The 72,089-nt window shown below is 36.6% G+C and overlaps 1 protein-coding gene across 2 annotated transcripts; it reads right to left on the bottom strand.

Annotated features, from left to right (window-relative positions):
• Nucleotides 1-14,914: 14,914 nt before the first annotated feature.
• On the bottom strand, nt 14,915-22,362 carry LOC145102942 (SNF2 domain-containing protein / helicase domain-containing protein / F-box family protein). 2 transcript variants are annotated; one of them, XR_013706325.1, is made up of 10 exons: nt 21,601-22,362; nt 18,486-20,939; nt 17,576-17,789; nt 16,421-16,669; nt 16,288-16,347; nt 16,071-16,201; nt 15,880-15,994; nt 15,671-15,813; nt 15,298-15,416; nt 14,915-15,090 (listed from the first exon to the last, which is right to left on the bottom strand). XR_013706325.1 is itself a non-coding variant. In XM_079040467.1 (9 exons), exons 1-8 carry the CDS (start codon nt 22,152-22,154, stop codon nt 15,676-15,678), a joined length of 3,915 nt encoding a protein of 1,304 aa, XP_078896593.1. In that variant the 5' UTR covers nt 22,155-22,362; the 3' UTR covers nt 15,097-15,416; nt 15,671-15,675. The 2 variants fall into 2 exon arrangements, 1 of the variants encoding a protein (XP_078896593.1); XM_079040467.1 differs by lacking the exon at nt 14,915-15,090 and having other exon boundaries at nt 15,097-15,416.
• Between the last annotated feature and the right edge of the window lie 49,727 nt (nt 22,363-72,089).

Below are 72,089 nucleotides of genomic sequence, written 5' to 3'. Positions count from 1 at the left end.
GTGTCACACTTGAGGCACTAGGCTCTTAAGCTCCATGGAATCAAGCTACAAAAAAAAGGTATGTCTTCCAACTTGTTTATATTACCCAAGTATCAACGATTGTATGCTAGTTAGGGTAATACCTTGGAAAGTTCAAGTTTGCATGTAAAATAGAGAAAAAATAGATCCAAGGTATTTAGGGTTGTATATACACCTTAGGAGTGTTAAAATGCTCAAAACCCTTCAGTGGTATCAGAGCCAAGGCTTGTTTTCTTTTATATATGATGCAACTTGCTGAAATAGATTAAAAATCAAAAAATTTGGCTTTCTGGGCACTGGACTCGCCGAGTCCACTGATGGACTCGCCGATTCCATGAAGAAAATCATCCTACTCGTCAAGTATGTTCATACACTCGACGAGTAGGAGCCCCAGATAACATATTTTCGAGTTTTTTAGCTGGAATTGGACTAGGAACATTACCCTAAGCAGTTTTTTGAACTTGTAAACTTGTTTTTGATGTGGTAATGTTCATGCTAATCCAATTTCATAGATAATTGTCAATAGATTCATGTTTTGTATTAGTTTAATGGTTAGGCTAATTACATGAAAAGTGTTTGATTTGAATTATCTTGTTCTTATAAGTTGATTTAGATTAATAGAAAAGTTTTGTGATAATATGTTTTTAATCCAAATTAATCTAAAAGTTGTTCATAATTTGTGTTTTTGTAACTTGTCCTCAAGTTATATGAAAAGTCATATTTATGATTATTGAAACTCATAAGATTTCCATAAGTTACGAAAAATGGAGAGTCTCATTTTTTAAATGTTTGAAAGTCTTCCATAACTTGTCCTCAAGTTATGGAACCTGAAGAGTTTTTCATTAAAACTACTTTAAACACATAAGTTATGGAATTGAAAAGTTTTTGAATAGTTCAAAACTTGCCCTCAAGTTTTGAAATTTGTAAAGTTTCCCCTCATGAATACTTTAATTCCAAGTTAAGCCCTTAGAATTTTAAAAGTTATAATTCAACCCTTATACTTTATAGTATTATAAGTTAATAATATATATATATATATATATATATATATATATGTGTGTGTGTGTGTGTGTGTATGTGTGTTTGTGTATAAGAGCAAGTCAGTCTTACCGTTAGTAGGCTTCATTCACGAAGCCGGTCTATAAGGGGGTATAAGGTTACTGCCTATAAAATGACAGTTTAATGGGTGTCCACTCTCACCCACCGCTTCCTTGACTGGTGGAGGGTTGTTAGCCGAACGGGTAGGACAAGGACTAGAATTCTCCCTTCATTAAAAGTATTAATGATAAATACTAAGTAACTAAACTATTATGAATTCCCAATCTTAGTTACTTAGAAAAATGTGAATTTAGTGCTAACCTATGAAATTACACTTTGCACTTTGCTTAAGTCGGTTAGTGGAGCACGTGTGGTTAACTGACACACTAGCTTGATTTAACAAGGTAGGTAAAGGGTACCAAGTATATTTACATGGTTATTCACACCTTGTTTTGTGATCCTCGGCATCCCAGGCACAAAACTTGAGAGCGCACAATCGAGATTGAAACATTTATTGAAAAGTTCAATGAATCTCAAAAGATCTAGGAGTTTCAAATCCAATTAAATCCTAATAAATTATTTTGTTTTTTCATGGTGGAAATTGGTGAATCGTCATTCGCCTGCCTTCAAATATTATATAGCTTGGATTACGGCATCCCTCTTCCAAGTTATAAAATATTGTGTTGGGTCCTAGCCTTAATATTTCATATTGGGTGTTATATTAAGGACTTTAAATCAACTATCTTGAATATCTCCCAAAAGATATCTGGTTCAGACAATTATGATCTTCCCAAAAATCTTGGAACAAGGTTTCCTAATGAAGATGATGTCCCAGAAATCATTCTTCTCTTCCTCCACCTCCTCCATTTATTCTCTCTAACCCACAAGTTCAAGGTCACTCAAGCCCTCTTGGCAAGCAAGGTCTATGTGTGCTCACATCTTGGAGATGAAGTCACATAGTGACAAGCCGAGAGAGTTGGGTGTCAAAGTCTTGAGAAATTTGGTTGTTCAATCACTTTCTAAGTCACATAGTGAGTTTCTTTGGGACTACTATGTAAAAGACTATGACATGACCCTTTATGATCTTATCTATTTGCTTGGTGCTGCTGAATCAACAATGATCTGGAGCACTGGTAAAGCAAATTTGATTAGAAGATCAACTTCCCAAACTATCATGGACATTGACAATGGTAACATTGGATATCTACAAAAGCCTTCTCTTCCCAATGGAAAGGGATCGGCCGTAGTCAACTCGGTTGACCAAATGGTAAAGAGAAAGGCAATTCTGAGATAGTCCAGCGTACCATTCCCAAAGGGTCCATATGGTTCTATTGCCAAAGGAAGGGGCATTGGTTGCGAAGCTGCTCTAACTACCTGAAAGATCTGAGAGAAGGTCTAGTTAAAAAGTTTGACTCTGCTTCAGGTAAGTCCACTATCTAACTCAATTAAGTTCTTATTTGGAGATTCTTAATACATTTTGATGTGTGGCAGGATCAAGCAAAGGGAAGGAAACTTAAAGAAGAGTATGTTGAATCTAATCGCGAAGATAGATTTCAATCGCATGGTTTAAAGATCGGATTCTTGAGCTACTACTTAGGAGTTATGATAGATTGCTAGAAAATATGTAATAGCATAGCTTTTCATCTAAAGTTGCATTGTAAGGAAAAAAAATCCGCATTTTATAAATAAATAAAATTTTGTTTTATTTTATTATATCTCGTTGCAATGGCATTTATGAAGAATTTATGTTTGTATGTTTCTAGCAATAATGGAAATATGAATTTGATTATTTCTTTTGTGGTAGTGTCTAAAATTTACCAAACAAGGAAAGATTCTCATCACCCAAGTTTTCAATTGGACCGAAACTTGGAATCATGCAAGTTGTATAGTATGATGAATGAGAACTTTCAACTTTGGAAAATTAAGACTAATTCCTTGTTCACATGTATATGTGAGTCAAGTGAAGGACTAAGGGATCGACTACACATTCTTGTGCACTGGTCAAGTCCACCACAAATATCGATAAGACTATTCGTCATGATTTACTAAAGTTTAGTAAATATGGTTATACTTACAAGTTTAAGTATAATTCTGAAACATTGGAAAAGTTTCGATGTATGGAAGAACGAATGAGAAGAATCAAATTAGGCAGATAGATAAAAGTTTCTCAAATCTGAAAAGATGGGAGATCACTTTAGTATCATGTTTTGTGATCATCTTAATGATTTAGAAACCATATCAAAATTAGTCCTCTAAGGACATCTTAGTGCATTCTTATGGCTAAGAAGAGGAGTAATGAATTGTTGAAGTGGTTAAATCAAGAAGATGAGTCATACTTCGTTCCAAAAACAAGTCTTAGAGTCATACTCCAAGATTGTAATTTGAGTGACATATTTTGAAGAATGTTTATTAACACTGGTCCAATGTAAGAGTAAAGTGTGCCCTAGTCTTTTACTTTTGAAATTGGTAAGTTGTGATGTTTTTGGATAAAACAAAGACCAGCTAAGACCAATTGTGTGAAGTGTTTGTCTTGATAAAGAATCTACACTATCTCTTGAATATTTGGCAAGTGAGTCTTATATGTCAAGAGGACAGTGGGAGTCTTAAAGATCTTGAAAAAGCTTCAAGATCTAATCAAGAATAAAACATGTAGTTTCTCACTAGCTCACGACTTGAGGTTTATAACCTATCGTGTTGACATTTTTCCTATTTTTGTGCCCATTCCAGTTAAAGTTGGCTTTTCATATGAGTTTTGAGAGTTCTCAATTGGTTGCATAACAACTTGGAAGCAATGGCAAGCCCTTGTGCTGCCAGGTAGCAAGAAGTTAAGACTGCACAAGTTCAATCCATATGAGTTTGGATTTGTCACTAACCTTGTCTTGACATTATGGTATTGACAAATTCACATGGATAGGAACACATACACCATAAAATCTAAGTGTCATAAGGTTTCTCTCCAATTAATGAAAATGATGGTGAGGAAACGCTTTCACTAAGAAGATTTTAAGTAGATAGAAATTGTGATATTTGTATTCTCAAAGTCGTTAGTGGAGCGTGTCTGGTTAACCGGCACACTAACATGGACTTGTGAGGAATGGCAAAGGTCTAAACAATTGAGACTATGATTACGACATCCTTTTTCATAGTTCTAAAACTGTTTAGACACACATGTGTGTTATCTAAGGAAAGGTGTATGATTTTGATAAAGTTTTTATCAAAGCATCTCGTATCAAAAGTTTGAACTTTAGTAAGCAAGTCAATAAATTATTGATTTCTAGAAGTCCAGTTAATTTCTGAGTACATCTCAAAGCTAGTGGGAGCATAAGTGTTATGCTGATAATTCTCATGTTAGTGGGAGCATGATAATTATGATAAGTTTTGCAAGTTAGCAATGTTAATTATAGAAAAAAAAGTTTCAATTGGGAAAAAGTTGTTTTGCTATAATTAAGAGAGAGGAAATTATACCTCATTTCAATTCTAAAAGCTTAGATTGAGGCTTTAATCATCTTTAGTCAAGTGTGTGTATATATATATATATATATATATATATATATATATATATATATATATATATATATATATATATATGAATTTCATGTTGGAATGGCTCAACATAAGGAAATTCTATATATGGGTCCATTATTTGCGTTCTAAAATTCGATTATGATTACGGCATCATTTTTCATAATCTGAATTATGAGATCTTGGCAAATAGAAATAAAAATATTATAGCAAAAAGACTGGTCTAGTATCATGACTTTATGTGAGACATCATGAATCGTGTCTCATATGCTTCAGATATAGGATCGATTGCATGTGCTATAATATTCATATGTTCTAATTTTTTTCAAATGCCTAGAGCCTTAAGAGGGAAAAAGTACTAGAACTGGATATGACTAATTTTATTAAGCAATTGTCGAGGACAATCTAAGGTTTACCAAAGATTGGTTTCTCAGGGACAATTGGAAGTATAGTGTTAATTTTGGAAGGATCATATTGACATATTCTAAAAAGAGGCAACTTTTGTTCAGGAGTGATAGTCAAAATGGGAATATGGAAATGTTCCCATAGGTGGAAATTATTCATTAAATTTGTGTAAGATTAGGAAACTTAATGCAAGAAGGATGTTCAAAGCAATGTATTTTGAATTTGAGACTTTGTTTCCATGGAATGATCTCCATTAGAATACTCTGTAATGTCTATTGACAAGTCTTTGTGGCTTTGTGCATAATCATTACAAGAGGATCAATGCATATAAGTTTAGAATCTAACAGATTTAGGTAAATGGCAGGAATTTGGAATTCTTGCATTTGTAGTAAGGATTTGGGATTATGAAATGAGAATCATTGTAATTATGTTTACTCGATCTATTTCACAAAGTAAAGATCACAGACAAACTTAGTGTACATATTTGGTGTATGACATAACTAATGTTTGGAAAAACATAGTGTGCACACTTGGTGTATGGCATGACTAGTGTTTAGAAAACATAGTGTACATGCTCGGAGCATGGGACATGTATTGTTTTAATTCAAGTATAAAGTTGATAGTTTGAATCAGTATGCAATGAATAATGTGTAATCAATATGGTGATAAATAAAAGGTATTCTATTTATATTCATAAGTTCTAAGACCATATTGGATTCGATTATTCTTGTGTTTCACTTTTCATGTTTTGACTTCCAGAATAACTAGGTCGTTCTTTCTGAATGACTAAGTTATTCAAACCATCCACTGTCGGTCATATCTCAGAAGTAGATACGAATCAAGACTGTCATGAAGCTGGTTTGTAGATGTCCAAGGTAGTGGACATTGCAAGAGTTGATGCAACATTCATGAGTGCTCATAAGTTCTAAGTATTGGATTAAACCCATGCTCATTTGACTCACTTCATGGATTTTATCACGAGTTATCATGAGAAGATAATATCTTATATTCTTCAAACCTAGAGATATGAGTTGTTGCCTATGAGTTGGTTATACATTGATTGTACGAAAACACATTGGTAACTCGATGTTATAAAACGTGTCTTTGTGTATGATTCAACAAGTAGTAGAACAAGCATATAAGTTGAAGTTTATCCATTCCTTTTACCCTTAAAGGGATAAAAGTGATATCTGTGGGCCCCTCGATGATTTGGTGATGACACCCCGAAGTGCTTAGCCAAGCCTGGACTGATTTGATTTGTTCATTTAGTCGGTCGTCATAAATCGGAAATCGAGAAACAACAAATGGATAGAGAGAATGATTATAATCCATGTCTCAGTCCATATGATATCTAGAATGAAGGAATATTTGATCCCTTGTCTAATGGGCGCGTCATTGATTTGTTCAGAGTCCGACAGCAGCTTTTAAGAGCTATGATTGCTAGTTGGGTTTTGAAGTCATACACAATAATTGTTTTTAGACTTATCCAAGTGGGATACTGTTGGATTAGTTTCTAAGTCCATAACTATAATTGGTATGTACTTGACTCGATTGGCATGATCCATTTGGGTTGAATGGCATCAGAACAATTTGGATAGACTTTTGTGAGAAAAGGATAATTATGATTTGTTAATATATTATAAGTTCTAATATATTAATATGAAATCATATTATATAATTAGTATTAATCAAGAATTAATTTGGAATTAATTTTGTGATCAAAAGGAGACTAATTAAATATATGGGGATTGATTGTGATATTGTGTGAAACATTTGAGGTGTCACACTTGAGGCACTAGGCTCTTAAGCTCCATGGAATCAAGCTACAACAAAAAGGTATGTCTTCCAACTTGTTTATATTACCTAAGTATCAATGATTGTATGCTAGTTAGGGTAATACCTTGGAAAGTTCAAGTTTGCATGTAAAATAGAGAAAACATAGATCCAAGTATTTAGGGTTGCATGTACACCTTATGAGTGTTAAAATGCTCAAAACCCTTCAGTATTTTCATTGGTTATCCACAGAAATCTTTTCGATATCTTTTCTACAAACCTAGTGATGACGTGGTCTTTGTAGCAATGAGAGGGGTTTTCCGTGAAAGGGAACTCATAAGCGAAGAGGAAAGTGGGAGGATAATTGATCTTGAACAGATTCAAGAATCAAGCGGTGAAGGAACCTTTAACACTAGCGCTCAACCTAAGGAAGAGATTCCTGTTGAACCAATTGACGAGTCATTACCTCTTAGACATTCATATCGAGTTAGAATGGCACCAGAGTTTTATGGTTTTCATATTACTACAGACAGTGATACATTTATCAGTGATAGTACACTGGTAAATTTGGATGAGCCATCTAGCTACAAGGAAGCCATAGCGGGCTCGGAGTCTGCAAAATGGAAAGAGGAAATGGACAGCGAGATCTGGTCCATGTATGACAATCAAGTTTGGAACTTGGTTGAAAATGTACTAGGTTGAAAGACAGTTGGGTGCAAATAGATCTTCAAGAAGAAGACCGATATGGATGGAAAGGGGCATACATTCAAGGCACCGCTGGTTGCAAAGGGCTTTACTCAAACCCCGGTGGTTGACTATGATGAGACCTTCTCACTAGTGGCCAAAATCAAGTATATTAGGGTTATATTAGCTATCGTTGTGCTTCATGATTATGAAATTTGGCAGATGGATGTCAAAACTGCTTTCCTTAATGGGAAGTTAGCTGAAGATGTTTACATGTGTCAGCCAGAGGGTTTTGTGCATGCTAAATACCCCAATAGAGTGTGTAAATGTCACTCCATAAGTTTTGGACATATTTTGGTCCCATGAATGATTTTTAGTCTTGACTGTGGTTATTCTATGCTTAGATCTAGATCTAATGGAGTTCTGCGTATATTTTGGTCCCATGAATGATTTCTAGTGAGTAAATGTCACTCCAGAAGTTTAGATTTTCTCATCTTGATGTTTCTGAGGTCCATAGTCTATAAAGTTTGCATCTTGATGGTTGTAGATCAACCATGCATGGGTTAATGCTCATTTGGTGAAACTAGAATGCTAAATCTAGGGTTTAAGTCTCTTTAAGCCATGCGAAGGCATCAAGTTGGTAACTTTGTTGTTTAATACATTCCCCAAGGTCTAGATCTGCAAAATGGACGTTTGTACTTAAAGAATTAAGTGCTTAATGAAGTTTTGGCTAGTAGGGGCATACGTCTGGCATACTCGAGTGTACGCTGAGCGTACGCATCTGAGGCCTTATAAGTCCTTGGTCATGGAGTTGTACCATGGGTGTACCCAGGTAGTGCGCTAAGCGTACTCATCAGGAGGGGTCATTTCGGGCTTTTGATTTTGGGGCACTTTTGGCCTCTAGGTTTTTGGCTCTTGTTAGGCCAAAAGTATTATTGAGTCAGGCCATTATTAGGCCTTGGGCTTTTATGGATTTGGTCCATTTTTTGCTTCGAGTGTTTTAAGCTTTGGGTCACGGTTAATTATGCCAATTAAGGGAAAGGGGTGGTATCGGTTATTTCTTTATCTCAGACATCATGTTGAACATGATATATGGATCGCGATCAATCATATTTGGTGTTCAAATTTTAGTAACGCCTTAGATATCTAACTCACAAAAAATAAGAGGAAAAAATCTCATATTGACTACATATGCCTATCATGTAGTTCATGGTATGCCCAACGATGGCCCTTATAACTGTCTTTTATGGAATAATGTTAAACCATGTCAAATCACAACAATTCCCACACTCAAGTCCCAAATATGCATTTCAGGTCGAAGAATACAAAGATGCTACCTTTTATCAAACATCACTTATGATATGATCTAAAAAGTCATTTTGATGCGAGTCAGGTCCAATATTTTTTTTCTAATTAAATACCCATGAAGTTGGAAACAACTCTTTCTATTTTCATCTCCATGAAAATCAACAAATCTATTCATATTAGTCTTACCTCATAGATGCTCCCACATCTATAAATGACTATGGACATCTTGGAATAACCAAATTTATTCAAGGAATAAACATACTAATATAAAACACAATAATTATTTAATGAAGACTATATTCAATATATCAACTCATTACAATATATTTCTTGTACCATTCCAATATCTAAATACTAAATTTCAATCAAATACAACCACTTAGGTCAACAAGATCCTATAGCAGCAACGTGACTTTCATGCTTTAGCCAATGAAGGAATATTGTTAAGTAGATTCGACAAACTTGATTCGTATAAACTATGCGAATAAATACAGTTTCGGTTATATATATATATATATATATATATATATACACACACACACACACATATATATATATATATATATATATATATATATATATATATATATATATATATAGAGAGAGAGAGAGAGAGAGAGAGAGAGAGAGAAATTATTGAGAATGTATTAGATGCTTAAATATGACTTAGATATCAGTACTTGCATAATGGGTTTACTTATATTCATAAATGAACTAAATATTAAGCATCTTCATGTGTGGTTCCCCGAACAAAAAAATTTATTCTAACTCTGATGTGTAACTGTAGTTAAAATCTACATGACACTACTATCCATGTAACTTTCTCTTCATTTATATTGAGGAAACACCCAATTGTGATTGAGAATCATCTCAATCTTCTGGTATTTAATTTTTCATGCTCTAGGAATACAATTTTTTGGCCTTCATGTATAATCATGAAATATATGATTAAACCAATTGCAGCAGCATATGGAATACAATCATCTTATCTAATTCAAAACATTTTACTAGGATTTTGAGGGTTGCTCAAAATCATGTCATGTGGTATTGACAAGATAAACTCTCTTGGAGTATTTTATCTTAATCTATTTAAGATCCTTAACAATTAATGCAATTTTACTTAATATTTTAAGTTTCCATGATCTATCTATATAGATCTTTATTCCAAGAATTCATATGTTGACTACATATAAGACTAGAATGTTATAGAGCTCCTACTAGGTTTATAGAAAACATTAGAGTCATGTTAATTTATCATTAAATTACACTACGTAATTATCTTATAAGCAATAAGAATCTTACTTTGAGATGTTAGCTTAAATCTAAAAAGATTTTCATTCATGTATGTTTTCTCCTTTGAAAACTCACTTACTATTTATATCCGTTTCAACCCCAATGTTGATCCAATAATTTTTTTTGAAAGATCAAACACTAAAATCAAAATTAAAATTTCAATTTTTTTCTTTCCATCCAGTATTCTAAATCAACATTTCTTATTCATAATTGTTCATCTAATCTCTTTTGAGCCCAAAAACCATTTACGATTGTTTTACTATTTATCTGAGCCCATTTCGAATTCAAGTCTATGTTTCTTAGCCCAAATTACATGTCAAATATTGTTCATCTATTCAGTTTGATACTTCTTCATCGTCCGTTCGACATTCGTGATCTATTGTTCTTGTTTTCCAATTCGATACCTGTGTTGGATGATCGCGGCTGAAACACGAATTTGATTCAATTTGATGGCAAGTGTTTTGAATTCGAAATCGACTTCAATTATTGATAGGTGTTCTTGTGTCTGAGTCTATGAAGAGTCGAACGACCTTATTTGGAGTCAAATTTTGTTTGATTGTTATATTTCTGTTCACATAAGGGTCGATTTAATCATTTGAGTTCAAATCGAAATTGACATTATGTTGTATCAAGTCAAATGCTTATGTTTGGAAGTCGAACAAGTTATAGATGGATTGAAATCGAAAGTATTTTGGAGTTGGAGTCGACTTGGAGTTAATGTCGATTTTGACTGGTTTGATTTGGAATTAAGAAGTCGATTTGTTGTCAAAGTTTGATGTGATTTGAAAATCTATTAAAGAAGGTTTCTATAATCGCGGACGAATGAAAAGTCAATGTCGAAAGTCAAAATTCGGTTCTTGATGAATCTAGAAATGATTTCAATTTTGACTGGAGTTGTATTTGGTTTGAGTCGAGTATATCGATTTCGAAGGTACATGTGTTTTGAGTAGAGTTGATTTCGATGATGTTGTTGATTACTCCTTGGGCTCGAATTCTCTGAAAACGAATGTGTTTGCTTGGATTAAAATCGAATTCAACTGATGGAGTATTGGAGTAAAAAGGAGTCGCTTTGGTTTGTTAAAGTCAAAATCGAAATCAATTTGGGAATGCCTTGGAAATCAGGTCGAACTTAATTTGGGTTGAATATGATTTCTCTGGGTCGAATTTTATTTCAATTGGTTCAATTTTGGATTGAGATGTTCGAATCGATAGGAGTCAATTTCAATTTATAGGTTGGAGTCGACATTGTGAATTTGTGTTGGAGGTCGATATCGAGTGTTGCTAATCTGGGAAGCGAAGGACTTCAATTGGGTCGACTGGTTTGTTTGATAGCAAATGGAAGGGAAGTCGACATCGAGTTGACAATGCAATTTCGATTTGGGGTCAATCGCTTGGAGTCATAAGGTCGAATGGTCTGGACTTAGTCTTGGTCGAATGATCTGGACAGATGGAATACATTGGAGTCGAGTATTGAGGTTCAAATGGTTGATTTTGACGATTCGAAATAGGAATAATGACAGAGAAGTGTTGATTTCAAAGTCTGGTTGTGGGTATCGACATGGTATGTTCGAAGGTCTTGAGATGATACTGGACAAATACAGTGAAGAAGAAACAAGTTGTGTTGATTCGAATCCCTGAACTTTGTAAGAAGTGGCAAAACATACCCACATTCGAAATGTGGATAAATTTTGTGAAGAATGAAGGAGTTTAATTTTGAATCCCTGAAGTTTCGAAAACTTGGCAGAATTTACCCAGTTTTGCAATTGGGTTGAAAATTCTGAAAAACTGGAGAAATTTATGTATCAGGTCCTTGCAGTTAATGCGAATTGACACTTTATGCCCAGTTTCGTAATTGGGGTAAAGTTTGGCATCTTAGGTTGTTTTGGACGCAACGGGTCCTACATAATTATGATATTGACAGTTTTCACCCGGATTTTCAAAATTCTTGCAACTCTCACCCAAAGGTTGAAAATTTTCACAAAAATTGGAAATTTCTCATGACTTTTTCGTGATTGTTTTTTCATGCAAGTTTTTCGCGGTTTCATTTTTGGCACACATCGAGGGGGAGATTTGTGAAGTTTATTCATCGGGCGCTTCTCAACCTTAGTGGGTTTATAATCACTTGTTGATTATAACAAGGGGGGAATGTAGAGTGGGTATTCAAAGCTTCTGGGGTATTCATTTGCGGATTTGAATACCGGTATTACTTCGAGTGGGAGTTGGTTTTGATCACGTGGGCTCATTGGATATTGAAGCCGGGACATCCAATCCTAACTTTGAGGGGGAGAATGTTAGGGTGCAAAGTCACTCTTGGATGTCATATGTGCTTACTCCTTTGTATGTGTGTAATGAGTTGTCTTTCCTTTATAAGGAAGTGAGTGCCACTCATTTTATGTAAGAACTTTGTGAGAGTTAGTTTAGAGAGAGAAATATTGCAAACCCACTTGTACTCTTTCTAGACTAATGAGAGCTAAACCCGAATTTATTTACTCTTGTGTTCTTCCTATTCATAATTCTTACATGATTCACTAAATCATTTCATATTCCGCATTCATCATCATAGATAGGATCACTACAATCATGGAAAATGGTGGGAAAGTGTAACACCCGTTTTCCAGAATAGATCGGTTGAGGGCTTAACAGGGTCAAAGGTAAGGTTTTTGGGAAAAACCTTATGCTACTGCATAGTGAATGGAGAACCACGACGTGACATGCCAACTACATGTATGCACATCTCATTTGAGTGTGATGATGTAACAATAGATTGGTCACGATGCAACAACCTCTTGTATGTAAAATCCTAATTTTTCTAGGCCTTGAGCCCCATTTAAGGGAAGTGAAGGCTATGGTTTGCATACCCTCATCCTCCATCACCTCCATTTCACCCTCCAAGAAACCCTAGCTTCTATTAAGTCCTTTTTGAAGCTTTTAGGTGTGTTGTGACTTTGAAGGATAAGAAGAAGGTGTTCTTGTAGTATTATCTAACAAGAAAACATCCTCATCATCTTGTTGCACACCTCCTAGACCTTTGTAAGTCCTCAAGTTGCTATCTTTAGTGTTCAAATATTTTAGATGTAGGTTAAAGGCTTGTTCTTCATGTTCTTGTTAGTTTGGATGAGTGGATTGCATAAAGTTAGCAACTTTAAGGATCCTTAAGGTCCTTTGGGGTTATCTGTTCCAGATCTAGAGTTTTATGCCGTTTTTGGTCTCATGCACAAGTTTGGGTTCATTTCCTCCATGTTTTTTTTTACCTATATTAGAAGAGACATACATTGGACATGCATGTCCATAAAGCACCGACTTTTATGATGCTTTAGGTGCGAGAAATCCTTCTAGAGAGTAGGGATGAGTTGCCTTGGTGATTAAGAGATTAATGCATTAAGAAGGCCAAAACAGTCCCCACGACGTGAAGAATTGGCCTTCACGACGTGAGAAAAGTCAGTCTCTGTGACTGTTTTGTCTTGAGGCAATAACAAAATTGCAGAAGCTTGGCTACGATGTGGTGGCCGGCTGTGAGACTTTTGGTTGTTGACTTTGAATTTGACCGTTGACTTTTTGACCAAGTTTGACTTTAGGTCAATTTGAGGGTCCTAGGCTGCAGTTTAAGGATTGATCCCTGATTGTTTTTTAGGTGACTGGTAGTAACTAGTTTTCATATTTGCGAGAGCTACGTTGTTATTTGCTAGATTGTGAGGGAGTCTCCTCACTATACTATGTATTACGATGTATATCCTTGTATGTTAGTTAGGATATAAGAGTAGTTGTATGTTGGTTAGAGTACTAATATGTTGGTGATCGTCTAGCGGAGTGCCCTAGGGGTTGTATATGGTCATGCAGGATAGCCTGAAAACTCTTGATTTAGGCTTTCTTGCATGTTCCTTATTTGGTTGTGGCTCTAGAGTGGGATCACATGTTAGAATGTCTATCTCACCTCTGGTTACATATATCTATGCATTCCTTGGAGATCTGTTCGTAGTGGCGTAGTATACTGTATGAGGCCTGGTATGCGGTAGTGAGTTGTTAGACAGGTAGACTATTGTAGACAGCTACCTGTGTTTATGTGTTTACTTAATTGCTTGTGTGTTACATATGTCGACATATTAGATGGTGGGTTTAGACGGTCCTGCTTTGTGTTGTTGGTCAAGATACCTGGGCAAGCCAATGGTACGTTGTAGGCCAGGTGTGAGTCAACTGTATGCTTTATGCTGAGAGAGAACGGTCTAGAAGAAAATTGCCAAATCATAAACAAATTTTAATTTGGAATTTATTTGTAAATTAACATAAAATAATAAGATTTTAATGAAGATTTTCAATTTTATTTAATGATTAGACGTCCACGTTACCAACGAAACCGATAAACTGAGAAAAAAAAATTGAAATTGTTACCAATAATTCATATTTTTCATAAACAAATTTTAATACGGAAGTTATTCGTAAGTTATATTAAAATAATGAAACTTTAGTGGAATAACATTTGAAAAATTTTATAACTTCCAAAAAAAGTAATTACATTGACAAAAGATGTATTTTTTATAACCAAAACATAGTATTACGTCATTTTCTGGATGGATCTCTTACGATCCCGGTATTGCAATTTGCAAAGCCAAATCACGTTTATTCCACTTGCCCTTAACCATTTACATTTTTGCGTCCAAGAATTTATTTGTTTTTTTTTTTACAACTTTTTTGGGAATTGGGTGTTGTACCATTTTGTATTTATCTTTGTAAATCAATTGTAGTTGGTGAATTTATATATCAAAATTTTGGGATGTGACTTTTTTTTTTTATCTTTACAAAAATACCGTAAACATATTTCCCAGATGTACCAACGATTTCGTATTATTAAATTAACAAGAATGAAACAAGTACATCATGTACAATTAAAGAATGAAATTATTATAAAGAATCCAAATATGCTTAGCTATTGATGATAAGTATAATTAATTATTATCTTGATATACCTTGTTTAATTAACAATTTTTAATTTCTGATTCTCTTAATTTGAGACACTTAGACCATAACTTTAGTCTTTAGTCCAGTTTGACTTCTCTGAAATAAAAAAAAAGAATTTTCAGAAATTGGAATCTTTTGTTTATGAATACAATACATGTTGAGATTGTATCACCTCACCCTACACATACATCCTCTTCTACAAGCCATTAAGTATTATCTAAAATGCCCTTTGGTAACAAGATAAAGTGACAAACATATGAACCAAAAAATAATACAAACGAAAAGGGCAAAAAGGTAATTTACCTTAGAAGCTTGCTATGCAAAAACCCATAATTTCTAGAATCTAGACCCACCACAAAAATTAGGGTTAGCCAATCGGGCCCACAAGTAGGTGTATCTACACTTCTACAGCTGATCTTGTCCTGCAAAAGAGTACGTATGAACTGTACTTTCAATTTTTCCTTTATTAAATAAGTTCAAATATATTTTTTGAAATAACATCTTGAAGTTATGCTTCCATTTTGATATTACGTGAAAGGCAATATTATGTGAACTTTTATAAACACAATAAATATTTTTAACTTTAATCTATACGTTATATATAAAAATAATACACAAATAAATGATTTTGAACATTATTATGAATGGAAACATGAGAGATATAAAAGCATAATACCTTAATTAATTTTTGGGGTTTTTTCGCACAAAACTTAATTGGGCCAAATAATTACTTTCAGCAAAATCATGCAATGTACGTCTAGCTCGTGGGCCCTCATGCACATTCTCTTCCTTCAACAACTTTCTACACTCATCAGTATCCTGCAACCAAATATAATAAAATTGTTATATAAATATATTAAAAATATTTAAAAAGTAAAAGTATACCTGAAGGAATTTTAACATCTGTTCTTCAATGGTGCCATGCATAGCCAAAGTCTCTACATGGATTGGGCGTGTAGCACCCATTCTATGAGCTCGACTAATTACTTGTTCCTCCATGCTGTCAATTGTCAAAATGATAAAATTATTCCATTTTATAATAAATTATATTTATATATATCACAAATAAATTATACCTTTTATCCCAAATGGGCTCCATTAAAAATACATGTGTCACAAAACTAAGATCAAGACCAAGTGCTGCACTTCCATCCATCAAAAGAGCCATACATTCCTCATCATGCTGGAAAGTAGCCAATGATTTCACCTACATCATTTTATAAACTACAAATTTCAATTAAAAAAAAAAAAAAAAAAATTGCTATCAGTTTATATAAGCTACAAAAATCTTACCTTGTTAACAGAATGCATTGGACTATACATCCCCACAAATTTAATGCCAGCAATTGTCAACTGAAAAAGGAGTTGATAAATATCTCATCATTTGTGCTCAAAATAATAATAATAATAATTAAGAACTAATTACCTGCTGTTCGATTACATGTATATGCTCAAGAAACTGAGAGAATATCAACACTTTCTCTACAGCCCTGTTGGTAAATCTAGCACAAGTCATGCTTTTCCCAAAAGGCAAAAGAAGGGCATTAACGTCTTTTCCATCGTTGATGCAACTTTCTGTTATTTTATTATTAGATTCCTGTAAATCTTTTAATCTTTTCACAAGATACGAAACTTTACTGCTGGATGTTGATTGCCAATCAGGATTCCAGTCATCCTAAACCCAAAATAAAAAAATAAAAAAAAAAAACATAGCAACATACTTTTTATTAATTTCTACATTATATATCATTCCACATTTCTACTTCTATTCAATTTCCATTTCTCTCTATTGCAGCCTTCTCCTTCAAACTTTTTCTTATTAAAGCAATGTACATAGGAAAATATATGTAATTATAGAATTATATTTTTTTTAAATTTTATTCTTAGGACTAAGTGTAACAAATAGCAACAGACTTCCATTCACTTGTTTATTATATCTTACTTTAATTTCTTTCTATTATACCATTTTTCTTATTAAGGCACTTTTACTTTGAAAATCTACCTAATTATAGCATTGCACTTTCAATCTTTTCCTTATTATAGTTTAATAAAGGGTTAATCTCATAAAAGACCTTATATTTTGTGTTTTTTCCATTTTAATTTATTTTCTGAAAAAGCCCTTGCATTGTTTCATTTTTTTCCAATCTGGCACTTTCAGTCCCCGAAAAACTTGTAAAATGTGAGAAACACTTAAAAAGTTGAGGGCTTATCTGGAAACAGTTACAAGGTTGAGTGTCTTTTTTCGGAAAAAAAGACAAAGTTGAGGGTTTTTTCAGAAAAATGAAAAAATATAAGGTGTTTTTAGGGAAAAAAATTAAAAAAACAAGGTTTAATCCGGAAAACACATAAAATATAAGGTCGTTTATGACATTAACCCTTTAACAAACATGCCCAATACTCTGTACCTGAATGACATTACAATAAAAGGGTAGATTTTTCAAAATTCAATTTTGTAAAGAAATGAAATGGAAGTACAATGCTATAATAAAAACAAATAAAAAAGTGAATGAAAGTACAGTGCTATTTCTTGCATTGAAATTTTAAAGCAGAAAATAATATTTTCAAAGTAATGTAATGAAACCTGTTTATACGACGGTTGTAATTCAATGAGATCTTTTGGAACTGGCCACTTTGGATTAGGATTTTCTGGACGCGCTAATGTTTCAGGACTTTGCATCTCATATAAATTGTCACACCCTGGAAACGTACACTTTTCACTGTTTAAAGCCACACAATCCAAACACAAAAGATGCCTACATGGCGTTATCACAGGTAGGCGACACCACTCTTCACATCTGTAAATCAAAAAAAAAAAAAAAAAATCACCTTCAGAAACCTCCATAAAAGTGGGCCCGTTTTATTACAAGTTGGAACTCGTGTTAATGCAATAAACTCTGCAACTTTTTTGTCCCATCCAAAAAAGATGGGACCGGGACTCGCTCTTGATTTCTTATCCATGCAAAAAGACATAAATGCCCTCATCATCGAAAACAGCCCTACAGTTTGTTCCAGTCCCGTTCCATGTAAGTCAGACTGAACAAGCTTTGTAGGACTATTCTCTCAATCACGGGGGTATTTATGTCTTTTTACACAGACGAGAGATCAGGAGCGAGAACCTGCCCCACCCTTCTGTATAGGACCAAAAAGAAGGGAAATTGTCAAAAAAGTCCCAATATTTTCGGAAAAGTTACGGTTAAGTCCCAAATTTGTTTTTTTGAACATAAAAAGTCCGGATTATTTCATTTTGGCTCAAATTAACGAAAAAGTCCTTTTTTCTTTTAACAGGAAATGACATTATCATGTAAAATCAAATAATCAGGACTTTTCTTTTCAAAAAAAAATATTTGGGACTAAAGTGTAACTTTTCCCAAAATAAAGGGACTTTTCTGAAGCTTTCCAAAAAAAAATACAACTTTTGTCCGATTAACACAGAATCCCAATCCAATGCAAATCAAACGCAATACAACCTGTTCTGTTCTGTTTTATCATACCTCATACAGCTTCCACCATATAAAATATTATATCTAATAAAAGCATATTCCTCGGAAACCGGATCAAGCCCATTTTCCACCAAAATATCCATGGTTTCCTGGATATCTTGACCCGCATCCGTTACTTTTATATGTCCAGCTACACAACAAGACAATCTCACATTCCTAATCAAATTACTCCTAAACTTCCATTGCTTCGGATTCAACAAACTTTCCACATGACTCGGATCATTCCAATCCGCCATTAAAATATTCCTCCTAACTGTAACCACCAACTCATTATAACTCCTCGCATGTTCCTCACTAAAATTCAAAAACACCACCTTCTTAACACACTCAGGAATCATCCTCAAATCCTTCTTCCTTGCACTAATCATACACCTCCCGAGCACCTCCAAAAGACGATTTCGCCCCTCCTCCATTTTCGCCTCAAACGGTCTAACTATCCCGGACTCCCACGACATTTGATCTTGACCATACGCTTCTTCCTTTAGAAACTTCAACATCGGTTGAAGACTCGAGAGTTGACTATTCGGTGTGTTGGGAGTCGGGGTCCCGGTCAACAACCACCGAGTTGAAGCGGTCAATGATATCGATAACTGTAGTTTGTTGGTTAGGTTGAGGCTCGAGCCCAGGGTGTGACCCTCGTCGAACATGACTCGAGCCCAATGAACCGATATCAACACGCTTCTTTTTTTAGGGCTCCATTCCGCACTTAAACGACTGAAAGTTGTAATCACAATGTCGTAATCCCACGCCACGTTGTGAACCGATGGCTTTTTATGATCTGCCCAAATGAAAACGCGTAGCTGCCCGGGTTTCACGTGTTTCTCGATCTGTGTCCTCCAATGGTCGACGAGGTTTGCGGGGACCACGATTAGAGTTGCCCGGGATAAATAGAATCTGACCGAGTCAAGCGGCTCGTTGAGGGCGACTTTTAGGGCAGATAAATCGAAAGATAAGTCGATTAAATTTCTCGGGTAGTGCCACCTCATTGTGCCTTGGTCAACGCGTTTGACTAAACCGAAAGCTTGAAAGATTTTGTGGAACCCACGGGGCTCTCCAGTGGTTAACACGCGGGTCCCGGTGAGCGGGTGGACTAATCCGGTGGTTTCCATTTTTGTGAGGTGGGTTTCGGTTAGTTTTGTTAACCAAATTAAAGCTTTTTTGGTTTCGAAGTTGATTAAGTGGTAGTGTTCTTTAAGGACACTAGTGAAGAAGGAAACGTTTTCTTCTTTTCCTTGTGGTGTTCCTTTTGTGTAAAATCCGGGCAGGTAGGTGACCGACTGCCCGTTGTCCCATGACTGTTCTGGGACATTACAACTTCTGTGATACGGGTCTTCATTCATACTACAAAACCATGCAGTGGCAGAATCCGTAATATTTGATTGGAAAAGCTTCCTCCATTTTCTACATGAATCACACTGGACCCACGTTTCATTTACTTCAAAACTACCCCCTCTCCCCTTCTCCTTCTCCTTCTTTGGTTTCTTTTTCATGTTTCTTGAGATCACATACGGTGGATCATCATCATCATCATCATCACCACCATGTTTTCTCTTTCTCTCACTAGAAGGGTAAGATGGTCCTTCGTATTCGTTAAAAAGATTCCTCTTAACTTTTGTCCAGCTTCGTGTGTTGGATTTTATAAGCTTTGGTGGATCAGGGGTAACGGTTTCTGATACGGTCAGTCCGGTCAGCCCTCTTCGGGTGCTCCGGGCAGCAATCTTTTTTCCACCTAACTCATAATACCCACATTTCTGATCACCATTTTGTTTACACCAGATTACATCCACCCCATCTGGGGGGTCCGCTAGGGTACCTAGGGTTTTCAAGATTAAAGAAAGGGCAGTTATGGTCTTTCCTAACCCGGGTTCATCACAAAACATACCCCCACGAAAATCTTTAATCATGGGAATGGGCCCTGTTACAAGCTCTCCAGAAACCAAATTGACATTAAAAGCAAACCCATCTTCTGTTTCTAATTTCATGTACAATGGATTCGGGAATGTTTCAGGGTCACGTTCCCGTTTTAGCATCCAGTCAACTGCTGACTGCTGATGTGGAAATAGTTTAAGTTTCATTGATGGCATTATTGTTTGTGAGAGTAGTCTTAGGTGGCGACATGTGGCGGAGATTTTGAGGAGTTCGAGAGGGCTGAGGGAGGTTAATATATTGATCAAAACATCATCGGGTAAGAGGTGGAAACCGGATGGGGGGAAATCGTCTGAAGGGTTTATTTTGGAATTGACGAAATTGCCCTTCGATGAGACGCTTGGTAGAGTTTTGAAGATTTCATGGAGTTCGAATAGTTTGTTTCGGGAAGTATCAGGTGAGTTGCAGTGTTGATTGCATCCAAGAACATGGCAATCTGAAATGTTCCAAATCTGGGTGTTGATGTTGGGATCGAGTTTTTTGTAATCTAGTATTGTGTGCCTTGTTTCCCAATCACAGCTGTAAGGAAATGATTTGAAATAAGTTAGGTTTTATGGTGAAAATGTTTGGAACTTTAAAATGATAATTACAAAAATGTGCATGCAAATCTGGCTTGGTGTAAGCTTTCTAGGGCTAGTTTTGGTTTTGACGATGAGAAGGGCATTTATGTCTTTTGAAAAGACAAGATATTTGTCCCATCTTTTTGGGTGGACAAAAAAATTGCAATTTTTGTCAATGCTATTAGAGTAGCATGGTTTGATGTAAGATGAGTGTTTAAACAATGGGTTGGACCCAAAAGACAATATATTTCCTAAATTGACTCTTTAGCAAAGTACAATGCCCTAAAGAGAAACCGTTGAGTATGTATGTATGTTAATGATTAGTCAAGGTGTATTACATAACACGAGGATCATGAATAGTGAGGTAAATGTGTCATGTCATGAGCTAGAATGAGTATTTTATGTTATACATGAGGGTTGGTATGGGTTGAAGCCAAATGGAAGGAAAACATCATTTGAGAATCAAGTAGATTCAGGGTTGTATGTGATTGAAGACTCTCAATGAAGTTGAGATGTAAGGTTTATAGACTGGTTGCTAGACGTAAATTAACCATGAGAGATGAGATTATTAAAACTAATAAGCAAGTGATTTGATAGCAATTAACTGAATATATCCGAACCTCAAATGGCGGAAAAGTGCTGCCGCCGTGGATCTTGATTTTGGAAACTGCCAACCAGACCACAAAGCAATTGGCAGATAAACATCAACCAGCACCACAACCCTGACCTCCCCTTCTTCCCTTTTCCGAGAAATTCGAACCACTCTTGAAGTGATCTTCAAGCACTTGTTGTTTACCAAAGCGTGAAGTTGATGAATCACACTTACGCTACCATGCACTAGCCCTATCTTGCTCAATTTCTTCCTCGATACCGACATTGATCCACCACCACTTTCGCTCTTAGACTTCTGGGGTGTTTCCGTAACTTCGCCGTCGGTCGAACTAGAGTTGATAGAGTTTAAATTGATCAACGATAGTACGATGCCGTTTGACGACAGAAAACCCACATCAGTTCCATCTCGAAAAATATTACAGCGAGTGTTGACAATTAGGGTTTCGGTAATGCCATTGTCGATAGTCTGATTCTGGGTGGTGGTTTGGGGAAACGAGAGGACGACGCACAAGTAACCACAGAGCTTGTGATCCCGGATGGAGTCGTCCTGATTTTCATCCATTTAATGAAGGGAATAATTGGGGGTTTCAGGGAAACAAACAAACTCAATTAGGTGTTTCGATGTTTTGGTGTCGAACAAAATTTCGTTCTTAAAGCATCGTGAGAATTCGTTGTTGGATGAACCGAGGCTTGTGAATCTTGGTTTGGTCTTTGGTTCTTGTTTCTGCGCCCATTGGAAGGGACAATTCCTAACGACGATTCCATCCATTCCACGGTGATTTTTATCCCCAAAGTACAAATATGGACCCTGAACTTTTAGAATCTTTAATTATGTATTTTTTTAAAGGGGAATTTTTTTTAGGGATATTGGCATGAAGCACAATGATGTTTTCCATTTGGTTTTAAAAGGTCCTTCAACTAATTTTCGTACCTCTTACCTCACTAAAGTGACAAATTACTTGTCGTTTATACCATTAAAGCCGGTTACCCGGTAATTAAATGTGACGTGACCTTTAGATTTTAGATTTCTTCAATTAAATGACATATCATCAATGACATGTCAACGCCTTCATATAATTATTCAAAAAATGGCTTTACTCCAGTAGGTTATCAAAATCGTGTTGAAGTGTTCAAGATTCTAGGGCTTTTCTCTCCCATTTATGTAAGTTTTCTCTCGTCTAGGGTTCTTTTGTAGTTAAAGTTCATCTGATTCTTTTCTAGTTAAAGTTCATGGTGAACCCAAACCCTATTTTCTTGAAAGTACATTTACACTATAACAGTGTTTTTACAAAAACACCCACATAGATATACTGGATGTGAAACGTTCATGTTTAATGATCATGATTTCTCTAAAATGGATTTACATAGGTATTGTGAATTTCTAGAAAGGTTTGATGGAGAACCTTTTGAGAAACTTTATTACTCAGCACGTGATCTCACTATGGCAAATGGTCTTAGGGTAATAACTAACGAAATGGATTATCAAGTGTTTATCAATGTTGCTTATCAATCACCTGAACGGCCAATAGACATGTATTTAAATCATATTGGGGAAGGATTTGAGGACTGGTTCGATGAAGAAAGTGATGAAAGTGGTTCAATGATCCAGGGGTGACAAAGAAACTACACAAGGAATCCTTGATCCTGAACCAGCCTATATGTGTGATGTTGGTTTGGAAGATGAAATCAATGGGGAATACTATACCCCGCTAAATAAGACTAAGGACAATGAGTTTCTTAACAAGTTATGCCTGGAAGGTGGGGAAGAGAAAAATATTGAAGAGACAGATAATAGTGAGGAATTGGACAATGATGTACTTGAGGAACATCCTATCTTTAATCCTCATGTACGCTGGAAGAAGCAAGAACCAATTTTAGGCATGAGATTTGAGGATGTAATTATGCTGTTAAAAATGGCTATCAACTATGGTTCGAAAAGAATGACAGTAAGAGGCTTCTAGTATTGTGTTGTAAAGGGGCTTATACTTTCAGGCTATGGGCAAGTTGGATGAGTACAGAACACAATTTTCAAATCAAATCTTTAAAAAGTGAGCATCGATGTGCTAGGAACTACAAACTGGGTTCAATTGTCAATTACAGATGGATTGGTAGCCACTACACCAAGGAGATTTTGCATAGACAAAAACTGACAATTATGCAGCTAAGATTGGAGGTCATCAAGAAATTTGGTGTTGAAGTCAGTATTATCTAGTGCAGATGGGCCAAATAGTATGTTATGAATCTTATTGAAGGTGTTGTTATTGAGCATTATGTTAAGCTTTGGTCTTATGGAGAGGAAATTAGAAGATCCAACCCTTGTTCAACAGTCGGCATGGATGTTGTTACAATGCCATATGGAACTAATCACTTTAGTAAGTATTATGTTTGTTTTAATGGTGTAAAGAAGGGGTGGTTAGAAGGGTGCATGAAGGTGTTTGGAATTGATGGTTGCTTCTTGAAAGGGTATGTTACTGGTAAGTTGCTTTTTGGTGTGGGGAGAGATGCTAGGGACCAAATATACCCAATTTGCTGGGCAGTGGTATGTGTTGAAAACAAGGAAAACTATAAATGGTTTTTGTCATTGTTAAGTAATTATCTCAATCTTGGTATGGGACAAGGTTTAACTCTTATGTTAGACCAACACAAAGTAAGCAAAACATTTTATTATTTCTCTTTCATAAAGTATATTCCCCATTTCATTTCTAACTACTAGTATGTTGGTATAGGGTCTTATGGAAGCTGTTAATGAATTATTACCACAAGCTTAGCATAGGCAATGTGCAAGGCACAATGTAGCTAACTTCAGTAAAAAATTTCAGGGGCATAGTTTGTTAACAAGTTTTGGTATGCATGTAATGCAACAACAAAACAATCTTTTAAGGAAATAATGAAGGATATTGAGATTATGAGCCCAGAGGCAAAGTAACTACTTTATATAAAAGGACCCTAGAACATGGTCAAGAGCTTACTATCAAGTTGGTAGATGTTGTTCTACTTTGGAGAATGAAGGATGTGAAAGTTTCAATGCAGTCATAGTTTAAGCCAGGAGGAAACCTATCATCACAATGCTTGAAGAATTGAGAATGTATATGATGAACAAGCTATTCACAACAAAACTTAATGGATGGTCAAGTGATGTTTCACCTTAAATAAGGCTGAGGTTGAATGAGTTAAAGCTTAATCAAAGGTTTTGGGAGGTATTGCCAAGTGGACTCAACCAGTTTGAGACTAGGTCAGGAAGTGATTCATATGATGTTGATTTAGACAAGAGGACATTTTCAATGCCGGATGTGGCAACTTAATGGTTATGGGTGTGTTCATTTTATGGCTGCCATTAGCTACCTCAATAAAGATGTGGAGAAATATGTGGATCCTTATTTTTGTAGAGCAATGTATATGAAGACCTACCAGTACAAAATTTGTCCAATGAATGGAAGCAAGATGTGGTCTGAAACTAATTACATTCCACCTTTACCCCCTAAGAATAGAAGGATGCCTAGTAGGCAAAAAACTAAAAGAGTTAGAGATGTGAGTGAAAAGGGTGGAAAGCATATAGTTTCTAAGAAAGGGTAAGAAGATATCATGTAGTTTGTGCAAAATGGAAGGACATAATAAGAAAATATGTCCAAATGTTGATAGGTCAAGACCAAACAAGTTACCAACTAAGGTTAACAGAACTAAGGCACCAAAGGTAAATAAAAACTCTTATTTATTATTTTTTATTTTTATTAATTATGTTTCATTTAAAAGGCTGAAAATGTAAAGAAAATAACTGTAGAAGTGGCAAGTGGTAATAGGACAAGAATGGATGGTGGGGATACACATGGTAGAAAGGTTAATAGGACTAAGACAAAAAAGGTATATACAAACTCTTATTTATGAATTTTTTATTTGTTATTAGTTATGTTTCATTAATAGGGTGAAAATATAAAGAAAAAGGACTGTAGAAGTGGCAAGTGGAAGTAAGACAAGAATGGAATGTGGGGATACACAAGGTATTAGAGAGAGTGGGACTACACAAGTAACAAGGGAGAGGGGGAATGTTGTAATCCCCTAGGGTAAGAGGAGGAAAAAGAGTGAAAGGATCATCAAGAAAAATTTGGCAACCCAAGTTATAGGAAAGAATGGAGAGGGTAACACTTCAAAAAAACCTATCAACTTAATGTAGTTTTTGCATGGGAACCGTATGGGATGTTTCTTTTATTATGTAGTAAAAACATGTTAGGATGTTTGCTTTTAAATATTCTATGTCGGAATTGTTATGTAATGTATGGCACTCACTTTGGTTATTAATATATTATCTTGTGGGATCTAGTGTCCTTTGTGTCTTTTTTATGCATTAGATTGCCTCTTGTTTCTTGTCCCTCCTGGAATTGTTATGTGGACCATGCTACTTAAAAATTTGTTTGCGGACCATATAACAACTCATGCATGATATTATATAATTAATGGACTATATAACTTGCATTCTTTGGGACCATATAACAATTCATGCAGTATACTATAAAGGAAACCATACAAAAATGCAAAAATAAAATAGAATACATGCTTTCTATTATAAAATTAGTCCATGCAAAAGGTGTCACACCCCCGAACCGGAACGGCGGAAACGTCCAGGGCGGATGACATCATGTACAGTATCATAACAATTGAATAATAGAGATCAAAGCAATAAAACCAAAATATTGATAATATATAATTTACATTTGAGTTCGAATAATTGTTTATTTGTTTGACTCCAAAACATATGACAAAATATAAGACGTGACGCTACTACGATCCGTCATCAAAACTTTGGTGGGTACTTGTCTACTGATTTCCTGAGAATACAAGTAGTTTTGAAAAAGTGTCAACAATTAAGTTGGTGAGTTCATAAGCATTTTGTATAATAAAAGTCTGCCATTCATTCTTGAAAATGATAGTGTGTTTATCCTGAAAATCTTTTAAAGTGAACTGTAGTCTTAAAAACTCTAAGACTGAAAATGTATAAGTATTGTTATACCCTAAAGTAGTATAATGTAGTTTTAATCTTTATGAAACCATTTGAATCTCTGTTTCTAGAAATGTAAGTTGTACTATACTGGAAAATAGTGTACGGAAGTTGTATCTGTATAAAACGCTTTCAATGTATGTATCTGGAACTACCAGTTGTACTGTAAAATAGTGTAATGTAGTTTTATTATTAAATAAAACCATTTGAATGTAAGTTAGCCCCGTAAACCAAATTTCTTGTTAATACTTATTGTGAGTGTTTATTATAACCATGCTAACGACTAGTGGCCTGCACGACGTTCTTCAGGCGTCAGAATGGTACGACATTTGTCACCCCAGACCTGTCGGTCTAACTGTAGCTAACAGTTTAGGTGTGGGATTATCAGTCCTATATAGATCTATACACAAGTGTCACGCTCTCCCTACAAGAAACTCTAGTTATAATTCAGGACTTTAGTGTGTACTCTGGTAGGTACAATTAAGATAGTTGCTCACAATCCTGTATTAACCGGTTTAAGCATAGTGTAATGAAATCCCTTTTTCTTGTAATTAAATGTATTACCTTTCCATAGTGGTTATATAGTGTAAAAATAATTATTCTTTTAAATAATTATTTTTGTGTCCCGAAGGGTAAAATAGTGTGAATACCCCATAAACTATACCTATTATAGTTTATAAAATGTTTCGTTGAAATGATGAATCCTTTGTATGTATCAATATCATTTTGTCATGATAAAATAATACGAAATGAAATAATTATATATATTTTTATATAATTATTTTGTAAGAATTACATAGCGTATTATTACTCGTTTTTCGTAGTGTTGCGTTTTTAGTCAAAACTTTATTTTTAAAGTTCACAAGTTTTAAAGTGAAGCTATTTCATGAATTTAGCATATTTGTACAAACGGCAAGCAAAACATATTTAACCATTTTGTATTTTTAACACAAATTTTCTTGTGTTTTACTTGTATCCCCCCTTAAAACATTGAAAATATCAAAAAATGTAGGGGTATGAACTCACTTTGAGTATGTTCTTGGCTGGGTAATGAAGTGACGGTGATAATCTTCAAGTTAGAACACTTGAAAGTGGTTGTAATCTTAATAGTTTTTAACACATAATAATGTGTGTAAATTAGATGACTAACAAGGAAGGTAATGTATAACCATTAGTTTTAACAAAGAACTTACAAGAAATTCTTAAGAATCAACCTTGTATAAATGGTTTCCTGGGAAAAGTTTGAAGGAGTTCTTGGGAATGATTGATGTTTCTGGGAATTCGTATGAAGATATGAAGATGTTCTTATGAACTTTGAGAGAAAATGAGGAGATTTGAAGATGGAAAAGAGATTACCAATGGGGATCTCGGCCATATATATATATATATATATATATATATATATATATATATATATATATATATATATATATATATATATATATATATATATATATATATGAGGTGTAGAGTGATGTGATGTTTACATTGGGTTGTGTAATTTATCACCTTGGGAAGAGCACCACCGCTTTAATCTAGTGATTTCGGCCTATCTTCACCGAAATCACTTTGATTTCGGTCTAAGAGAAACCAAGAACTCCAAGTCTTCGGTCTAGTGTGTTTTCGGTCCAAAGAGATTTTGGTCTCGCCTGTTCTCGGCCAAGGTTAAGATTTCGGTCTTGCATGTTCTCGACCAATGTTGATTTCAGCCTTGTCCCTTATTCGAGAACCCCTTTTAATCCACCAAAATCAAGGGTGATTTCGGTCTTGTGCCACCTAGGCCTTAAAGGTTTTTGGTCCTAGCTATTTAACCAAGAACCTAAAAAGCAATGTATAATTTATTGATTTATGTTTTAGCTATTTGACTTTCATTTGACTTGTTTGACTTATATTGACTTGATTGATTTTTGTTGACCCATAACTACCAATTGTTACATTATCCCCCCGTTAGAGAGAATTTCATCCCTAAATTAGTTCTAGATTGGGCACTCACGAACTAGGGAAAAGATGTGGGTACTTTTGTTTCATTTGGTCTTCTCGTTCCCAAGTGAATTCGGGTGCTTGCTTGGCGTTCCAGCGGATCTTCACTATTGGTAGACGACTTTGTTTCGTTCTCTTGATCTCTCGGTCCATGATTTCCGCAGGTTCCTCTACGAAGCATAGACTCTTATTAATCTCGATTTCATCGAGTGGGATTACAAGAGTCTCATCAGACAGACAGTTCTTCATATTGGACACGTGGAAAGTGGGGTGTATGTTGCTGAGTTTCTGTGGTAGTTGAAGTTTGTAAGCCATCGGGCCTATCCTAGCAAGGATCTCAAATGACCCGATGTACCTTGGATTTAGTTTCCCACGTTTTTCAAAAACGTATCATTCCCTTCCAGGGTGAGACCTTTAATAGAACGCGGTCACCAACCTGGAATTCCAAGGGTTTGCGTCGCTTATCTTCATAGCTCTTTTGCCGATCCCGGGATGCCTTTAATCATTCACGAATCTAAACAATCTTCTTTGTAGTTTCTCGTATGATCTCGAGGTTGGTGAGAATGTTGTTAGGAACTTGCCCCCTTGCGAGCTGTGTGTCACCCACTTCAGCCCAACACAGAGGTGATCTGCACTTACATCCATAGAGAGCTTCGAATGGCGTGGCTTTGATGCTTGTGTGATAGTTGTTATTGTATGAGAATTTAATGAGTGGTAAATGGGTATCCCAAGCTTTACCAACGTCTATCACACAAGATCTCAACATGTCTTCCAACGTCTGAATGGTTCTCTTGCTTTGTCTGTTAGTTTGAGGATGGTACGCTGTACTCATGTGGAGTTTGGTTCCCAAGGACTTTTGTAGTGATTGCCAAAACCGTGAGGTAAATCTACTATCTCTGTCGGAGATAATGGATACTGGCACACCATGTAATCGTACGATCTCTTTAATGTACGTCCTGGTTAGCTTTTCCATCTTGTCGGTCTCTTTTATTGGTAGGAAGTACGCGGATTTGGTTAACCTATCAACGATCACCCACATGGTTTCGAGACCACCCGTCTTCTTGGGCAACTTGGTTATGAAATCCATGGTTATCCACTCTCACTTCCACTCGGGTATATTTTGTTGTTGTAATAAACTCGAGGGCTTCTGGTATTCTACCTTAACCTTGGCGCAAGTCAGGCACTTGACCACATAGGTAGCGATTTCTGCCTTCATGTTTGGCCACCAATAAAGTTTCTTGAGGTCCAGGTATGTCACACCCCAAAACCATGAACGACGGAAATGTTCTGGGGCGGAGGACGTCATGTACAGTATCACAACAATGAAAAGTAGTAAACAAGCAACAACATCATCCATTGCATTAATAATATAATTATTATACAAGTGTGTTCTGTCAAATTTTGATAAACACTAAAGCATAAATCAAAATGAAAGATGAGTCTTGAACGAGCTCCATCTTCCCTAAACCTTGCATCGGTACCTGTCTATGATGACCTGAGGATACAAGTAATTTTGAAAGCGAGTATCAGCTTTGAAGCTGGTGAGATCATAAGTATTTTAGTATCTTAATTTGTATGTAAGAATTTGTATGTATATGAATTGTAAGTATTGAAAATGTATATGAACTGTAAGTATGGAAAATGTATATGAACGGTAAGTGTAAAAATGTTTGTAAAACAATTGTAAACGTTTGAAAAACCCTAGAAATCCCTATGATTTCTACTATTATATAAGGGTGTCTTCTACCAAGACCTAACTGTTCTCAATGTAGTCTTCTACCAAGACCTAACTGTTCTCAATGTAGTCTTCTACCAAGACTTAACTATTCTATATGTTCGTTTCTTGTAAAAGTGTGTAATTTTCCCAAGTGTAACTATCATTAACAAAATATAGTTTTTACATTTAAAGATTAAGTGAAAAGATCGCTAAATATATGTACAGGGAAAATTAATGTAGTACTGAAATGTAGCGCTATAAGAACTACTGATGTACTAACTACCTTAAACCAGATTTATTATTAAGGCATCATGTGATTAATTGCACCATACTATTGACTGGTAACAACGACGTAAGAATGGTCGTAAAAAGAAATGACGTTTGGCACCCGCAGACCTGCAGGTCCGGCTGTAGCTAGCAACAAGGTGTAGGATAGTCAATGCAGTATAGATCTATACGTAAACTCACGCTCTCCCTTCAAGAGACTCTGGCTACAACACGGGCCATGACATTTAAGTCATGCTCCGATTCATATCACAATAATTAACGTATTCATGTATATGTAATGTAATGAACTGTTCTAGCTGTAATGTACGTGCTCTCTACCTAGAAAGTATAGTAATGTACTGTAATGTTCTAGCTGTAATGTAGGTACTCTCTACCTAGCAAGTATAGTAATGTACTGTAATGTTCTAGCTGTAATGTACGTGCTCTCTACCTAGCAAGTATAGTAATGTTCTAGCTGTAATGTACGTGCTCTCTACCTAGCAAGTATAGACTCATGAATGAACTGACTCATTGTATGATATCGCGTTCTAGTAATGTTCTAGTATCTTCCTAAAACTACCCATATGGTAGTTTACTAGTAATCTAACTGGGACGTATGAACATGGATGTATACCCTTGCTACCCAAGGGCATTGGATGAACTGGAAGGACCTTTTATGACTATATATGTACACATGATATATAACTAATATTTAAACGACCTTCGGACGAGTACCCGATATCCAATCAGACCACATCCAAATCGAGGAAAAGGAAACAAGGTGGATAGCCTTCCCAAGTCTTTTAAACATTACTTATATAACTATACATATAGAGGCATGCAATTTATAAATTAAAAGCATAAAATAAGTTTTGTAAAACCTTTGAACGTAATTATTAGTTAAGAAAAGATTGACTTGATGTCGATCTATAAAACGGTTTGAAGGCATGGGTTTGATAAAACAATTTAGTATAAAGAAACATTTGTTTGAAACACAATTGTAAATAAGTTTGAAATAAAACATACAGAGTAATATGTACAGTGTAATAAGGAGTTTTAAAACATATAAAATGTTTATGAAAATCATTTGAAAGAAACTGTTTGGTAAAATGGCTAATGAGTAGTAAATCATTTAAATGCTGCTTATTAATCACATGTGATTGATATAATAAGTAGCATGATTCTACTTGTATCCCCCCCATAAAACATTTAAAATAGTTAAAACAGTGATTAAGGGGTATAAACTCACTTGTTGTGGGTGATACGGATGAACTGAAGAGGTAGGACTGCTAGGTGTCAAGTGGAAACTTTAGACACACACAATGGTCCTAATTACATATGAAGACATTGTTGGGTTTTGAGCATTCTAACACTCCTAAGTGTACATGCAACCCTAAATACCTTGGATCTATGTTTTCTCTATTATACATGCAAATAAGAACTTCCAAGGTATTATCCTAATCTAGCATACAAAACAATGAATGTAACAGGATATAATACATACCTCTTTGATGTAGAAAGTCTTCATGAAGCTTGAGTACCTAGCCCCAATAGTGTGGAAGCCTCAAATGGAATCACAATCACCAAAACACTTAGAATAACTTGAGAGAATTCTACAACTCATGAAATCGGCTAGCCCTTTCACTTCACACACTAGTGGCCGATTTTGGTCAAGAATAAGATGCTTATATAGTTAGGGTTACACCATGTAAACCCTAATTGACATGGCCTTTCATTTCCATGATCCATGGGTACAAATACACCATGGAGCATCCATGGACCATCCTATGGGTTTTAGCCCAACTTGATTATCCATGGAGCATTAGCCCACTATACAAGTATGGATGATTTACACAATCAACCCATATATTTAATTAGTCTTCTTTTGATCACTTAATTAATCCTAGATTAATTCTTGATCAATACTAATTAAATAATCTTATTATTCTTATTATTAATATACTAGAACTTATAATATATTAATAACCATAAGTGTCTTATTTCTCTAATTATAGTCTATCCAAGTGCATGATGGTATGCAACCCAAATGGACCATGCCGGGTCGGGTCAAGTCTTACCAATTATAGTTATGGACTTAGACATTAATCCAACAGTCTCCCACTTGGATAAGTCTAAAACTATTATTGCGTATGACTTCAGGAACCAACTGGCAATCGTAGCTCTCAAAAGCTTCTGTCGAACTCTGACCTTGTAGATGAACTCTGACCTTTGTCAATGACTTGTCCATTAGATAAGGGATCATATATTCCTCCATTCTAGATATCATATGGACTGAGACATGGATTATAATCATTCTCTCTGTCCATTTGTTGTTTCCCGATTTTCGATTTATGACGACTGACTAATTGAACAAATCAAATCAGTCCTGGCCCAGCCGAGCACTTCCATTTGTCATCATCAAATCATCAAGGGGCCCACAGATATCGCTTTTATCCCGAAGGTAAAGGGAACGGATAAACTTCGACTCATATGGCTTGTTCTACTACTTGCTGAATCATATAGAAAGGCACGTTTTATAGCACCGAGTTACCAAATGCGTTTTCGTGCAATCAATGTACTATCAACTCATAGTAACAACTCATATCTCTAGGTTTGAAGAATATAAGATATTATCGTCTCATGTTCACTCGTGATAAAATCCATGAAGTGATTCCAATGAGCGCGGGTTGAATCCAATACTCAGAACTTATGAGCACTCATGAGTGTTGTAGCCCTTTGTCCAACACCTTAGACCTCTACAAGCCAACCCATGACAGTCTTAATTCATATCTACTTCCAACATATGACCGACTGTGGATGATTTGAATAACGTAGTCATTCCGGAAGAATAACCTAGTTTATTCGGGAAGTCAAAACATGCAAAATGAAACACAATAATAATTGAATCCAATATGGTATCAACCCTTTGAATATAAATAAAACACCTTTTATTTATCACCATATGATTACACATTATTCATTGTATACTGTTTCAGCTATCAACTTTATTCTTGAATTTAAAACAATAGTTGTCCCATGCTCCAAGCATGTACACTATGTTTTCTTAAAAACTAGTCATGCCACACACCAAGTATGCATACTATGTTTGTCTATGACCTTTACTTTGTGAACTAGATCAATTGAACATAACTTCAATGATTCTCTTTACACACTTCCAAATCCTTACTGCAAATGCAAGAATTCCAAATTCATGCCATTTACTGAAATCTGTTAGATTCTAAACTTATATGCATTGATCCTCTTGTAACGATTATGCACAAACTCACAAAGACTTGGCAACAATCATTACAGAGTATTCCAAAGGAGATCAACTCCTTGGAAACATCCTTCTTGCATTAACTTTCCTTAATCTTACACAGATTGAAATTTCTAACTTTGAAACGTTTCTAGATTCCATTTTGACTATCACTTCTGAACAAGAGTTGTCTCCTTACAGATTATGTCAATATGGTCCTTCCAGAATTATCACTATACTTCCAACTGTCCTTGAGCAACCAATCTTTGGTAAACCTTAGATTGTTCTCGACAACTGTTTAATCCTTCTAGTCATATCCAGTTCTAAACCTTTTCCCTTCTTAATGCCCCAGGCATTTGGAAAATTTTAGAAAGGATGAATATAGCACATGTAATCGATCCTATATCCGAAGCATATGGGACACGATTCATGATGTCTCACATAAAGACTAAACCAATCTTTTGCTATAACATTTCCATTTCTATTTGCCAAGTTCTCATAATTCAGATTATGAAAAGGGATGCCGTAATCATAATCAAATTTTAGAACGCAAATAATGGACCCGTATACAGAATTTCCTTATGTTGAGCCATTCCAACATGAAATTCATATACATCCTTGACTAAATGATTAAAACCTCACGATCTAAGCTTATAGATTTGAGATGAAGTATAATTTCATCTCCCTTAATTATAGCAAAACAACTTTTCCCAATTGAAACCTTTTGTTTTCTATAATTAACATTGCTAACTTGCAATACTTATCATAATTATCATGCTCCCACTAACATGATGATGATTAGCAAAACACTTATGCTCCCACTAGCTTTGACATGTACTCAGAAATCAGCTGACTTTCTTACCAAAGTTCAGATTTCTGATACTAGATTGTTTTGATAAGACTTTATCTAAATCATACACCTTCCCTTAGATAGCACACTTGTGTATCTAAACAATTATGAAGAGGGATGCCGTAATCATAATGGTTAGACCTTTTTGCCACTTCTCACAAGTCCAGGTTAGTGTGCCGGTAAACCACACACGCTCCACTAACGACTTTGAGAATGCAAATATCACAATTGCTATCTAGCTAAAATCTACTTAGTGAAAATGCTTCCTCACCATCATTTTCATGAATCGGAGAGAAACCTTATGACACTTAGATTTTTAATGGTGTATGTGTTCTTATCCATGTGAATTGTCAAAACCTTAGTCACAGGACAAGGGTAATGACAAATCCAAACTCATATGGACTGAACTCAATCTTAATTTCTTGCCACCTGGCAGCTCAAGGGCCTGCCATTGCTTCCAAGAAGTTGTGCAACAAATTGAGAACTCTAAGAACTCATATGCAAAGCCAACTTTAACTGGAATGGGCACAGAATATGTCAACACGATAGGTTATAAACCTCAAGTCGTGTGCTAGTGAAGAACTTCAGGTTTATTCTTGATTAGTTCTTGAGACTTTCAAGACCTTTAAGACTCCCACTGTCCTCTTGACCTATAAGACTCCCTTGTCAAACATCCAAGAGATAGTGCGGATTCTAATCAAGACAAACACTTCACACAATTGGCCTAAGTTGGTCTTTGTTTTATCCAAAACATCACAACTTACCAATTTCAAATGTACAAGAGTAGAAAACTTTTACTCTTACATTTGACAAGTGTTTTAAACCTTGTTTAAGACATGTCACTCAAAATACAATCTTGGAGTATGACTCTAAGACTTGTATTGGAACGAAGTATGACTCATCTTCTTGATTTAACCATTTCAACAATTCAAGATCCCTCTTCTTAGTCATAAGAATGCACTAAGACTTCCTTAGAGAACTAATTGTGCTATGGTTTCTTAATCATTAAGATGATCACAAAAACTGATACTAAAGTACTCTCCCATCTTTTCAGATTTAAGAAACTTTTATCCTTCTGCCTAATTTGATTCTTCTTATTCGCTCTGACATACATTGGAACCTTTTCCAATGTCTCAGAATTACACTTAAGCATGTAAGTATAATCATATTTACTGAGCTTTAGTAAACTATGACGAATAGTCTTATCAAACTTTTGTGGTGGACTTAATCAGTGCACAAGAATGTGTACTCGATCCCTTAGTCCTTCACTTGACTCACACATCCATGTGAACTAGTAATTAGTCTTAATTTTCCAATACTTGAAAGTTCTCATTCATCATGCTATACAACTTGCATGATTCTAAGTTCCGGTCCAATTGAAACTTGGGTGATGAGAATCTTTCCTTATTTGGTAAATTTTGACATTACCACAAATGAAAGAATCAATTTCTTATTTCCACTCTTGCTATTAATGGAATCATATAAGCAACAATTTTTCCTCAAATGCCATTGTAAGTATATTTTAAAATAAATAAAATCAAAAAATTTTCTTTTATTTTAAAACTTTGCGGAAAAACTTATCCTTACAATCCATATGAAAACTTGTTGTTATCTATTCCTAAGCAATATCTCATAACTCCTAAGAAGTAGCTCAAGAATCCGATCTTCAAACTATACGATAGAAATCCATCTATGCGATCAGATTCAGCATATTCTTTCTTTAAGTTTCTTCACTTTTTCTTTGATTCTTAAAACATCACCATGTGACCCAGTCACATCATGTATCAAGAATCTCAGATTAGAAACTTAGCAGAGTTAGATAGTGGACTTTACCTGAAGTAGAGTCAAACTTATTGACTTCAACATCCTTAGGTAAATTTGGCAGATTCGTAACCAATGTCCCTTCCTTTGGCAATATAAACATATGGACCCTTTGATAATGGTACACAGGACTATCACAGACTTAGCTTTTCTCTTTACCATTTGGTCAACCGAGTTGACTATGGCCGATCCCTTTCCATTGGGAAGAGAATACTTTTCTGGGTTTCCTGTGTCACTATTGTCAATGTCCATAAAGTTTTAGGAAGTTGATCTTAGCAAACAGATAAGATCATTAAGGGTCTTGTCATAGTCTGTTTCATAGGTGTCCCAAAGGAACTCACTATGTGACTTAGAAAGTGGTTAAACCACCAACTTTCTCAAGACTTTGACACCCAACTCTCCCGGCTTGTCAATATGTGAGTACATCTCCAAGATGTGTCCACACCTAGACCTTGCTTGCCAATTGGGCTTGAGTGACCTTAAACTTTTTCAAGAACTTGTGGGTTAGGGAGAATAATTTGAAGAGGTGAAAGAAGTATGATATCCATGGGACATCATCTTCATTAGGAAACCTTGTTTCAAGAGATTTAGGAAGATCATAGGTGTCTAAACCAGACATCTTTTGGGAGATATTCAAGATAGTTGATTTAAAGTCCTTAATATGACACCCAATATGAAATATTAAGGCTAGGACCCAACAAACTATTTTATAACTTAGAAGAGGTATGCCGTAATCCAAGCTATAAAACATTTGAAGGTAGGTGAATGACGATTCACCAATTTCCACCAAGATAAACGAAATGTATTATTAGGTTTTAATTGGATTTGAAACTCCTAGATCTTTGAGATTCATTGAACTTTTCAAAGGCATGTTTCAATCTCGAGTGTGCCCTTCAGGTTTTGTGACTGGGATGCCGAGGATCACAAAACAAGGTGTGAAGTAACCATGCAAATCACTTGGTACCCTTAATAAATTACCCCTCAATCGATGTGCCGGTTAACCACACACGCTCCATCGATACTATGATAAATATTAAGTCACCCTTTACCTACCTTGTTAAGTCCAAGTTAGTGTGCCGGTTAACCACACACGCTCCACTAACGACTTAGACAAAGTGTAAAGTGTAATTTCATGGGTTAGCACCTTATTCACATTTTTCCTAAGTAACTAAGATTGGGTATTATTAAGAGTTTAGTTACTTAGTATTTATCATTAATACTTTTAATGAAGGGAGAATTTATAAGTCCTTGTCTTACCCGTTCGGCTAACGACCCTCCACCAGTCAAGCAAGCGGTGGGTGAGAGTGGACACCCATTAAGTTGCCATTTTATAGGCAACAACCTTATACCCACCTTATAGACCGGCTTCGTGAATGAGGCGTACTAGCGGTAAGACTGACTTTACTCTTATATATATATATATATATATATATATATATATATATATATATATATATATATATATATATATATATATATATATATATATATATTATTAACTTATAATATTATAAAGTATAAGGGTTGAATTTTAACTTTTAAAATTCTAAGGGCTAACTTGGAATTAAAGTATTCATAAGTGAAAACTTTACAAATTCCAAAACTTGAGGGCAAGTTTTGAAACTATTCAAAACTAATTAATTCCATAACTTATGTGTTTAAAGTAGTTTTTATCCAAAAACTCTTCAAGTTCCATAACTTGAGGACAAGTTATGGAAGACTTTAAACTAATAAAAGAATTAACTTTTCTTTATTTTATAACTTATGAAATTAATTAAGGTTACACTTTATTTATTTATTTATTAATGAAGTGACTCTTGAACCTCCATAACTTAAGGACAAGACTCTTCTTCTTTTGTAACCTTTGCCAACTTTTATGAGTTTTATGAGTCTTTAATGTGACTCTTCATGTAACTTGAGGACAAGTTACACAAACACATTTTATACTCAACTCTTAGATTAAAATGGATTGAAAACAACTATTTCAATTAACTTTTCTATTAATCTAAGCAACTCATAAGAACAAGATAATTCAAATCAAACTTTTTCATATAATTAGTCTAAACCTTAAACTAATACAAAACATGAATCTATTGACAATTATCTTTGAAAATGGATTAGCATGAACATTACCACATCAAAAACAAGTTTATAAGTTCAAAAACAACTTAGGGTAATGTTCCTAGTCCATTTCTAGCCAAAAAACTCGAAAATATGCTGTCTGGGGGTCCAACTATTCGAGTGCATGAACCAACTCGGCGAGTTGGATCGAATTGATCACATTTTAGGCATGGACTCGCCGAGTCCTCTGATGGACTCGCCGAGTCTGATGATCAGACAGCACCAAATTCGTTTTTTCAACTTCTATTGCAGGTATAACAAGAAAACAAGCCTAGGCTTTGATACCACTGTTGGGTTTTGAGCATTCTAACACTCCTAAGTGTACATGCAACCCTAAATACCTTGGATCTATGTTTTCTCTATTATACATGCAAATAAGAACTTCCAAGGTATTATCCTAATCTAGCATACAAAACAATGAATGTAACAGGATAGAATACATACCTCTTTGATGTAGAAAGTCTTCATGAAGCTTGAGTGCCTAGCCCCAATCGTGTGGAAGCCTCAAATGGAATCACAATCACCAAAACACTTAGAATAACTTGAGAAAATTCTACAACTCATGAAATCGGCTAGCCCTTTCACTTCACACACTAGTGGCCGATTTTGGTCAAGAATAAGATGCTTATATAGTTAGGGTTACACCATGTAAACCCTAATTGACATGGCCTTTCATTTCCATGATCCATGGGTACAAATACACCATGGAGCATCCATGGATCATCCTATGGGTTTTATCCCAACTTGATTATCCATGGAGCATTAGCCCACTATACAAGTATGGATGATTTACACAATCAACCCATATATTTAATTAGTCTTCTTTTGATCACTTAATTAATCCTAGATTAATTCTTGATCAATACTAATTAAATAATCTTATTATTCTTATTATTAATATACTAGAACTTATAATATATTAATAACCATAAGTGTCTTATTTCTCTAATTATAGTCTATCCAAGTGCATGATGGTATGCAACCCAAATGGACCATGCCGGGTCGGGTCAAGTTTTACCAATTATAGTTATGGACTTAGACATTAATGCAACAGACATATGTATATAAGTAATTAATGATTATAACACTAATTAAACATGTATAAAAATCCTAATGCAAGGAAAACACTTTTGGTCAAGTGCTAGGAGGCTAATGGGTTGCAACAAAGGAGTGCAAGACCTCTTATGGGAGTTTATGGTCAGAAGACCATATTGTGTTGGAGTTTACGGCCCAGGGGAGTAAACTCCTAGCTGTAAACTCTCTTTAGGGTCACTAAATGAAGCCTAACTTTAATACAACTTAAGTGGTGAATAGCTTCTAGTCTTAAACAAGTGTTTGGGTGGGTTTAAGGCCTTAAAATGGCCTTGCTTGATGTTTACGGCCCTGGGACCACTCCCCCATGAGTTTACGGCTGTAAACTCATGGTAAGGAGTACCATTTGATGTTTTGAGGTTCCTAACACTTCAAGGATATGATCTATGATGGGTTCTAGGCATAAGGAAGGAATTTGGGTGTCATTTGTCCCCTTTATAGGGGTTTACGGCCCAAGAACTTGTCTTGGCCGTAAACTCCATAATACTTGTGATTCCTTATGTTTTCTAGGCTATAAAAACTTTAGGGTACATGTCTAAATTCGAGCCAAAGCCTTAGGAAGTGTTTGTGGCATCAAAACACCCCTAACTTGTGTTTTCGGCCCATGAACCATTTGGCCATGTGTTTGCGGCCGTGAACACCCATAGGTGTTGGTATTTTGATTGTTTTGGGTCCTAGACACATCAAGGTAATGTGCTATGCTAGTCTCTTGGCTCAATGAAGGCATTTAGGGCATTTTGGCAATCTAAAATGGAGTTCACGGCCCAAGAACTTCCTTGGCCGTGAACTCATTTTCACCCTTGATTCTTAATTGTTTTGTGGACTAAACATTGTAGTGAAGGCTTCTAGTTTGAGTTCTAAGGCTTTGAGGGTCATTGGGACACTTTTGGCCCTTAAAATGGAGTTTACTCTCTAAGTGTTCTTGGGCGGTAAACTCCCAAATCATGGGGTTTTGATTCGATTTTGATGTTATTAAACACTATCTAAGCTATATAATACAACTATATAGAAGTACTCACAATTTGGGATAAAAACCTGAAGATCCGTGAAAGAGAATTTGGATTTTCTCTAGTTGGAAATGTAACTAATGAACTATTTGGTTCAGATTTCTATATATAGTCCTGAGATTTTTGGCAGAAAATATTTTTATTCCCGGAATGAACTCTAATATCCTAGAGTATTGGAATAACAATGTTGCACAAAACCCTAACGCATCCATTCTCCTGATATCTCCTTAAGTGTAAATCCTGAAAAACTGTCAAACTTATACTCAAAGTCTGGAATTTTCACTGTAATTGTTCTACTTCTACTGGCTTCAAATGGTTTGTACAGAATGGAAATTTCGGGTTGTCACAAGGTATATCTTGTCTGAACCGAGATGAATGAAGTATCTGGTCTTGTGTGCTTTGTCCATGACAACGTCTCTGTACCCGTTGAATCTCGATGTCCATATTCGATCCATGAGGTAATAAGCTCCGTCACCCTTGACTTCTAAATTTTTATCCATTCCTCTTAAGGCTTCATCTGCCACATTCTTGGGTTTTAAGGCTTCCAGCTGAGCATCTTTGATCTGTATGGACAAGTGTGAATGGATGGTCATGGTTAATGATTTTACTCGTCGGCCCGAGTATTACTTTTAACCGAGGGCATTTGCCACTACATTTTCTTTGCTTGGATAATAGCGAATCTCACATTCATAGTCATTTAGTAGCTCTACCCATCGTCATTGCCTCATGTTGAGTTCCTTGTAGTCGAAGATGTGCTGGAGACTCTTATGGTCCATGAAGATTTGCAATTCGTGCCATAAAGGTAGTGTCTCCAGATCTTCAAAGCAAATACTATTGCTCCCAGTTCGAGGTCATGTGTGGTGTAGTTGACCTCATGATTCCTAAATTGTCTCGAGGCATAGGAAATGACCTTTCCTCGTTGCATGTGTACACAACCTAGCCTTTTCTTGGATGCATCGCAGTAAACTACAAAATCTTTCGTCCCTTCTGGAAGGGTCAAGATCGAAGTGCTGCATACGGCTTGCTTTAATGTCTGGAAAGCAGCTTCTTGTTTCTCCTCCCAGTTGAAGGTTACACCTTTCTGAGTCAAGGTGGTGAGTAGCTTTGCGATCTTGGAAAAGTTTTGTATGAACATCCTATAGTAGCTAGCGAGGCCTAAAAATTGACAAATTCCAATTGGTGTTCTCGGTGTCGCCCAATTTTCGATTGCCTTGATTTTGGAGGGATCCATGTGTATCGCTTTCTTACTGAACACGTGACCTAGGAAATCCACCTTTCGAATACAGAATTCGCATTTCGAGAACTTCGCATACAACTTCTCTGCCCTTAATGTTTCCAAGACTAGTCGTAGGTGCTGACTGTGTTCATCCTTGCTTCATGAGTAGACTAGTATGTCATCGATGAATACTATCATGAATTTGTCTAAGTAAGGTCAATATACATCGTTCATCAGGTCCATGAACACTGTGGGTGCATTAATTAACCCGAAAGGCATTACTACAAATTCGTAGTGACCGTAGCGAGTTCAAAATGTGGTCTTGGAAACATCTTCCTCTTGGACTCGCAGCTGATGGTACCCGAATCTTAGATCAATCTTTGAGATGTAGCTTGATCCTTGTAGTTGGTCGAAGAGGTCGTCGATTCAAGGTAAAGGATATCGGTTTTTGATGGTGAGTTTATTTAGTTCCTGGTAGTCTATGTACATGCTGAACGATCCATCCTTCTTCTTCACGAACAGGACAGGTGCTCCCTAAGGTGAGAAGCTTGGTTTGATGAATCCTTTGCTTAGCAGTTCGTTCAGTTGACTGGACAATTCTTACATTTCTGTCAGTGCTAAGCGGTATGGGGATTTGGCTACAGGGTTAGTTCCGAGAATCAAGTCAATTCTAAACTCGACTTGGCGTTCGGGTGGTACTCTTGGGAGTTCTTCTGGGAATACTTCGGGTAAATTACAGACTTCGGGAATATCCTTGATTTCTTTCACTTCTTGTTTCCCATCCACCACGTGGGCTAAAAAAACATGGTATTCCTTGCATAGGTACTTTTAAGCCTTGATACAAGAGATGATTCGAAGATTCGTGCTAGGTTTGTCGCCATAAATGATAAGGGTTTCGCTACTTGGCAGGTTAAGGCGAACGACCTTTTTGTATCATAAGATATCAGCATAGTGAGGACTTAACCAGTCCATGCCAATGATAACATCAAAACTTTTTATTGTGACCAATATTAGGTCAATTTGGAAAGAATAGTTATTTAGAGTAAGGGTACATCCTACGTATATATCGTTAGTGCTTTCTGCCTTTCCATTTGCCATTTCTACGGTGAATGTATCTTTTAGTGATTAGGGATTTTGTTTAAGTAAGTGTTTAAACTTATGGCTCACGAAACTCCTCTTCGCACCACTATCGAAAAGTACGCATGCATATAAATTATTGAAGAGGAACGTATCAGTAACCATAGTAGGATCATTCGAGGCCTCCTCATGCCCCATTGTTAAAACTCTTCCCACACCTTCGACATCCCTTGCTTTTGGACAATCCCTCTTGAAATGACCGTTTCACCACATCCGTAGCAAGGTTGGCTCACCCCAATATTAGCGGCTAGGGTGGTTTCTTGTGCTGGTGCCTTACAGAAACGGGCAGTGTGCCCCTTCCTGTTGCAATTATTGCAGTGCATCTCTCGGCAGGCTCCATGGTGATGAAAGTTGCACTTGTTGCATTTTGGGAGAGTTCCAACATATTGTTTGGCAAGTGCTGGAGCGATAGGAATAGTAGCAACGTGAACTGCCACAGTTTGTTGTTTCTTTGTGGGCTCTTGTGTTGGCTGGCCCTTCCTCTTGTTCCAAAACTTCTTCTTATTGTCACTCCCTTTTGCTTGCTGGGGAATGGTTGTCATAAAGCCCTGGCGGACTCCATGATCCACAAGTGTTTGTGCCAATTGTTTGGCACTGTCAAAAGTGGACGGGTTTGCAGTTATCATATTTCCTTGAATTTAAGAGGACAATCCCCAAATGTATCGCTCCACCTTTTTACTTTCCAAGCTGACCATCCCAGGGCATAGTACTGCTAGATCGCTAAATCTGGCAGTATAGGCTGCGATGTTAGTGCCTATCATGGTGAGGTTCCAAAGCTCTTGTTCCAGCTTTTGTACTTCGCCCCTCGGGCAATACTCCTCCAGCATCATGATGTTCAAGTCCTCCCAACTCATCGAGTTAGCTACCGGGAGGGTTAGTGATTTAATATGGTCATTTCACTAGGAAAGGGCCCTGTCAGCAATAGTGCAGGCTGCAAATTTGACTTTGCTTCCCTCTGGGCATGCATAGATCTTGAAGATTGATTTTGTCTTTTGAACCAGTGCGTTAGAGCAATGACACCTCCGCTTCCATCGAAGGATTTGGGTTTTCCATTTGTGAAGTCTTTATAGGAGCATTCCCTTGGGTGTCCCTGGCTATCTCCCTGGTTAGTGTTATTGGTACCGCCTCTCGTTCCACTGGTACCATTTATGCTGATTTGTGCCATGGCGGCTGCCATAGCGGCCGTTACAGCAGCTTGGAAAATGGTAGTGTCCATCTGTAGAGGTGTTGGCGGTGGTAGAGTTGTTGGGGTGTTGTTTTTGTGCCTGTTTGAGTTCTTTTGTGGCATGCTTCTGCCATAAGGTTTAAAGATGTTATTGAATTAGAATGTCTTAACTATAGGCCTGTTTATGTCGACTGTACAAGAATAACGGTATGAAAGACACATAAAGAGCCTAATTGTATAGTTCTATCGTATCATAAAATACTCCTATAGTATTTTAACCTTTATGTTTGGTTCTAGATTTTCCTTGTATGGGGTGTTGGTAAGTTTTAGACTCGTTGTTCACCATGACTATTCCCAAACACATGTTAGTCGTATCTCGTATAAATATAGTTGATCAGGCTATATTTATCCCATATATGATTACCTAACTATATAGGCTTAATCATAGTGTTCAACTTATCAATTAACTTTTGTGTTGTTCTTATTATGACACAGTTCTAGTATGTATTTATGTACGTATACTTGTATAAAAATGCTATTATATTTTTAAAAGTATATTTCTTAGTCAGAGTGTTTTAGCCCCATCGTATTTATAGTTATATATATCTTACGTGGTTTGATATACTTAGTTCACTATAAACATTGCTCTGATACTAATCTCTCACACCCCCGAACCGGAACGACGAAAACGTCTGGGGGCGGATAACGTCATGTACAGTATCATAACAATTGAATAATAGAGATCAAGGCAATACAGCCATCATATTGATAATATATATTTTACATTTTAGTTCGAATCATCGTTTGTTTGTTTGACTCCAAAACATATGACAAAATATAAGACGTAAAACTGCTACGATCTGTCATAAAAAACCTTGGTGGGTACCTGTCTACTAATTTTCTGAGAATACAAGTAGTTTTGAAAAAGTGTCAACAATTAAGCTGGTGAGTTCATAAACATTTTGTATGAGAAAATTCTACCATTGTTCCTTGAAAATGATAATGTGTTCATCCAGAAAATCCAATATTTTCTTTTAAAGTGAACTGTAGTCTTAAAAACTCTAAGACTGAAAATGTATAAGTATTGTTGTACCCTGAAGTAGTATAATGTAGTTTTAATCTTTATGAAACCATTTGAATGCATGTTTCCAGAAATGTAAGTTGTACTATACTGGAAAATAGTGTACGGAAGTTGTATCTGTATAAATCCCTTTGAATGTATGTATCTGGAACTATCAGTTGTACTGTAAAATAGTGTAATGTAGTTTTATTATTAAATAAAACCATTTGAATGTAAGTTAGCCCCGTAAACCAAATGTCTTGTTAATACTTATTGTGAGTGTTTATTATAACCATGCTAACGACTAGTGGCCTGCACGACGTTCTTCAGGCGTCGGAATGGTACGACATTTGTCACCCCAGACCTGCTAGTATAACTATAGCTAGCAGTTTAGGTGTGGGATTGTCAGCCCTATATAGATCTATACACAAGTGTCACACTCTCCCTACAAGAGACTCTAGTTATAATTTAGGACTTTAGTGTGTACTCTGGTAGGTACAATTAAGATAGTTGCTCACAATCCTGTATTAACCGGTTTACGCATAGTGTAATGAAATCCCTTTTTCTTGTAATTAAATGTATTACCCTTCCGTAGTGGTTATATAGTGTAAAAATAATTATTCTTTTAAACAATTACTTTTGTGTCCCGAAGGGTAAAATAGTGTGAATGCCCCATAAACTATACCTATTATAGTTTATAAAATGTTTCGTTGAAATGATGAATCCTTTGTATGTATCAATATCATTTTGCCATGATAAAATAATATGAAATGAAATAGTTATATATATTTTTATATAATTATTTTGTAAGAATTACATAGCGTATTTGTACTCGCTTTTCGTAGTGTTGCGTTTTTAGTCAAAACTTTATTTTTAATGTTCACAAGTTTGAATGTGAAGCTATTTCATGAATTTATCATATTTGTACAAACGATAGGCAAAACATATTTAAACATTTTGTATTTTTAACACAAGTTGTCTTGTGTTTTACTTGTATTCCCCCCTACCTTAAAACATTGAAAATATCAAAAAATGTAGGGGTATGAACTCACTTCGAGTGTGTTCTTGGCTGGATAACGAAGTGACGGTGATAGTCTTCAAGTTAGAACACTTGAAAGTGGTTGTAATCCGAATAGTTTTTAACACATAATAATGTGTCTAAATTAGATTACTAACAAGGAAGGTAATGTATAACCATTAGATTTAGCAAAGAACTTACAAGAAATTCTTAGGAATCAACCTTAAATAAATGGTTTCCTGGGAAAAGTTTGAAGGAGTTCTTGGGAATGGTTGATGTTTCTGGGAATTCGTATGAAGATACGAAGATGTTCTTATGAAATTTGAGAGAAAATGAGGAGATTTGAAGATGGAAAAGAGATTAACAATGGGGTTTCGGCCAAAAATATATATGAGGTGTTGAGTGATGTGATGTTTACATTAGGTTGTGTAATTTATCACCTTGGGAAGAGCACCACTGCTTTAATCTAGTGATTTCGGCCTATCTTCACCAAAATCACTTTGATTTCGGTCCAAGAGAAACCAAGAACTCCAAGTATTCGGTCTAGTGTGTTTTCGGTCCAAAGAGATTTCGGTCTCGCATGTTCTCGGCCATGGTTGAGATTTTGGTCTCGCATGTTCTCGGATAATGTTGATTTCAGCCTTGTCTCTTATCCAAGAACCCCTTTTAATCCACCAAAATTAAGGGGGATTTCGATCCACTGCCACCTAGGTCTTCAAGGTTTGTGGTTCTAACTATTTAAGTGAGAACCTAAAAAGCAATGTATAATTTATTGATTTATGTTTTAACTATTTGACTTTCATTTGACGTGTTTGAGTTATATTGACTTGATTGATTTTTGTTGACCTATAACTACCAATTGTTACAAAAGGTGTTACATGACCATATGTAATGGGGCTAAAGTACATTGCCTATACTAAATTGTCAAAAGGATCATCATTTCTGTCACACCCCGAAAACCAAAGGCGGAAACGTTCCCGGGGTTGACTCCATGTTGTGTATCAAATCCAATGTACATAGTAATCACAGTAAACAACCATTACATTACATATATGTGAAAGTTTACATCTGGTTCAAAAGTAAATTGTACAAAGTTATACATATATCATATGAACAAAAGAGACGAGTCTTCGGAGCACTCCATCTTCATCAAAAGATATCGCCGGGTACCTGTCTAACTTGGACCTGAGAATACAAGCAGTTTGAAAATCAGCATAAAGCTGGTGAGTTCACAAGCGGTTTTGTTTTATGAAAATGTATCGATTTCCTTTAGTTATCTGAAAAGATTTGATATCCAAGAAAATCCCATATTTTCTTATGTAAAGTAGTTAAATTATCTTTCGTTACAGTTCTGTTACCAGTTATAAGTTAACCCCAGGAAAATCCCATATTTTCCTATATGTAAGATTTATTGAATAACACATAGTATAGTTTAATATACAAAACTATATTTTAGACGAACTGTAAATAGAAAGTATTTTGAAAACCTTGGGACTAACATTCTGAACCAATTATAAGATAATTCGATAAAGATCATGGGATCACTATCCCGAAAGTAGATATAAGATAGCTTGATAAACCATGGGATCACTATCCCGAAACTAGATATATGATAGTTGATAAATTCATGGGATTATCATCCCGTATAAGATTTAGTTTCAAAACCATGGGATTACCATCCCGAACGAGATATAGACACAAGATCATGGGATTATCATCCCGAACGAGATATAGACATAAAACCATGGGATTACCATCCCGAACGAGATATAGATATAAAACCATGGGATTATCATCCCGAACGAGATATAGATATAAAACCATGGGATTATCATCCCGGACAAGATTTAGATTCCAAACAAATCTTAGCTGTGAATAAGTTTATATTAATACGTATTGTGAGTCGGGTAACCATGCTGATACGACAACGAGACCTCCTTGACGTTAGTCAGACGTCGAATGATATACAGAATTTGTCACCCCAGGCGTGCCCGCCTAACTGTAGCTAGCAGTTAAGGTGTGGGATTGTCAGTCCCGAATAGATCTATTCACAAATTCCTCGCTCTCCCTCCAGGAGACTCTGGTTACACTTCCGGAGAGGATTTACTTGATCATCCATAAAGGGTAGTGACTATCTCACAAGCTAGTATTAAACTATTCACAGGATTCTCATACGATAACAAACATACAAAGACTTTAAGACATGATACAATGAAAATAGATACATACAACGAAACTATCTGGCAAAACATTCGAATTATACGGAGATAAACTGAATTAGACATAGTTTATCTAATAACTTAATACAGATATCAGTAAGTGATATAATGAGAAACATAGAACCCCAATTTATTCCCATAATAATTTGATTAGTTTGATTATTTTCTTAACTAAAATCCATTTAGTTGTAATTGATAAATCATTCCTTATGCTCAACATAATACATAAGGAGTATAAGAGTTTATAAGTTTGCCAGATATTATTTGAAACACATAAATGTTATGATTTGAAAACAGTTTTGGTTTGCTTGTATTCCCCCTGAAAACAGTTAAAAACAGTGAAAAAGGCGTAGGGGTATGAACTCACCGGACGCGATATGAGACGGTTTGGATGCTAAGAGTTGATCCGGGGCTTGTAAATACACGAGGTTCCTAATTATAATGTAAAGATACACATTTGTATCTAATTAGGACTTAGATTGATTATTGGATAGGGACCATTGCTTCTAGTCGCGAAAACACTCCGATACGAGTGTTTGGAGGGACCCGGGTGGCGTTTAAGGACATGAAATGACACTAGGGACTTGGGACTTGAGTTTACTCCCCATGAATAAACTTATACAAGAGTTTTTGGTCTAAAACACCCATTCCCCATGAGTTTACGGCCGTAAACTCATGGTAGGGTGGTTTATGGTGCAAATTTGGGTCATAAATGGATATGGACACTTGGAAATACTTGGATTAATTTTTCTTAAGGCTTGGATTGAATTAAAAACATCATTTACAATACATAAGGGAGTTTACGGCCTAGGCAAGGGGTCTTTGGCCGTAAACTCTCAATTCTCCAAGATTTAGTGTTTTTAGGGTGTTAAAATCAATTACATGTGATTCTAAAAATTCCCACAAGCCTAGAAATGAGTTTGTATGGAACATATGAGGGTTTTATGGAGTTTACGGCCCATGAAACCCCCTTCATGGCCGTAAACTCTAATATATGGTGCTCCAAGGTGTTTCAAGGTCTAAAACTTGCATGAAAGGACTTCTAAAATTCATCTAAGGGCCTTAGGGGTGTTTAGTTTGCATTCTAACACCAAAAATTTTGGAGTTTACGGCCCAAGAACAAGCCTTGGCCATAAACTCTTAGAGATCCCATGAATGATGTGTTTAAGGCCCTTAAAGTATTTTTGGTTGGTCCCTTGATTTATTCCAAGGCTTTTGGTGGTGTTGGATGGCTTTCTAATACCTTAGAATTGGATTTTTGTCAAGTTTTGGGGAGTTTACGGCCCAAGCACTCTCCTTGGCCATAAACTCATCTAAAACCCCCAAAATTCATGTTTCAAGTGTCCAAATGCTAGAACCAAGGTCCTATAATTCATATCTAAGCCATAGAAGTGATTTGGAAGGGTTTAAGGGCATGAAAAAACCCCATTAACATGAGTTTACGGCCCAAGCTTATGCCTTGGCCGTAAACTCCTTCAAAGTCCTCAAAATCAAAGTTTTAAGTGTTATAAATTCATATCTTGAAGTCCCTTAGCCATATCTAAAGTCCAATTGAGTCTAGGAAGGAGTTTAAGGGCTAAAAACCCTTCAAAATGGTGTTTACGGCCTAGGCAGCCTCCTGGGCCGTAAACTCACATATATTGTCCAATTTCATGATTAAGTGTCTAATTTGGAAGCTAAACATGTTATAGATTAAGGCTAGGAAGGTACCTTAAGGATTTGAGGCCTTAAAATTGAGTTTTGGACACTTAATCTTTGGATTTAGGAGAGAGGTTAGAGAGAGAGTAGAGAGAGAAGCAAAAAGCTTCAAATGAGTGTTTAAACATGTTTATATAGTTCCTAAAACTTGGACACGGTGGAATTCTACCCGATACCGGCCTTAAACGAAGCTTTGGGTCGCACCCGATTGAGTTTCCGTCACCCGACGAGGATATTTCTAAAACTTATGAAATAAATGTTTTGGGCTAAATTCATGAGTTCCTAAATGATTTGGACCCTCATTGAATGATAATAAACATATTATTTTAGTTAACTAAACCCGAAAACGATATCGGTACATTTCGATTTCCGACGAGTTATTCGGGCAGAATGGGTTTTCGGCGATGAACAACTTCGGGTTGTTACATTATCCCCCCGTTAGAGGGAATTTCGTCCCGAAATTCAAGAAATAAGATACTGATCATGGATTGGAATGAGATACGAATGGATTTGTTGCTTCGGATCTTCACTTTCTCAAGTGGAATCAGGTCTCTACTGGGCGTTCTAACGAATTCTCACTATCGGAACATGTCTTGGTTTCGCTTGTTGACTCTCTCTCAATCTACGATATCAATCTGCTTTCTCGTGGAAGTTCCAACCCTGAACGACTTCGGTTTCTTCAAGGAATCACTAGGGTTTCGTTGGGCAGACGCTTCTAAGGATTTGAGACGTGATGGTCTAGATAGATATTTAGAGGGAATAGTTGCTAACTTCCCGATTCTCAATAATCACAGAAATGAGGGATGTGTGATAATTTACATTGGGAAAACTTTTGAGTTCTAAAGCATAAAATGATACGGAAGTTTGATGCCGAAGATCACGAGAACCGGGTCGAGAAAGAAATCTAGACGAGCGACCCTTTCGAAAGTAAAGATAACAACATGTATGAGACTTGGTCATTTCATGTTAAACATAGCATCAAAGTATTTTCATAGAAAAGTTTCTCCCTTTTTAAATCGAATGGAACAGAACAGTCCTCCGGACTGAGGATTCAATCGATAGGTACGAAGTTAGTGTTCTCTATCTCACTAGTTAGTCGTCTCGACGGTATACATTTCGATTTCATGCGAAGGATTGAGTTTAGAATACGTTCGAATAAATAGATAACAGGTTTCCCTTTTGCACCCAAAATCGAAAAGAGTTGCAAGTATAAGAATTATCAAAGAGAGATATACCTGCGGCAGCAGAGGGATTTGTGGTTGTAGCTATCTTGGGACAATTCCTTTTGAAGTGCCCAGCTTCACCACAATTGTAGCAGGCCGGACTGATTCCCGCTCCAGATGATTGGTTTGTTGGCTTGGCTGGTTTTCTACAGGTTCGCACAAGATGGCCCTTATTGCCACAATTGTCGCAGATCCTTTCGCGACATGGACCAGGAATGCGGTGGTGGTAGTTACACTTACCACACCAAGGAAGGGTACCAGTGTATCCACTAGCGGGAGTTTGGGCTATGGAACCTACAGCTGAAACAGCAATAGGGGCAGTAGCAGCATGGACTGCTACCGTTTGCTGTTTCTTAGAAGACCCTTGCGTACTCTGGGCCTTCCGCTTGTTCCAGGATTTCTTTTTACTTCCGCCTCCACTAGTGACTGGCTCGGGGGTAGTAGCTTCTTCATCAGAGTTGTCTTCGTGATCTATCAGGATTTTCGCAAGGCACTTAGCAGTGTCATATGTGTCTGGCTTCGCAGCCAAGACATTCCCCTTTGTTGGCTGGGTCAACCCCCAGATGAACCTCTCTATCTTTTTACTCTCCGGGGTAACCATTCCCGGACAAAGTAATGCCAGATCATCGAATCTTGAGGTATAAGCAGCTATGTCGGAACCCTTCATCTTAAGGTTCCAAAGTTCATGTTCTAGCTTCTGAAGTTCGCCCCGAGGGCAATACTCAGCGAGAAGAAGCTCCTTCATAGCTTCCCAACCCATAGCATTGGCTACAGGTAAAGTTAAGGATTTGACTCGGCCATTCCACCAAGTCAGGGCTTTGTCTAGGAAAGTGCAGGCAGCAAACTTGACTCTATCAGACTCCGAACAGCTGCATATTTCAAAGATTGATTCGATTCTCTCGAACCATCGGGTTAAGGCAATGACACCCCCTGTGCCATCGAAGAATGTCGGTTTTGCGTTCATGAAGTCTTTGTAGGAACCCCCTTTTTGGTGTCCCTGACTATCTTCTGGGTTTTGGGGTTGGGGACCACCTCTTGAATTACTAGAGTTCATTTGCGACATGGCTGCTACCATTGCAGCAGTCAGAACTGTCTGAAGCGATGCAAGATCAAGTTGAGGAGGAGGTGGTGGCGGAGGAGGATTGTTGCTGTTCCTTGAGCTGGGTCTCTTTCTTGGAGGAATCTCGATCTAAAAAGATCAGGAAAGAGAGGATCATAAGTCCTCTGAATTGAATCAAGAGATATGGGACAGGAGATATCTCATCAAGGCAAATATAGCATCATACAAAGCGATAAAGCAGAAAGGAGTTATCAAGATAGAACATTTTTATCGCTAGAGGAACGATCAAGGAATAACACGTATACGAGAATTTCTACAAAGGATCGGCTCGAGAAATACTCCCATAGTATTTCATGGTTCGCTGCAGCGTCGATTTGTTGTTTGGGATATTTGGTAAGTTTTAGGTATGCCGCATGCCACAGTCACTCCCAAGCACATGTTGGCCGTGTCTCGAGTGAATATAGTTGGCCAGGCTATATTGACCCTAGACACGACTACATAACTGCCCAGGTTTAACTGCAGTGTACAACACCCATTTACTTATGTTTTGTTCTACTTGTAGTTACAGATTTCGACGGCTCGGCATACTTAAATACTTTTGAAAATACTTATATCTTGTAGGATACTTTTAGTTCAGAGCACTTAGGCCCCTTAATGTTTATAGTTTTATACCATGTAAGGTTTGGTATACTCTGTTCACTATAAACAAGGGCTCTCATACCAATCTGTCACACCCCGAAAACCAAAGGCGGAAACGTTCCCGGGGTTGACTCCATGTTGTGTATCAAATCCAATGTACATAGTAATCACAATAAACAACCATTACATTACATATATGTGAAAGTTTACATCTGGTTCAAAAGTAAATTGTACAAAGTTATACATATATCATATGAACAAAAGAGACGAGTCTTCGGAGCACTCCATCTTCATCAAAAGATATCGCCGGGTACCTGTCTAACTTGGACCTGAGAATACAAGCAGTTTGAAAATCAGCATAAAGCTGGTGAGTTCATAAGCGGTTTTGTTTTGTGAAAATGTATCGATTTCCTTTAGTTATCTGAAAAGATTTGATATCCAAGAAAATCCCATATTTTCTTATGTAAAGTAGTTAAATTATCTTTCGTTACAGTTCTGTTACCAGTTATAAGTTAACCCCAGGAAAATCCCATATTTTCCTATATGCAAGATTTATTGAATAACACATAGTATAGTTTAATATACAAAACTATATTTTAGACGAACTGTAAATAGAAAGTATTTTGAAAACCTTGGGACTAACATCCTGAACCAGTTATAAGATAATTCGATAAAGATCATGGGATCACTATCCCGAAAGTAGATATACGATAGCTTGATAAACCATGGGATCACTATCCCGAAACTAGATATATGATAGTTGATAAATTCATGGGATTATCATCCCGTATAAGATTTAGTTTCAAAACCATGGGATTACCATCCCGAACGAGATATAGACACAAGATCATGGGATTATCATCCCAAACGAGATATAGACATAAAACCATGGGATTACCATCCCGAACGAGATATAGATATAAAACCATGGGATTATCATCCCGAACGAGATATATATATAAAACCATGGGATTATCATCCCGGACAAGATTTAGATTCTAAACAAATCTTAGCTGTGAATAAGTTTATATTAATACGTATTGTGAGTCGGGTAACCATGCTGATACGACAACGAGACCTCCTTGACGTTAGTCAGACGTCGAATGATATACAGAATTTGTCACCCCAGGCGTGCCCGCCTAACTGTAGCTAGCAGTTAAGGTGTGGGATTGTCAGTCCCGAATAGATCTATTCACAAATTCCTCGCTCTCCCTCCAGGAGACTCTGGTTACACTTCCGGAGAGGATTTACTTGATCATCCATAAAGGGTAGTGACTATCTCACAAGCTAGTATTAAACTATTCACAGGATTCTCATACGATAACAAACATACAAAGACTTTAAGACATGATACAATGAAAATAGATACATACAACGAAACTATCTGGCAAAACATTCGAATTATACGGAGATAAACTGAATCAGACATAGTTTATCTAATAACTTAATACAGATATCAGTAAGTGATATAATGAGAAACATAGAACCCCAATTTATTCCCATAATAATTTGATTAGTTTGATTATTTTCTTAACTAAAATCCATTTAGTTGTAATTGATAAATCATTCCTTATGCTCAACATAATACATAAGGAGTATAAGAGTTTATAAGTTTGCCAGATATTATTTGAAACACATAAATGTTATGATTTGAAAACAGTTTTGGTTTGCTTGTATTCCCCCCCTGAAAACAGTTAAAAACAGTGAAAAAGGCGTAGGGGTATGAACTCACCGGACGAGATATGAGACGGTTTGGATGCTAAGAGTTGATCCGGGGCTTGTAAATACACGAGGTTCCTAATTATAATGTAAAGATACACATTTGTATCTAATTAGGACTTATATTGATTGTTGGATAGGGACCATTGCTTCTAGTCGCGAAAACACTCCGATACGAGTGTTTGGAGGGACCCGGGTGGCGTTTAAGGACATGAAATGACACTAGGGACTTGGGACTTGAGTTTACTTCCCATGAATAAACTTATACAAGAGTTTTTGGTCCAAAACACCCATTCCCCATGAGTTTACGGCCGTAAACTCATGGTAGGGTGGTTTATGGTGCAAATTTGGGTCATAAATGGATATGGACACTTGGAAATACTTGGATTAATTTTTCTTAAGGCTTGGATTGAATTAAAAACATCATTTACAATACATAAGGGAGTTTACGGCCTAGGCAAGGGGTCTTTGGCCGTAAACTCTCAATTCTCCAAGATTTAGTGTTTTTAGGGTGTTAAAATCAATTACATGTGATTCTAAAAATTCCCACAAGCCTAGAAATGAGTTTGTATGGAACATATGAGGGTTTTATGGAGTTTATGGCCCATGAAACCCCCTTCATGGCCGTAAACTCTAATATATGGTGCTCCAAGGTGTTTCAAGGTCTAAAACTTGCATGAAAGGACTTCTAAAATTCATCTAAGGGCCTTAGGGGTGTTTAGTTTGCATTCTAACACCAAAAATTTTGGAGTTTACGGCCCAAGAACAAGACTTGGCCGTAAACTCTTAGAAATCCCATGAATGATGTGTTTAAGGCCCTTAAAGTATTTTTGGTTGGTCCCTTGATTTATTCCAAGGCTTTTGGTGGTGTTGGATGGCTTTCTAACACCTTAGAATTGGATTTTTGTCAAGTTTTGGGGAGTTTACGGCCCAAGCACTCTCCTTGGCCGTAAACTCATCTAAATCCCCCAAAATTCATGTTTCAAGTGTCCAAATGCTAGAACCAAGGTCCTATAATTCATATCTAAGCCATAGAAGTGATTTGGAAGGGTTTAAGGGCATGAAAAAACCCCATTAACATGAGTTTACGGCCCAAGATTATGCCTTGGCCGTAAACTCCTTCAAGGTCCTTAAAATCAAAGTTTTAAGTGTTATAAATCCATATCTTGAAGTCCCTTAGCCATATCTAAAGTCCAATTGAGTCTAGGAAGGAGTTTAAGGGCTAAAAACCCTTCAAAATGGTGTTTACGGCCTAGGCAGCCTCCTGGGCCGTAAACTCACATATATTGTCCAGTTTCATGATTAAGTGTCTAATTTGGAAGCTAAACATGTTATAGATTAAGGCTAGGAAGGTACCTTAAGGATTTGAGGCCTTAAAATTGAGTTTTGGACACTTAATCTTTGGATTTAGGAGAGAGGTTAGAGAGAGAGTAGAGAGAGAAGGAAAAAGCTTCAAATGAGTGTTTAAACATGTTTATATAGTTCCTAAAACTTGGACACGGTGGAATTCTACCCGATACCGGCCTTAAACGAAGCTTTGGGTCGCACCCGATTGAGTTTCCGTCACCCGACGAGGATATTTCTAAAACTTATGAAATAAATGTTTTGGGCTAAATTCATGAGTTCCTAAATGATTTGGACTCTCATTGAATGATAATAAACATATTATTTTAGTCAACTAAACCCGAAAACGATATCGGTACATTTCGATTTCCGACGAGTTATTCGGGCAGAATGGGTTTTTGGCGATGAACAACTTCGGGTTGTTACAATTTCATATACCACCATTACACCATCAAACAACACTATACACCCTGGATCACTTACAAGAGCTTTAACTTGATTTCCAAATACCTAATCACCAAAAAGATCAAGCCAAAAAACCATCCCCGTATCCAACTTGTTCAAGAAAGCACCTATGCACCATGACCCAACATCTTACATCACCAAAAACAGCTTAAAGTACGTGACCATAAATAAAAAGCAGACCAAAGCAATGAAAACAACCATTTTTAACATCTTCTTCAACCTTTCAATCTCAATGAGTAGTTCTTGGATCCTAGCTTCAGCAAGTTCCTTCTCAGGTTTCCTAAGAAGCTTGTGCTTCTCCACCTTCTTCTGCAACTCAACAACTTGACCATTCCTAAGAAAAAAGGTCGTCGATCCTCAGTTTCATGTTCCATAACGTATCCTTGTAGTGTTTTGGTAATTCTGGGTCAAGCCACTAGAAGAAGTTGCAACTGTTGTTGAATATCTACATAAAAAAGCTACACAATAGAAAAAGGGTTTCACTGTTCAAAATTTAGGGTTTTCTCGTTGTAAATGGGGTTTTTTCAATCAAAATTGGGTGTTTGCAGTATAAAAATCAAAGCTTTATGGTTAAAACTTATCGATTGTAATGAAGGATACGTTACCATTGATTTTGCGCAATTATAGAAGCGACGGGTTGGGTTGTTAGGCTTCCAAGCTTCTCTGAGCTTTAACACAGGATGATCGCGACACAAGCAGGGAGGATTCACTTCAATCCGGTAAATGGCGACGGTGTTATATGATTCAGAGGAGGAAGACATGGTCGAAAGGGTTGGTGTTCGTCGAAGGGTAAGGAAATAATGAATGTTGTTCTATTGAACCCTTACGAAGGTAATATAGTAAGCTGACTGGACACCAGCTGGATATTACAAACCACGTCACATTTGACTTTGTTGACCAACCGGGTAACCGGTAAAAAAATGGAGAAAACCTTAATTTGGCGGATAATTTGTTACTTTAGTGGGGTAAGAGGTATGAAAATTAATTGAAGGACATTTTAAAACCAAACAAAAAGCATCATTGTGCTTCTATGTCAATAACCCATTTTTACCATTAAGGGAGTGACGAGTGGGACTCGGCGTATCCAAGGTGGATTTAGCAAACATCACGCCACCACATGGGTAAGTTCTTCTTGGCAACAGAACTCGACACATGTTTATTGAGCTGAATGTGTCCTTGTCACCCAATGAGCTAACAACTCAATTTTGAAAACACTATTTTTTATAATTATTTATAAATACAACCGTACATTCCTTTACATACCATATCAAAACCTTTTTCTGCGATCTCTCTAGAAATGTCATTTTCATCTTCTTCATTGTCAGATTTTTTTAATGTGGTGTTAGAATCGAAAACAGAGGTTATTCAAGAGGATGAACATAAGATAAAAGAACAACGTCAACAAAATGTTGAAAATGCTCGCCGGAGAAAAAGAAGGTTCATACAAAGAAATCGTGAAGCTGCTCATCATCACCTCATGCAAGATTATTTTGATGAATATACAACCTTTTAAGGATATTATTTTCACTGGCGGTTTCATATGCATAAACATTTGTTTTAGCATATAGTCAGCGACGTCATGGAGGCATGTTCATATTTCCAACAACGTACAAATGCTAAAGGTACAATTGGTTTTACTCCCTTACAAAAAAATGCATTGGCGCACTTCATCAACTACCATATGTCACTTCCCCCCGATGCACTAGATGAGAATCTTAGGATGTCCCGACGTATTGCACGTGAAATCCTTTACAAATTTTGTAAGTATGTCATGAGTTTGTATGGTTCACGGTATTTATGTAAACCTACTTGTAGTGATGCCAAACAATTATATGCTCATCATTTAAATATGCACGTACGACTTCCCTGGAATGTTAGGAAGCCTAGATTGCCTCCATTGGGAATAAGGTAATTGCCTGAATGCATATCAAGGCTAATATACTCGAAGTGTCATGGTTATCCAACAATCATACTTGAAGTGGTGGCGTCACATGGTTTTTGGATTTGACATGCTTTCTTTGGTTCTATTGGTTCACTAAATAACATAAGTGTTCTCAACATGTCACTTTTATTCGATGACATATATAACGAGACTGCACCAGATTCTTCATTTGTTATGCATAGAATGCCATAAGTACAAGTATTATCTTGTAGACGAGATATATCCGAAGAATTCTTGTTTTGTGAAGCCATTGTCTTGTCCAAATGATCGAGAAATGTTGAAGTTTAAGAGAGCTCAAGAGAATGAGAGAAAGGATATTGAATGAATACTTGATGTTTTAAAAAAACATTGGCATATATTGAAAATACCCTATATTTTTCGTTGAAGATAACAAAATAAGTGAGGTGATGTATACATGTATCATATAGCATAATATGATTCTTAAAGATGAAGGAAAGGCAATATATGAGTATAATGAAAATGACATCATTCCACCAACACAAGCTTTTGAGGTTGGAATACTTCATGATGTTTAGATCCATCATGATCTTCGTAGAGACTTTACGGGACTGTAGGAACGATTGACCAGTTCAATTTAAATGAAATCATGATTATCAAGAACAAATATATGAAATGATTGCACAAGAAGGAACTGTTTCTGATTTAGAGTAAGAAGGTTCGATTAAACTTTGTAAGAATGCTCAAAAGACTTACTCTACCTTATAACTAACATCCTTATTTATAGGTTGAAAAAAATGGAGTAGTTTAGAGAATAACCATTAAGGTCATGACACCTACGCAGTGACATGTTGTATAACAGTTAAGAAAATGTCACTGTGAAACCTAAGTGTTTACATTCCGAAACCTAACATACAATCAAAGCATTACATTGAAGACTAAGATATAAATATGAAAGCTTTCACAATTAGACTCAAACACAACACATCCAAATTCTATGACCTAACAATCTCCCTTTTTGTGTCGAATTGCGAAAGTAGTCTTCATGTACTCTCATAAAAAATCTAAGGAGCAAAGCCAACCAATATTGCCCGAACAGTGATCCACCGTCTTAGCATGTCGAAGACAAAGTTTAACTTCATTCTTCAAATTGATTTTGTAGAGATTAGCCTTCAAAAGAATGCCATTCAAAGTTCTAGTCTTGTAACAATGCTTATCCTACATATAAAACAATCGATTCTTCAAGACCCTATTCACTAAAGTTTTATATACCACTCCCCATGGCTCCTTCTGAATCTATTCGTCCTTCATATTTTGAATGGTATTGGGTTTATCACAAGGACCAATAGAAGTCTTTTTCTTTTTTAAAAAAATTAGCTAACTCAACATCCATCTTACAAATCTCCAAATAATAAAATTTGATCATATTCTTCAAATAGATAATCTGATACACATATTTTGTTTTCTTGTTTCTGGTGGATTGAAAAATATAAGAGCGTCATATCCAGCTGGTTTGATAGGAGCAACGTTCTTCAATTTCTTTTCTAGTGCTTTAAAACTAAATTTCACTTTCTTATCTGCTCCAGGTTTCTTAATCACTGGAGGTAGTTGATAAGGACTCATAATTTCACTTCTTCTCCCCTTGTTGCGCACTAGCACCGCTAGTCGTAACACCTTCATTAATAGAAAGCTTAGAAAACAAAGGCTGAAGCTTTGTATCAGGCAATGTAGAAATATAATCACTATAAGGATCGTCCTTTTCCACAACAATCGTTGTGAGCCTCTGATTGATCTCAAAATTGCGAGCTTTGACTAAGAGAAGCTTATTGTCCTTCTTTGCAACATCCTCCTTCACAAAATGATGTTTTTTCTTGAGTGAGGCTATCTTCGCATTTTTCCTTTCAAGTTGCATCACCATCAAAGTTTTATATTCAAAATTATGAACCAAAATTTGAATTGAATTAGCAATTATTCAGTTATGGACAGTATTATCATTCAAAATAAGCTTCCGAAGTTCCTTGATTTCATTTAGAGCAGCCTTCATCTTCTGTGCATGCTCTATTACCAATCTCTTGTTCTCTGAAAACAACTTTTCATTCTCCGAAAGCAATGTCTTGATAGTTGCTTAATGAATAGAAATCATTATTGTGAAAGCATTAGAAGAAAAAGACTATCCACGATGTACCAACATATTTAGCTTTCTATTCAATGCCCTATAATCCTTCCTCGTCATTGGAAACTATTCTTTTTTTCTTATCCTATTCATGTTTATTGAGAGAAGCATCGATAAAAAACCCACTAACATCATCATTCTTTCCTTAAGTAACAATTATATCAATCGTAGTTTTAATAATTGGAGTAAGGACAACTGAAGTAATTGTAGTTGTTGCATGTTGAGTGGTAGAAGAGATTAAGATTGGAGTAGTTTGGGGTAAAGAAACAATCAAAATGGTTGAGTGGTAGCAGGAATATAACGACCCAAAAATACAAAAAAAAAAAAAATTGTTTTTAAATTCATACAAATTATACGATATAATATCAAATAGTCAAAAGTGTATCATAGCAACATGTTATCAGAGTACAAATTCCTAAAAGCTCTAAATGCAGAAACCATAGGTGATGTGGTGTGATTAGGTCGGGCCCTTCCCCTTCGAACTGGAAGTACCTAAAACATAAACTGAAAACTGTAAGCACAAAGCTTAATGAGTTCCCCTAAAATACCACATACTATACAAACATACAGTCAAGCATATTTGGGTGCTTGCCTTCCCTTTCAGTCTATTTCAACCAGATATGATCATGTATATATAGGTTCTTGCAATCTCCTTCGGTTTATTTCAATTGGATACCAGGTCTATTTCACCCTTACTACTACCACATAATCTCATAACAAAGAATCATAGTCATCAAGAAAACACAGGCATAATTGACAACTGTCACGATGACAATCATCCTACTACATCATAAACTAGTGGGCTGGCATTGGTGCCTTCGAGCCACAGATACATTGAAGGAAAACTCACCTCAAACTGAAGGTATCAAATCGCACTTAGTGGATGACTCGTGAAATCCTCACCCTAAGGCACAAATATAAAACCCTAATTAGAAATGGGGCCGATACTCTAGCCCGATGGTCCAAACCCTAATTCTTATCCTAAAAACAGTAAGGGTTGCTTAACCCTTGCATTATTAGGCCTACCCTACCAAATCACGAATCCAACTAGTCCAAAAAGGCATTCCAAGCCCAACTACAAAGCCCTTAAGGCCAAATATGGCCAAAGAGAACCTGAGGTGACCTAGAGCCTAAATATGTCCCGCTACAATAGGTGGGTCTGAGGCCCAACCTAAAAAACTCCAAAGCCCAATCAAAACTTGATCCCAAAAGTCACACAAGCCCACAGACGACATACGTGTGACGTATATGGCTCGTACGCCTAGCGTATGTTGGTGATTCGGAGTCGGGGTGTAACGTCTCAAAAATAAAGACCAAAAATTTTCGTTTTTAAATTAATAAAACTATCATGAAACATCAGAGTAATCATAAAATGTGAAACGAGGTGGTGTGTACACTGCAATCATCTCGGGCTCTTCCCTTTCGAACCAGAAGTACCTAAAACATAAACTAAAAACCGTAAGCACAAAGCTTAGTGAGTTCCCCAAAATACCACATACAAAAGATAATAAATACATAATGGGCCCCGCCCGACATTGGGCCCCTCTCGGTGTATAGATCTGTCTGTCATCGGGCCCCGCCCATTCTACATGTAAACATATAAGCATATAATCATACAACACATGCAATAATCACAAAGATAATAGCATACAGAATAATCATTAGGCCCCGCCCGACATCAGACCTTGCCATGTAAGTATAGAAGCACATAACACATGCAAGAGTCACGCAAACATCTAGCATACTAACATAATAACCATGGGCCGACATTGGTGCCTTCAACCCGCTAAACACAGTAGGGAAACTCAACTTTAGCTGCTGAATCACTCGAATGAATCCATGTCTGATGGTTCGGAAAATCCCCGCATAATCGTCACAAAACAATATCCAATTAATAATTGGACCTTAACCCGAAATCAAGAATCTAAGTTGCTTAGCCTATAACCAGGGTAAAAGACCATTTTACCCTTTTTCCAACTTAGCCTAAAGACAAGGCCCAACCCAAGTACTCAAAAGGTCTAAATCACAAATGGCAACCCAAAGCCCAATCATGGCCGAATCTTCCAAAATGGGCCCAAAACCCATCATGGGCTTAAGTCCAAGGAGCCCAATATGCTAGACAAAAAGCCTAATCAGAAATCTAATGACCCATCTAGGCCCAAATCTTAATAGTCTAAAACATGGCCCAAATATACAAATACATAACCTCTTTGGCCCAGATTACCGTACGCTTGGTGTACCAAGCTTGTACGCCCTGCGTACGCAATCGATGAAGATATAGACTCAGAACCAGTACGCTCAACATACCCAGGAGTACGCCCCACGTACCGGCATGATCCCAATTCCTTGGTTAGATGACTTTATCACTTCAGAACTTACTATCCAATCCACAAGATATCTTCATACTAAGTACCTAACCCATAAAGTTGAAGGCTTTAAGCCTTTGCAATGCTAAAATCCTGTAAAAACCAAATCTAGCATCTTAGCTCCATAGAATGAGACATCAACTTTGCATGGATGCATAAAACCAATAAAGAAGACATTTTTATGCATAAAGGACACCTAAAACATCTAGATCTAAAGGCTAAGCTTCTGAAACAACCTTTACTCACAAGGACCAACTGAAAAGGACCAAAAAAGACATAAACCAATCCAAACTAGATCTACACAAGGAGTTGTCAAGCTAAGAACTTTATACCTCAAATGGCTTAAAATGATGATGCTAACTTTACATCTCTAAGCTCCACTCCAAAGAATGACTCTTCAATCTGCTTCTACCACTTCAAAATGCACAAGAACACACCAAAATTCTTCATGAGAGCTCAAAAGCACCAAAACGATGGCTAAGGGGCAAAATTAGGGTTTAAAAGATATGGAGGCTGGTAAGAGGATAAGCTCATGGGACTCAAGACATTTAAATAGGACACAAAGCCTAAAAATTAGGGTTTGTTCCATCCTTGCATATGCCATGCATACTCCACGTACACCCCGCGTACGTGGGTGATATCCATGATCAGACATCAGGCTAGTACACCAAGTGTACCACTTAGTACGCCCCACGTACTAGCTAAAGGACCAAAATGAAAGGTTTTTCGATAAAAAGGGTTAAAAGTGAAACTTAGCCGAATTCGAGTGTTACAATTCTCCCTCACTTGAATCAGACTTTGTCCTCGAAGTCCATTGGTCTAAATAACTCCGGGTAATGCTCCCTCATCTCATCTTCTAGCCCCCACTTCCATTATGAACCCTTGTGATGCTGTCACTGGACTTTCACCAACTCAACAACCTTATTCCTCAAGATTTTTATCTTCCGGTCAAGAATCGCCACCGGTCTCTCAATATAATTCAGGAGATCACCTACCTGAATATCTTACAATGGAACCACTGCAGAATTATCCACTAAACACTTCCGCAACTGAGAGATGTGGAACGTGCTATGTATCTGACTGAGCTCCTCGAGAAGATCCAAACGATATGCAACCCGGACCAATTGGGCCAAAACCATGAAAGGACTGATATATATGGGGCCCGATTTGCCCCTCGTCATGATTTGGATGATACCTTTCCAAGGTGACACCTTCAGGTGAAACATGTCCCCAACCTAGAACTCTAGATCTGATCAAGCATCTGTCTAGAATCTACTCCGAACCTGCTGTATCAACTCAGTGGTCTTGAGTACCACCTTGGTACTCCCATGACTCGTTGACCGAACTCACCCAAAAAATTTGGGATCCTGAATTCCAACCTATAAAGCATCTCAAAAGGAGGTCGATCGATGTTGGCGTGATAACTATTATTATACGAAAATTCTGCTTACGGAAGATACATATCCTAACTCCCACCGAAATCCAAAACATACGCCCGAAGCATATCCTCCATGGTTTGAATAGTCCGCTCACTATGTATACCAGTCTGTGGATGGAATGTCATGCTGAAATGAAGACAAGTACCCAACTCGTCATGGAACCTCTTCTAAAATCTAGAAGTAAACCGTACATCCCTGTCTGAAACCACCGAATCCAGCACTCCAAGCCGCACCACAACCTCCCTGATGTATACCTCAACCAACTTCTCTTCAGAGATTCTCTCCTGAATCGGGATAAAATATGCGCTCTTGGTCAATTAATCCACAATAACCCAAATCAAATCCACTCCGCGCGTAATCCGAGGCAACTTTGTAATGAAATTCATGGTAATCTCCTCTCATTTCCAAACGGGGATATCTAACGGTTGCATCTTGCTATGAGGTCGCTAATGCTCGGCCTTGACTTTCTTTCAAGTCAAGCACCTCTTCACATACCAAGCCACATCCCGCTTCAAGTAGGGCCACCAATAACCATGAAAAAGATCTCTATACATCTTCGTCACCTCTGGATGAATGGAGAACCTTGACTTGTGCACCTCCTCTATTAGAATCAGACGCACACCGCCCCAATACAGAACCCATACCCTCTAATGAAAAGTTAATAACACTTGGCTATCATAATCAAAGGAGGCCACCTGACCCACAATGCGCTCACTCTTCTGGTGCTCTTTCTTCATAGCCTCGATTGGAGCCACGATTGCCTTGCGGCTGAGAGCATCAACCACCACATTTGGCCTTCCCCAGATGGTAAAGGATCTAATAATCATAATCCTTCACCAGATCCAACCACCGACACTGCCTCATATTTAGATTCGGATGATCCATCAGGTACCTCAGGCTCTTGTGATCCGTGTAAATAGTACAACGGACCCCATAAAGGTAATGTCGCGAAATATTGATAGTGAAAACCACAGCCCCCAGCTCCAAATCATATGTCTGGTAATTCGCCTCATGAGGCTTCAGCTGCCACGAAGCGTAAGCGATCACACGACCCCTCTGCATCAGAACTGCCCCCAAACCCATGATGGAAGAATCATAATAAACCACGAAGTCGTCAACACTCTCTGGTAGGGTTAAAATCGGCGCCTCACACTATCTCTGCCTCAGGGTCTAAAGTATTAAGTATCTATTAAAGAGTTTATGTGTGAGATATTTTCTATTTCCTAGAATACGTGTGAAAAACATATCTGATAATATATGATATGCAAACCAAGTAAGGTTCTATATGAGTTAAGTTATTACTTCATGAAAAAAATAATAAAAGTATCATTGGAGAGAAGGATAAATGTTTATTAATAGCTAAATACTTTGTACATAATGAAGTAGGATAGTGTTTTTAAAAAGGATCCAGTAATTAGTAGTTAAGCATTTTAGTCTTACCAAGAGATAATATAAGACTCGTAGAAGAGACTTAAGTTTAATTATGTGACATCCCGAAAGTTAGGATAAATCTATAAACAGTCAAGTTACCGCGAACCACACTATAGTAGGACCTACAACATAGAAACTTGGTGATTTTAAGTACAAATGAGATCATGTTACTCATAAGTGTCTTCGGGATACCTCTAAACGCTCGAAAAGATGACCATCGACATCAAACGAAAAACAGTTCAAGAATTAGTGAGATCTAACACCCTAAGAAAATCATGTTTTTGCAATTGACCAACATGAGGGCCATGAATGATAAAATCAAATATAGCATGTTCTCAGGATTCCATGGATATAAAGAACGTCCAAAACGAAGATCGTATGAGAAAGTTATGCATGTTTTAAGCTTTTAGGCAGGTATATACTTGATTTTACCTGGTACCAGACAAAACACTGCTCAGTTTGAAGTAGCTACAAGTCTCATAAATAAATTTTGAGCACGATTCTAAACTCAGACTTTGATCTAGTATTTGATTTTATTATTCCGGTATTTTTATCCCGAACTAAAATTAGATTCGCGAAAACTGAAGAATCAAAACCCGATTGACTTAAAAATTTGAACGTGATTTCACAGAGATCTGTAAAATGGATTTGAATTCCGTTTGAATAATTATAATCATCACATCTGTGCCATTATCCACACACTTTCAAAATATTTTTACGAGCCCCGAACCTGACATCACGTAAATCGAGACAAATAAATAAGTAAATAAATAGATAAACAAAAAAGTCAACCCTTTTATCTGTCTTTGACCATGATTAAGTCCAAACCCACCTTTTTATTACTAGTATATCAGTTTTTTTTATAAATTTATACATATACATGTATCGTCTCTATCAATTACGTGAACCTCTTCTTCTTCTTCTGTAAAAAGAAAAGCATCCCAAACATCTCCTTGTTGCTGTTACATGACCACCCATAACCACCATTTTTCTCCTATTTCTCAGTTAAGCAAACTACTATACACCCCAACCACCCGATGATCTGTGGTGCTTGTTATCTTTCTTTCTGTCATTACCGAGAAACACCACCACCACTAAGGGTGGTGGTGTTGCTATTGTAACCACCAAGAATCACTATGTTCTTCCTCGTCTTGCTATTGATCGGAGAAAACCATAATCAGCATCTTCAACTCATTCCTGCCATCAAGTTCTATCAAGTAACCCTCAAACACCATCAAACCTCACCCCATCTCCTACTACCTTCCTCTCGACGACTTGCTCCTCAGAAAATGAAGAAGATAGCTGGACAACCAAGGACTGCCACCCACGACCATCTACCGTCACCATTGCTGTAGAGTTCCGGCTACCACCGCCACTATCGAAGCCATTGTAACACCTACAGATTCGAGCTAGTCAATTAAGATATAACAAGCGTTAATATTTTTTTGATAGAAGATTATTTCAGATAAATAATCTTAACCAAAGTAATAGTTAGAGATCAACAATTGTAACCTATTTGACGTAATAAATAAGAACTATACAGATACTATGTATTTCATGATTATTATAATATAATAAAATAGGAAAAATCAGCTGAACTGTCCGTAAATCGTAAAAATAAGTGCGCCAAAACATATATATTATTATATATGTAGAAAGTACAAGTCGTCTCGATCCCAAAAATATAAATTTCGTAGAAATCCGACTCTGCATGAATTAGACATGATTTTTAAAATATATAAAATTTAGCTGTGCATGACGGATGTATGATGTAAAAAACTACGAAAAGAATGGTTGACTTTTAACTAAAGCCACCAAAAAGAAAATCGTAGTACTCTTTAAAATAAGATTTTTGGGAAAAAGAATGCCAAAAACAGTGTAACATCCTGTTTCTAATCATCCGTGATTAGGGTTCATGGGCTACAACTAGGCATGATGGATTCTCAGGGTTGTGTCGAGCTGCTAAGAGCTTAGGGCATCTCGTAACCTATCCGAGGGTAAGAGGTTCGTGGGAATCGGGGTTATGTCGAGGAAGCAACGAAATTTTGAAGATTTGGCAAGATAAGTCCTTATTTTGAGGTGTGTGGCAGTCGAGTACGCGGGGCGTAATTATGTGTACGCTCGGCGTACTCATATGCATGGAAAAAACGCGAAGGCCACTTAGTACATTCAGCGTACCAGAGGGTACGCTCAACATACTATGTCCTAGAAGAAAACTCTAATGTCTTGGAGTATCCCTATTTAAGGAACAATATGCCCTGCTGTTCAGTCACCATTCCAACATCTTACTCCCCATAAAACCCTAAATCTCGTTTCTTGGCTTGTGTGAGCATTGGAGGCTTATGAAGTGATCTTGGGGGATTCTTTTGAGAAGAAGGAACTTTGAAGGAAAAAGAGTTGTCATTTGAGCTTTGATCTGAGTTTCCTTGAGGATGGAGCATCATTCGGAGGTATCAAGCTCAAAACTTTGCTCTTCTTTTGCATGGTTCATTTAATGGTCCATTTTAGGGTTTGTGTTCCCAAAGCTTGAAGATTTTTGAGTTGGTCAACTCAAGAACCTTGTACTTGTCCCCTTTGACGTCTTTAGATGGTATAAGTTCATAAAAATGGAGTCTTGGTGGTCAAGATCTCCCAATCTATGAGATATGTGGATTTTATTGAGGAAAAAGTGAAAGTTTATGAGATCTTGACTTGTTCAGCCTTGATAGAGCTTAAAGTCACAAACTTTATGTTAAAAGAGACTTCATTTGACAGAGATCTGAGATGGTAGCCTTTGTCTTAACGGGTTAAGACCATTTGAGTGGGATAAGCAAGTATGGGATGTACGCCGAGCGTACTCCCAGCTACGTGCAATGTAGCATCGAGTCGCCCTCATTGCGTGCATGGCTAAGCGTACGCCAAACGTACGTGGCAAGCGTTGACTTTCAGTTGACTTTTTTTTATGTTTTGAGCAAATGTGAATATTGAGGGGCACAATGGGCTTTTCACCCTCCTAGGATTTAGTAAAGGATTATTGGGCTTGAGGGTTAGGTCCATTTAAGGTTGGGCCCAATTGGGAAGATTGGGCCATTAGTGGGCCCTTGTGTTGAGTTTGCCTTCTTGACTTGAGTTACGGATTGGGCCTTGGGTGGTCCCACTTAGTATTGGGCTTCATTGGGCCCAATGGGTTTGGGTTAGTTGTGGACCAAGTTGGCGGACCATCTTTAAACCTGATGAGTATGGGTATCGTCTTAGATCCTAATTGAGTTAACTGTGGGTTTGGCACAGTGTTAGAGGCCGGTGTGCAGTGGCTGCATTTATAAGAGCCATTCTTCATCTGAGGTGAGTCTTCTCACTATACTTTACCTTGAGTGGTAGTTATGAGTGACCGGAAGGTCTTATGTGCTTACATTGAGTATTATGTTATCACGCCTTATATGTTATGCTGTGCATTATTTATTTGTGATTTATGCCATGCGGAGTTTTACAGACCGGTCCATAGGGTCCAACGATTTATGAGGCCAAATGGTTCTCAACCAGACCGGACCGGAGGTTCCAACGAGCTAGACCGGACTAGAGGGTCCAACGAGCTATGGGACTGGAGGGTCCCACTGAGACACATCGAACTGGAGGGTCTTACAGAGTTACAACCTCGAGTGGCTAATATGTGTATGTGGTATTTTGGGGAAATCACTAAGCTTCATGGTCACCGTGTTATGTGTTATGTGTTTCAGGTTCTTATCAGGATCGCAGGAAGGCAGCGACTCGATTGTACACACAAGAGAAAAGAGCACGAATGGGGATCTTGGATTTTTATAACTACTTTTGAAAACTATTTTAAAATATGTTATGACATCGACACTTGAGATTTTAAAGACTATTACATGTGATGTTGTTAATTTTAAATTGAAAATTTTGTTTGAAAATTTACGGTGTTACAAACGGAGTCCGTACGAGAGAGTTATGATTTTAGCAAAACCATTTAAGTTTATAAAAATATGGACAAAAAAGATAAAGTCAAAATTAGCCGACGGAGTCTAAACGAAAGTTGTAGATCTCGTTGATAGTTACGTGCGGATAAGATCGAATTAAATAATATGAGTAAGATTGTGGATAAGATTGAATTAAATAACATGGATAAGATTGTGGATAATATCAAATTAAATAAATTGGATAAGATTGTGGATAAGATCAGATTAAATAATGTTGATACGATTATGGATAAGATCGATTTAAATAATGTGGATATGAACGAATTAAATAATATGGATAAGAACGAATTAATTAATCTTAATGGATAAGTAAACTTACTCGCTAAGAAATCCTAACATTATAAATAAGGGCTCAAGTCGTCTTGTCACACATTTCTCTCTCAAATTTCTCTGCCTTGATATCTCAGTCAATATGAATTGGTTTCTTGTTCTCGAGTGTTGTTAGTAAAACATAGAAGCATTAGAGCTTTGGAGAATCTTTTATTAGAAAAAATCTAAGCATCGAGGTTATAGTCACAATCTTTCGGATTCCATTAGTCAAGTTGATACATAAATAATCAAGTGAGTGCATAGTTACTTTCATCGTACACATAGATATGAAGTATTTAATATAAATTACGTGCTATGTGTTCATATTATCTGTGTTCTTGATATCTATGTTGGATGAACAAAATATACATATTTTATTTGATTTAAATTATATACGTATTTTATACCTATAATTATGATGGGTAAATACAGGTAGGTTACAGATGAAATGAGAGATGAAAGATGAGAGATGAAAGATGATTTAGCAGAGTATAGATGAAAACCACAGACTATTCAAGATAGTCCATTGGAACACTAGGAAGCTCATAACCTGTAGGTGTTGTGAACAGTGTGTTCACCAATTGTACTCTAAAAACCCATTGACATGTATTATGGGTGGAATCCCTAAAATAATATTGTCGATAAAAGAAATAAACCATGACAGCCATGGATTTAGTGCCCTGTAAATGAAATTTGGCAGCTGTGCCATAACCTGTAGGTGTTTTTGTCACACCCCGAAAATCAAAGGCGGAAACATTTCCGGGGTTGACTCCAAGTTGAGTATCAAATCCAATGTACATAGTAATCACAGTAAACAACCATTACATTACATATATTTGAAAGTTTACATTTGGTTCAAAAGTAAATTGTACAAGAGTTATACATATATCATATGAACAAAAGTTGAGACGAGTCTTCCACGCACTCCGTCTTCACCAAAAGAGATCACCGGGTACCTGTATAATGTGGACCTAAGAATACAAGCAGTTTGAAAATCAGCATAAAGCTGGTGAGTTCATAAGTGGTTTTGTTTTGTGAAAATGTACCAGATTCCTTTAGTTTTCCGAAAAGGTTTGTTATCCAAGAAAATCCCATATTTTCTTATGTTAAACAGTTTAGTTATTTTTCCTTACAGTTCAGTTACGCGTTATATGTTAACCCCAGGAAAATCCCATATTTTCCTAAATGCAAAATTGATTGAATAACACAAAGTATAGTTTAATACACAAAACTATATATTGAGAATCATGGGATTACTATCCCGAATTAGATATGAAATACTTTAATATACACGAACTGTAGATAGAAAGTAGTTTGAAAACCTTGGGACTAACATCCCGAACTAGTTACAAGATAGTTTGATATACTTGAAAATATAGATTGAAAACCATGGGACTACTATCCCGAACTAGATATAAGATTGTTTGATAAATCCATGGGATCACTATCCCGAACTAGATATAAGATAGTTGGATAAAGTCATGGGATTATCATCCCGTACTAGATATAGTTTTAAAACCATGGGATTACCATCCCGTACAAGGTATAGATTGAAATCATGGGACTATCATCCCGCACTAGATATAAGATATATACATACTGAAAACCATAGGAATAACATCCCGCACTAGATACAAGTTCGATAGACTGAAAACCATGGGACTACCATCCCAGACTAGATACATGATAGTTTGATAAAACCATGGGATTACTATCCCGAACTAGATATAAATTCTAAAACCAAAGCTGTGAATAAAATTATATTAATACATATTATGAGTCGGGTAACCATACTGATATGACAACGAGACCTCCTTGACGTTTGTCAGACGTCGGACGATATC

This window comes from Lactuca serriola, chromosome 1 (genome assembly GCF_051521515.1).
Source record: "Lactuca serriola cultivar US96UC23 chromosome 1, Lser_US96UC23_V15, whole genome shotgun sequence".
In the NCBI taxonomy this organism is placed as follows: Eukaryota; Viridiplantae; Streptophyta; class Magnoliopsida; order Asterales; family Asteraceae; genus Lactuca; species Lactuca serriola.
The sequence above is the reverse complement of the archived record's forward strand: the minus strand, read 5'-3'. Positions and strand labels throughout refer to the sequence as shown.

What these genes read in the sequence shown, in the direction of transcription:
- LOC145102942 (XM_079040467.1), bottom strand. Translation starts at nt 22,154, where the DNA reads ATGGATGAAAATCAGGACGACTCCATCCGGGATCACAAGCTCTGTGGT. An exon ending in TATGGTGGAAGCTGTATGAG is followed by an intron (nt 17,790 to 18,485) that starts GTATGATAAAAC and finishes TTTGATTTACAG; the next exon opens with ATGTGAAGAGTGGTGTCGCC. An exon ending in GAGCCCATTTGGGATAAAAG is followed by an intron (nt 15,995 to 16,070) that starts GTATAATTTATT and finishes GACAATTGACAG; the next exon opens with CATGGAGGAACAAGTAATTA.